Source organism: Gadus macrocephalus, chromosome 21 (assembly GCF_031168955.1).
Source record: "Gadus macrocephalus chromosome 21, ASM3116895v1".
In the NCBI taxonomy this organism is placed as follows: Eukaryota; Metazoa; Chordata; class Actinopteri; order Gadiformes; family Gadidae; genus Gadus; species Gadus macrocephalus.
In genome coordinates this window covers 714,077-784,840 of record NC_082402.1, presented here as the reverse complement: position 1 = coordinate 784,840, position 70,764 = coordinate 714,077, and the positions used below count along the sequence as shown (strand labels likewise).

At 46.3% G+C, this 70,764-nt stretch overlaps 6 protein-coding genes and 2 long non-coding RNA genes across 9 annotated transcripts in view; all 8 read left to right on the top strand.

Moving 5' to 3' along the window:
- The window catches only part of LOC132449607 (adhesion G protein-coupled receptor F4-like), a 9,880-nt gene extending 3,774 nt beyond the window's left edge, over positions 1-6,106 (top strand). For both annotated transcript variants that reach the window (XM_060041336.1, XM_060041335.1), the window contains exons 7-13: positions 482-660; positions 1,123-1,287; positions 1,430-2,827; positions 4,130-4,171; positions 4,360-4,419; positions 5,357-5,423; positions 5,869-6,106. In XM_060041336.1, the coding sequence (XP_059897319.1) occupies positions 482-660; positions 1,123-1,287; positions 1,430-2,827; positions 4,130-4,171; positions 4,360-4,419; positions 5,357-5,423; positions 5,869-5,942 (1,985 nt within the window). In that variant the 3' untranslated portion in view covers positions 5,943-6,106. The remainder of the gene's footprint in view (positions 1-481; positions 661-1,122; positions 1,288-1,429; positions 2,828-4,129; positions 4,172-4,359; positions 4,420-5,356; positions 5,424-5,868) is intronic.
- A 9,657-nt stretch (positions 6,107-15,763) lies between these two features.
- LOC132449617 (adhesion G-protein coupled receptor F3-like) lies at positions 15,764-34,146 on the top strand. Its single transcript, XM_060041350.1, has 10 exons — positions 15,764-15,802; positions 20,516-20,622; positions 21,215-21,260; positions 22,388-22,525; positions 22,666-22,830; positions 30,763-30,915; positions 31,956-32,123; positions 32,442-32,633; positions 32,742-32,894; positions 33,593-34,146. The coding sequence occupies exons 2-10, from the start codon at positions 20,518-20,520 to the stop codon at positions 33,799-33,801; spliced, it is 1,329 nt and encodes a 442-aa protein (XP_059897333.1). The 5' UTR covers positions 15,764-15,802; positions 20,516-20,517; the 3' UTR covers positions 33,802-34,146.
- LOC132449611 (E3 SUMO-protein ligase ZBED1-like) lies at positions 23,819-26,214 on the top strand. Its single transcript, XM_060041342.1, has 2 exons — positions 23,819-25,021; positions 25,238-26,214. The coding sequence occupies exons 1-2, from the start codon at positions 23,931-23,933 to the stop codon at positions 25,893-25,895; spliced, it is 1,749 nt and encodes a 582-aa protein (XP_059897325.1). The 5' UTR covers positions 23,819-23,930; the 3' UTR covers positions 25,896-26,214.
- Positions 34,147-35,993: 1,847 nt separating the features above from the next.
- On the top strand, positions 35,994-37,555 carry LOC132449622 (uncharacterized). The gene is made up of 3 exons (XR_009523618.1): positions 35,994-36,273; positions 36,972-37,139; positions 37,458-37,555. It is a non-coding gene; the product is annotated as an uncharacterized LOC132449622 (long non-coding RNA).
- Positions 37,556-37,633: 78 nt separating this feature from the next.
- On the top strand, positions 37,634-38,540 carry LOC132449623 (uncharacterized). The gene is made up of 3 exons (XR_009523619.1): positions 37,634-37,826; positions 38,194-38,370; positions 38,467-38,540. It is a non-coding gene; the product is annotated as an uncharacterized LOC132449623 (long non-coding RNA).
- Positions 38,541-39,034: 494 nt separating this feature from the next.
- LOC132450270 (adhesion G protein-coupled receptor F5-like) lies at positions 39,035-39,897 on the top strand. Its single transcript, XM_060042345.1, has 3 exons — positions 39,035-39,396; positions 39,470-39,528; positions 39,744-39,897. Exons 1-3 carry the CDS (start codon positions 39,259-39,261, stop codon positions 39,895-39,897), a joined length of 351 nt encoding a protein of 116 aa, XP_059898328.1. The 5' UTR covers positions 39,035-39,258.
- A 2,124-nt stretch (positions 39,898-42,021) lies between these two features.
- Positions 42,022-56,539, top strand: LOC132450268 (adhesion G protein-coupled receptor F5-like). The gene is made up of 9 exons (XM_060042344.1): positions 42,022-42,031; positions 42,117-42,263; positions 43,478-43,656; positions 44,119-44,283; positions 44,421-45,830; positions 54,710-54,751; positions 54,940-54,999; positions 55,532-55,598; positions 55,998-56,539. Exons 1-9 carry the CDS (start codon positions 42,022-42,024, stop codon positions 56,069-56,071), a joined length of 2,154 nt encoding a protein of 717 aa, XP_059898327.1. The 3' UTR covers positions 56,072-56,539.
- Positions 56,540-67,252: 10,713 nt separating this feature from the next.
- Positions 67,253-70,764, top strand: part of LOC132450267 (adhesion G protein-coupled receptor F5-like) — a 26,717-nt gene continuing 23,205 nt past the window's right edge. Inside the window, exon 1 of the mRNA XM_060042343.1 lies at positions 67,253-67,405. The gene's annotated coding sequence lies outside the window, so the exon portion shown is untranslated. The remainder of the gene's footprint in view (positions 67,406-70,764) is intronic.

Genomic DNA, 70,764 nt, shown 5'->3' with positions numbered 1-70,764 from the left:
CCTCAATCGCACGAAATGAGCGCATTTCATTTGACAGAAATGAAATGAATAAATCATAGCTCTTCAAGTTATAGCTCTAAGTATTATAGATATCATAATTGTAAGTATCCTGCCTGCAGCAGGTCTCAAAGTCACACTAGTGTTACTATCGCCACATGTATAGTTCTATAGTTATAGCTCTACAACCAGTCGAGGGATGCTTCTTGGGCGGCATGAAACTCAGAAGGTAGAGCGAGTCGGCTGGTAACCTGAAGGTTGCTAGTTCGATCCCCGGCTCCTCCTAGCCGAGTGTCGAGGTGTCCCTGAGCCAGACGCCTCCCCCTAACTGCTCCCGACGAGCTGGCTGTTGAGTGTGATTGAATGGGTGAAGGTTAGGCATTATTGTAAAGCGCTTTGAGAGGCCACTAGTTAGGAAAGCGCTGTATAAATGCAGCCCATAAAAATGCGGTCCACTCTCCTCGTGTTTGTTTGTCGTGTGTAGCAGTCATCTGCAACAACACGCTGTACGGCGAGGGCGGGGTGGGGGACGAGTCCCGTCCCGATTGTGACATCGGTTTGGAGGGGGAGCGCCTCGCTGAGTGCCAGGCCAGCGGGGTGTGGCTGACCCGGATCAACACCTGCATCCTCACCAGGATCAACGACCTCCTGACCCAGTCCGAGGTACACACAATGGATGGATCATATACAAGCTGGCTGGCGTCGGCCCGAGGTTTCATTCAGGGCCTTTAGCAGACGCTTTTATCCAAAACCACTTACAATAAGTACCGTACATTTGTCAGAAGAAAGACAAACATTATATTGCTGTAGAACTCGGTACAGTAAGGAAGTTAATAGAAACCAAGCACTAACAATCGTTAGGTTAACCAATTCCCCGTATACAACAGAGATAGCTAGGATAAGATGCCACACAATTTTCCCTACTATTAGTAAAATTAAATACTATTTTTAAGTTCAAGGATGTACAACATACATTAATTGCGTACATTAAGTGCCAGGATGTACACCATATAATAAGTGTGCAAGAGAGGGGTAAGGGGGTAAGATTATCCAGTGTACAATATATATAACACAATATGCTTCATGTTAATAAGTTATAGATATTTCCTTTTTTCTTCTTTTCAGAGTTTGAATCAGAATACTGTTCCAACGTTCGTGGCAGACCTCAGTGGCTTGGTCAAGGACAATCAAACCCAAATAACGGATTCCCCGGTCACCATTTCAGCCATCGTTGACATCCTGACCAACGTGGGCAACGTGAGCACGGAAATCGTGGAGAGCACCATGCAGGTGAGTTGGGTCCCCCCCCACACTGACACAGTGACACACTGACACAGTGAGACACTGACACAGTGACACACTGACACACTGACACGCCCTCCGGGTGCACACAGGAGGAACCATGTGCTCAACCCACGTCCTCTCTCTGCAGAGCATCCTGAACACGGTGGATGTGATCGTTGGCAACGACACCATCGAATCGTGGGCTAATCTGAACGCCAACCGATCCCTCAACACCAGCTCCTTGTTCCTGGGCTCCATGGAGACCATCACCCAGTTCCTGAGCGGGGACGACTTCTCCGTCACCACGTCCAGCATCCTGCTGAACAGAACCCAGTTAAGCGACTCCTTCATGGCCGACATCAACTCCAGCCTGGTCATCAATCTCCAGAACACCAACCTCACCAACACCTTCATCACTACCATCACCTTCTCCACCCTGAGCAACGTCCTGCCCCCCCGCACCAACACCAGCTTCAACGCCAGCCAGGACGCCAACGCCACCGGGCCGGAGATCCTGATCAACGCGGCGGTGGTGCTGATCCAGCTGAACGGGTCCAGGGCGCTGCGGCCCAACCTGACGCTGTCCTACCGCAAGCGGAACACCTCGCTCACCGAGGACCCGCAGTGCGTCTTCTGGAACTTCCAGCTGCTCGACTTTCAGGGCGGCTGGGACGACGAGGGATGCACCTTCGTCTCGGACGTGGACGACGTGGTGGAATGCAACTGCGACCACCTGACCTCCTTCTCCATGCTCATGTCCACGGGCCTCCCGCCGGGAGCCGCGGAGGCCCTGGACATCATCACCTACATCGGCGTGGCCATCTCCATCGTGAGCCTGGTCATCTGTCTGATCATCGAGGCGCTCACCTGGAAGGCCATGACCAGGAACACCACCTCCTACCTGCGCCACGTGTCGCTGGTCAACATCGCCGTGTCCCTGCTCATCGCCGACATCTGGTTCATCATCGGCGCCGCCATCACCTCGGAGACGGACCCGACGGAGTTCGTGCCCCTGGCGGCCTGCAGCGCGGCCACCTTCTTCATCCACCTCTTCTACCTGGCGCTCTTCTTCTGGATGCTGGTGTCGGCGCTGCTGCTCTTCTACCGGACGGTCATGGTCTTCTCCCACATGTCCAAGGCCACCATGCTGGCCATCGGCTTCTCGCTGGGCTACGGCGCGCCCCTGGTCATCGCCGTGGTGACGGTGGCGGCCACGGCGCCGCAGGTTCCCCAGGGGTACATCCGGGACAACAACGGCTGCTGGCTGAGGTGGGAGGACACCTTCGCCCTGCTGGCCTTCATCATCCCCGCCGGGGTCATCGTCTTCATCAACTTTGTCATCCTGATCGTGGTGCTGACGAAGATGCTGCGCCGCGGCGTTGAGAGCAGCCACTCCGAGGAGAAGAACACTCTGCTGGTCATCTTAAGAAGCGTGGCCATCTTGTTCCCCACCTTCGGGCTCACCTGGGCTCTCGGTGTTGGGTTGATGGTGGCTCCGAGGAATTTGGGGCTTCATGTCACCTTTGCGCTATTCAACTCCTTACAGGTATGTGGACGTCATATCGTACATTTACATTTAGGGCAGACGCTTTTATCCAAAGCCACTTACAGAAGAAAGAGAAACAATTTATCGCTGTGGGTACAGAAAGGAAGTTCATAGAACCAAGTGCCAAGCGCTAACAATCACTAGGTTAACCAATTCCCTGTATACAGCAAAGATAGCTAGGATAAGATGCTACACAATGCTACACAATCGTACAAATGTGTTTCGTACTCAGGTCCTGTCACTTTGGGAATGGACGGTTTCAGGTTTAAGGCCCAATCCCGTTTCTAATTAGCCTTTTTGAATTAATAATAATAATAATAATAATAATACATTTCATTTAGAGGCGCCTTTCAAGACACCCAAGGTCACCTTACAGAGCATATAGTCATATAGTAAACGGGGATTCTAGCATATCATCTAAGCCAGACATTGAGAAGAGAATTAAAATAAAGCTTATTTTTAACCTGGAGTCAATAGAACATGGAAGATCTGGATATCATACGACATGAGCCCCGGCAGCTCCCCGACCGCTGGGCTCCGCAGCCCGGCTGTGGACCGGGGCCGGGCGGCCCGCGGTCGGGGAGCTGCCGGGGCTCATGTCGTATGATATCCAGCAGCCCGGCCGCTGTAGCCCACGGCCGGGCTGCAGAGTATAATTAATAAAATAATTAATAGTTAACTACAGAGAAAACACTTACATTTGTGTTTTTCCAATCCTGTCGCATCTTTTCGCCCTCCATCTTGTCTAGGATATTTCTTGATTTTCCGTTTTCTCGCAAGGTATTGTGGGAGCAAGTCAGAACTGAAGCGCTTTGAGGGTGCCCATCGAAAATCTCAATTTTGAGGGGATGTTAGCCCTCCCCCTACCCCTTATGCTACCTTTAAACTGGTATTGGGACATGGCTCCACGGCGCGTGAACGCGCATCAGCGAGGGGTAGGGCTGAGATTTTGAAACAAGCAAAGTATTGGGATCGAGCCTTAGAGTCTCTCTCATCGTGTCTTTAAGAATATGTATGAGTGTGGACTGGGCCTTAGAATAATCATGCGCTTATTTTTAAGATATTCTACTTTCAAATATTATTTTTTGCTTGGTATATTTTCCGTTGGTCTTCCGCTGACGCAAGAGCGTGATGACGTCACACGCTCCAGCTCGGGCTCGAAGGTTCAGAAAGCGCTAGGTCCACTAGCAGTGCTGAACCACAGGGGGGCGCTGGGCCCCAGCCTAGAGTTGAGATGTTGTGTTTCATGAAATGTTGATATGCGAGGATAAAGAGCGCTCCTCATCTATGATTTCTTTTCAGGGGTTCTTCATTCTTGTGTTCGGGACCCTCATGGACCCAAAGGTATGCTATCTTTGGGCAAAATGGAACAAATGGTTTACTTTTACATTTCTGAATATCTGAAAGACTACTATGTATTGATGACCCCTGTAATAAATCAAGTATTTCCTTACAGAATGGACTGTATACAGTCGTGGTTTTAACGTTAAAATACAAAATAAGGATTTGTGACCTGCTTGTTGCTCCTTCAGATCCGAGCTGCTCTGTCCAGAACCGTCCCAGCCCTCAACTCCTCCTCCAACCAGACCCGGGTTCGTAATCACCTCCATCTACCTCCACCTGTTCTCCACCTGTTCTCCATCTACCTCCACCTGTTCTCCATCTACCTCCACCTGTTCTACATCTACCTCCACCTGTTCTCCACCTGTTCTCCATCTACCTCCACCTGTTCTCCATCTACCTCCACCTGTTCTCCATCTACCTCCACCTGTTCTCCTGTTCTCCACCTACCTCCACCTGTTCTCCATCTACCTCCACCTGTTCTCCATCTACCTCCATCTACCTCCACCTGTTCTCCATCTACCTCCATCTACCTCCACCTGTTCTCCATCTACCTCCATCTACCTCCACCTGTTCTCCATCTACCTCCACCTGTTCTCCATCTACCTCCACCTGTTCTCCATCTACCTCCACCTGTTCTCCATCTACCTCCACCTGTTCTCCATCTACCTCCACCTGTTCTCCATCTACCTCCACCTGTTCTCCATCTACCTCCAACTGTTCTCGGTTTAACTTGAGTTTATATTGAGGATATTAAGCATAGGTTGCACTCACCCACCCAAACCCTTACCTTAACCAACCCAAACCCTTACCTTAACTACACCAAACCCTTACCTTAACCACACCCAACCTTAACCACACCTGACCCTTACCTTAACCACACCAGACCCTTACCTTAACCACACCAGACCCTTACCTTAACCACACCAGACCCTTACCTTAACCACACCAGACCCTTACCTTAACCACACCAGGCCCTTACCTTAACCACACAAGACCCTTACCTTAACCACACCAAACCATACCTTAACCACACCAAACCCCTACCTTAACCACCCCAAACCCTTACCTTAACCACACTAGACCCTTACCTTAACCACACCAAACCTTAACCGCACCAGACCCTTACCTTAACCAAACCCTTACCTTAACCACACCAGGCCCTTAACTTAACCATGTGTTCTCCAGACTACCAGTGGAGGAGGATCGTCGACTGGCAGATGGGCGCTCCTCAACAGGATACGAGGACGACGCGGTGAGGCAGACAGACAGACAGAGGGACGGACAGACTGAGGGACAGACTGAGAGACAGACAGACAGACAGACAGAGGGATAGACAGACAGAGTGACAGACGAAGAGACGGATAGACAGACTGAGGGACAGTCAGACAGACAGACAGTCAGACAGACAGACAGACAGACAGACAGACAGAGGGATAGACAGACAGAGTGACAGACGAAGAGACGGATAGACAAAGGGACCGACCGACTGACAGAGGGACAGACAGAGAGACAGAGGGACAGTCAGACAGACAGACAGACAGACAGACAGAAAGAGGGATAGAGAGACAGAGTGACAGACAGACAGACGGATAGACAAAGGGACCGACCGACCGACAGAGGGACAGACAGAGGGACAGACAGAGAGACGATATCACCTCTCACCTTGACACGCAGCGTGTTTTTCTCTCCGCTCCCAGATGTGTACCACGTGACGGGTGCGGGTAACACCAGCAGCTCCAACACCGCATCGGAATCCTACCTCAACATTTGATTTTGAATGTTTGTTATTCAATCTTAACGCTGTGACGTAACACAGAGCACTTTTCATGTCTTGCAGGGAATATTAAATATGGGGATTGTTGCTTTCACCGAGATTCTGTTTTACCTTTATTTGTTTTGTGTGTATTTGAACTCTCAATAAAACTTGTACATGTTTATGTTATGTTTTACAATGTATGGATTATATAGTGCGTTTTTGTCATTGTCTTCACAATTTAAATGATTGAACAAAATATGTGACTTCAGTAAGTACGAATTAGGATACATAGCTTAGCTGTAATACAGGAGCAGAGACAGACAAAAGGTCAATATGTTTCTCATGCTACTTTGGACAACCTCATTGGAAATTTGGAAACTAAAATCTAAATAATTAGTTGCATTGTAGGCATTAATGCCCACATATATATATATAGTAATTCCGTTTCACCCCTGGCATCCAAGAACGTTTCAGAAGATGTGAAATATTACCTGATAATTAATCAATTCTCTCCCCCTCCTTCCCTCCGTCCCTCCCTCCCCCTCCCTCCCTCCGTCCCTCCCTTCCTCCCCCTCCCTCTCTCTGTCCCTCCCTCTCTCCCTCCGTCCCTCCCTCCCTCTCTCTCTGTCCCTCCACCCCTCCCTCCCCATCCCTCTCTCCCTCCCTGTCTCTCCCCCTCCCTCCCTCCCTGTCTCTCCCCCTCCCTCCCTCCCTCCCTCTCCCCCTCCCTCTCAGTCTCTCCCCCTCCCTCCCTCCCTCTCCGTCTCTCCCCCTCTCCCCCTCCCTCCCTCCCCCTCTCCGTCTCTCCCCCTCCCTCTCTCCCCCTCCCTCCCCCCCTCTCCGTCTCTCCCCCTCCCTCTCTCCCCCTCCTTCCCTCCCCCTCCCTCCCTCCGTCCCTCCCTTCCTCCCCCTCCCTCCCTCGGTCCCTCCCTCCCTCTCCGTCTCTCCCCCTCCCTCTCTCTGTCCCTCCCTCTCTCTCTGTCCCTCCCTCTCTCTCTCCCTCCCCCTCCCTCCCTCTCCGTCTCTCCCCCTCCCTCTCTTTCCCTCCACCCCTCCCTCCCCATCCCTCTCCCTCCCTGTCTCTCCCCCTCCCTCCCTCTCTCTGTCCCTCCCTCTCCGTCTCTCCCCCTCCCTCTCAGTCTCTCCCCCTCTCCCCCTCTCCGTCTCTCCCCCTCCCCCCTCTCCCCCTCCCTCCCTCCCCGTCTCTCCCCCTCCCTCCCCCTCCGTCTCTCCCCCACCCTCCCTCCCTCTCGTGCTCCACTGTTTCTCTTCCATTACATTTTGGACAGACCTCTGTTTCATGTTTGCCTATGATGTTCAAACTGTGGTTAAGACATGTGTGCCCTATGTGTAGTGTTGTGATGATAACCTCAATGTTCACACTGTGGTTAAGTGTGCCCTATGTGTAGTGTTGTGATGATAACCTCAATGTTCACACTGTGGTTAAGTGTGCCCTATGTGTAGTGTTGTGATGATAACCTCAATGTTCACACTGTGGTTAAGACATGTGTGCCCTATGTGTAGTGTTGTGATGATAACCTCACATCTTCCGTTGGGTATTCCACAAAGCCGGTTTTATCACATAAACGGGTACGTTTGGAACATAACCCGGTTTTGAGTATTTGAACCCGCGTTCACCACAGATTTCATGTGTTCACATTGGCATGCCCTTTTGATGAGAGGCGATATCGGAGTGCAAATTATTCGTGCAATCCACCGGGGGCGATTAATAAGACCAAGTCTCACGCATTCGGCGTGAGACACACGCAATTCAACCCATGCACACGCTCTCATGCCACACTTACGTATTTCTCACTCAGAGAAATGACCAGGATAGCACCCACCAACTTGTGCCGCTATATAACCGTGGAACAGGTAGGAATCAAATGGGTTCCCCGTAAATCCTTCCTAGCATTACATGGATTGCATTGACTGGCACTGATTAATTTGTTGTACATTGAACTACTGGACAATTGTGTTTAACTGGAAGTCGCTTTGGAATGTAACGTAAAATGATCTGCTATTTTTCAATGAAAGAAACTGCTGTTCTTAATGTGTCCACTAGAAGTCGCAATAGCAATTATGTTAAGCAAGCAAACTTTATACCGGGGCTGAGCAGGGAGCATAAACAGATGCTGTTAGCCCGGAGCTACCTTGTCGTTCTGCCTTATACTTCCAACATTATGCGCTTTGGCACTCTCATTGCCCCAAAATGTCTCTGTCAAAAAGACGAAAAGTGGACACAGAGTGCAGAGTTTTCCAAGAAAAATGGTCATCGTCCTTTTTATTCACGGAAGTAAATGGGAAATCTGTGTTTGGTGTGCTCACAGCATGTTTAATTTTACATAATTATGCCATATTTTTACCGGTCCGGCCCACTTGGGAATAGATTATCCTCCATGTGGCCCCTGAGCTAAAATGAGTTTGACACCCCTGGCCTAGGGCGACAAATGCGTTGGGGGCGCCCTCTGGTGGCGCCCTTAATTAGTCAATTAAAATATACGACGCGAACGGAGAAGGGAGGGGGCGCGGGAGCGATCGCCAGGGCGGCCCGAAACCGAAACGGCCAGTCCGGCCATGTCCGGACCAAGACTTTCATCGGCCTCGTATCATTCAAAGAGAAATATTGTCTGAGAATGCCGAGAGGCGCTTACAACAGAAAGTGTAAAATAGTCCTAACGGACTTGCATCCACTGGAGAATGTTCGATCGTAGCCGGCGGCTTCATTACAAGCACTGATCCATCTTGATCTGTGAAGTTGATGAATTGTCACTTTTAGGTTTTCTCCCCAGATACCAAAAAATAACATTTGGAACATATGCGCTGTGGCACGCATACGGTTTGCATGTGTAACTTCGAAGACAAACAATATCTAAAATACAAGGAAAACAGAAAAACCTACATTCAACCAGTGGGGTACCCTAACCCTGACTGTCTGAGGAGGTACCTCCAGGTACCCCCTCCATGCCAGGGCGCCCTGAATTGATGTCTATTGCCAGCTCCTCCATCGGGGTCAAGACCATTTGAGGGCCAGATCCCGTCTGCCGACTGTCTGCTTTTTTACGATTGGCTTAAAAAAAAAAGGGCATATTTAAATGCAGGAGTGACAAATATGGTTTGACAATTTAAGTGCTGGACTGACAACATATACCAATACGATGGTGGGAAAAGCTTTTGTATGATGCTTTTATACTTCATTTTTACTTGATCCGCTGACCGCTTGGTAGCCATCGGAGTACATAATTTTTAGAAGAAAAGGGTTATGTGGTAGGATCATGTTTTTGACATCTATCTTACGCATTTACGCGGTCAGTGATCCGCTGCCACGCTTTGGTTCTCCGGGTTGCAGAGGCTTTAGCGTTCCCTTTTCTTGTGATAATGTCCTTCTCCTCGTCATAGCTCTCCAGGAGAACCTGGAGTTCCATTTCATTGAAATAAGCGTCCCGTTTCGCCATTTCGATCAGGGTTTCCATGATCCATACATCACGTCTTTATAGGTTTGGCGTGGAAGCGCACAACCCTGTGTTAACCAACCCCGTGTTGATTGAACTAATGCATAACCTGTGCAGTGGAACCGACAGCTCGGGTTTAGTTGGCACAGGGTCAATCAACCTAGAGTTTCATCGTTAACTCTGTGTTTGTTAAACCTCCGTTCGTGGAACACCCCTCTGTTCCAGTACCACCGGTCTCCTTGTTACCACCTGCCTCTGGATTCTATGCAGGAACCGACCCTTATTATCCCTATCCCATTGTTCTTGCCACCCCTAGTTGATTTCTGATTTAATTATTGTTTTAACTTCAGATTTACTTAAAGGGGAACTATGCAACTTTGGCCACTTCTTTGCTGTTTTCTTGGTTTGCGCTCGCCTTGAGCTCCCCCTACAGCTTCCGAGGAGATATTTTACAACACTGTCGTAACAACTTGTTGACGACCCTTCCCCATCCACTTCTACGCTAGCCATGTGCATTTGTTTTCAAAGAAGCTGGCGAATGCGTGGAGCCATGTCCGAGGTAGATGTTCATAAAGAGTGGACAAGGTTATACATTTTGAAAGGGTGTATGTGTTACAATAAACCCATCCTTTTTTATAGTTGACGGGGAGATGTTATATCCTAGATTAGAATTATTTTATATTTGGTTGTTGAACAGAACGATCAGTGTAAGAGTGTTGGCCAACATAATACATAACGATAGCATGAACAAGCATTGAAAGCTAACACCACAAAAATAAGTGACATAAGAATACATTTTAAAAACCAAAAATGTCCACCAGATATGCATAGATACTGAACGAGTCAGGTGATCTTCATGTATTGGTGCGCCCTGGAGACCACGAGGCAGGCTCACATGGAGAGGTTACTAGCACGGTCACAAACATATTTTCTTAATTCTATTTCTAATTGCTCTAATGGAAGTCCCTTATGGGGCCCTCGAAATTTAGGCGAAGGCATGGGAAAGCATTTCATGCGGGGTAAGATGAGTCATTCTGTTAGCTTGAATGTGATAACTCATTAGTGCTAGTGCTAGTTCATCTACACAATTCAATTTAGTCAAAAGTTTGATCACAGTATCCACACTTTGATTTAATTTCTCACTTCTTCCCTCCTTGTGCATGGCCAATGCCATGAACATTAAATGATAAGCAAACCTATCAACGCCGCTGGTGCAACCAAGTGTGAAGTCCCTAAACTTAACTATCTTTAAATAAAACCAATCTATTGGGAAGGGAAATCAAAGCCAGTATATCCAAAACCAAATGTCAATATTGATGGGTTTACCATCAGCCGCCTTGAAACACGCTGTTCCGGAAGTTCAACAAAGTCATGTACTAAACCGAAAACTATACACCAGTCAGTATATACCGCAAAGGTTAAATAAACGTAAACACGACTTGCCCCGTTCTAACTCCACCACTTCCACTGCCTGAGCTGGCATATCTGACTCCCGTTCCTCCTCCACCTTACACCACCCGGCTCTTCCTATGATGGTGGCAGCTCGTCACTTCAGGATCAAGTGAGCCGGTGCCCACAGCGACTCTGCCAAGTAATCGTGACTGTGCCTGTCTTAGGTCGTCCCGGGTGTCAAGGTGGGATCTTACCCGTCGTTGGCTAACCAGCCTTTCATACTGGCTTAGTGCAGGATGCCGTGCCTGGGAGATACAATCAAGTCCCACCCATAAGGCGGTATAGATTGCAAAGTGGAGAGATGGAGACAGAGTCTTCAGCCACAGCTACCCATGCAGCCAAGTATATATTAGTAAATCACATCAGAAAAGCGGTAGCTAACGTTAGTTGAATCAAGCAAACAAATAGCTGTTGTTTTTGCTCCAAAAAGAATGACTTCCCTCGAATATAACATAAGATGGTTCCTTCAAAAATGTATATCACGGTATGATTTGAGGCATAGACTGTAACGGTATTATATCACGGTACCTATGTTAATTGTATCTTCTAATTTTGATATAAATGCTTCTGAAGGGGTAAAATACTGGTAAGGCAGCAAAACTGCATGCATTTTTTCTTTTTTTTATCGAAGTTACTTCCATCTCTGAAATACACTGATGTTTAATAGCATGGATTTGTTTCTCCACTTGCTTGCAGACCTTGCCGTATAGTTTTGGCATCTCAATTTGGCTGAAGTGTGTGCGGACAGGTAACGCGTACCTGGGGTCGAGTGTTTTGACCATCTCTTTAAAGCGAGAAATGTTTGCTTGGAGTTTTCTGGATCTTGTGTGCATATCAATAGCCATTTTCACCATGTGAATGAGGCTACATTTTTAGGTTCGTCAGTGGCTCAATGGGATAATGCCTTGTACTGGTGATTCTTAGTTTGAGAGTTCAAATCCCGATCAGACAATTATCAACAAGCTGGACATTCGGCCCTTGCTCTGCAGCCCAGTCACCTGAAAGCCGAGGCACAGTTTGGCATTAAGGGGAGCATCAACATCTTTCCTTCATAATTATATGTCATATTTATATATCTTCCGACTTTTCATTTTGCTCGGACCCCGTTAATCCCTGCTTGCCGTAATATTTCATTTTGATATGGTTAATTCTAAATAATATTTAGGTATTTTTGTCATCTGCACGTATTATTGAATCAATATCGAATCAATTGGATCAATATCAAATCTAATCGAAATCGAATCGAATCAAGACCTAAAGAATCGAATTGATTTGAATTGTGAGGTACCTGGCAATACCCAGCCCTACTAACTACTGCTTGTGTTTTCTTGCATTCTATTAAGTCATTAAAGGAAAATGAAGCTTTAACCTTCTTAAAAGCGTTGTTTCTTGCCTGTACAGCCGTTCTACATTCATCTGTCCACCAGGGAACCATGTGACGTTGTCCTGATCCACTTCCTTTCCCTATTATTTCTACTGCAGTTGAATGCACGGCTTCTGTTATCCTTGCATTAAAACCATCTATCCCTTCATTCTTTAGGTGCAGTCCCTCTAACCTCACACTACACATCATGTTGTATGCCCCCCAATTCGCCTTTCTTAGTTTCCACCTGGGGAAGCTTCCCGCCTCAAGCCAAACTGGGCCCACTACTACTTCACATATTATTGGGTAGTGGTCGCTCCCTACTGGACTGTTTGAATGACATCCCACTTAGCTGTTGTTGCTAGTTGTGCAGAAACCAACGTGAGGTCAATAGATGATTCTAACCCTCTTGACACATCTATTCTAGTTGTTCCTCCATCATTCAGGCATACTAACCCTTCATCCTCAAGCAGCTCTGCCTGGGGGGCCCACAGACTTTAATGGATGTGTTGTAGAAGACACGGCGGCACTGCGCCAGGAGTCCAGTTGCGGATGGGCCAGACCAATTGTGGGTGGTCCTTAAGTTGAAAACGTTATCAAATCCCTGTTTAACCGAATACAAATGACCGACCGCCACTGTGTGTAGGGTCCAGGAGTGTGAAAACGTCTCTTGGTTCTGACCAAAGAAGAGCGCTTTGGAATCTCCATTACGCACCATACCTGGCTGTGCTTTAGCGCGTCGCTCTATAGGTTTAAGGCCTGGAGACTGTAAAAGCGATCAGGAATCGAATATTTCCCACATAGTTTAGTTATGCTCGTACAACTTTAGGCTGACAATTTCATAATTCTGTTTAATTGTTTTAAGTTTTCAACAATATTCCGATATCAATAGCAACATACTGGGCTTGGCGTACTATACAAAGAAGATGCATTCAAATTAGGGTTGCCGCGGTATACGGTATTACCGGTGTTACCGGTGTTGAGGCCAACACCGTTTACTCAGTGTTGCACACCGGCAACGCAGATTTTTTTTAATTTATTTATTTTTGTAATAAAAAACAAATTCAGTAAAAATGAATAATATAATTATAATTAAGAAAATTAAAATGTGTAGAATAGGCCACAGTTCTGCTCTGTGCGGGAGAATTGTCGCGCCGAGAATTGACGTGCTTCCTTAGGGGCCGTGTCCACCAAAAGCCTTTTTAAAAGGCGGAGCGCTCCGTGCACTGCTTTCAACGCGTTTGTGCTCGCGGCTCAAAAAAGGCACACGGAGCGTTTTTCGTTTACGTCATTAATACGCGTCATCGCTTGTATCCATAGATATACAGCTTCTATCGGTTGGCTCCATCATCATGAATGCAAGAGTAATAGCGCTTCTTGCCATGGCGGCGGAGGCTGCGGACGATCCCCCTGCGCCTGTCGTGGTTGCCCGGAGGAGAGTGTGGGTCCACAGCATTAATCGTGGCAGGAGGCAGTACGGGGAATACCACCTTTAACGTGAGGTCGTACAGGACCGGACACTCACTCCCAGCTGTTATTAAACTTTCGTCCGACATATTTCAGTTTGTTTCAGTTTGTGTTCTGTTGATACTTTTAGCCTTGCCTCCTCCTCGATTTTGATTGGTCGGTCGAAAAAAGCGCCGATGACGTGGAGCGCTTTTCTTCAAAAGTTCAACTGTTTTCAACTGGGGCGCGCGTCTAAAAGCGCGAGGCGCGCGGAGCGTTTAACCGCCTCGGGCAGCTTTTTAAAAGGCGCGCTGCATGCGCGTCCTGCCATAGAGAATGCATTGCAGACAGGCGCTCCGCCTTTTAAAAAGGCTTTTGGTGGACACGGCCCCCCAAGACCGGTAACCATAGCAACGCCGGTAAACAAACCCCGCGGAGCCCAATCCCTACGTGAGCTCTCCGCGCTACGGCCATCCGGAGGCGCACAGAGCTTTTGGCCGTGATATTATGATATATAAAATTATATTATCCTATTATATATAGAACGTTATAAGACGCCGAGAATTGGCGCACTGCCAGCCGCTGTCACCGAGTGTGAGAGGAGAGTTGACGGAGAAGGCGGTTGACCTATACTTTCAAAGTTAATACCGTTTATACCGGTAATACCGGTGTTGACACAAGCGTATTACTCGGTGTGAAAATGTCCACACCGCGGCAACCCTAATTCAAATGTAGCCTAGGCTACAACGAGATAATAATTAATACAATAATAATTATAACAAAAGCATCAATGTAACAAAGTTTGCTAAAATAAAGCATTTCAGAAGCCTTTAAAAAAAAGTAATAATAATAAAATATTATATTTATTTTTATTCTTTTGAAGAAAGGTTTTGGGTGGGCCTGTTGAACAGTGGGTGGTCCTAGGTCCGTCAGGCCCACCCATAACGCCGTGCCCGCCAAGTGTGTTGCCAGAATGTTTACTACCATGCAAATGTTCTCCTTATTATCAAAGAGCTAAACACTGGCTGACTGTGTGTTCTCATTCATAGACACCGCTGGACTCCAATGTTCAATCAATTACAGCGAGGAATATCCACCATGATGCCTTTAAACGCCTATTTGATTGACTGACATCCGTTCTATGCACAAGTTGACGTTACCCTGAAACAGTTATAAATCATGTTAGCCCCTCTGCTACATGCTCTTTAGCCTCTCTGCTACATGCTCTTTAGCCTCTCTGCTACATGCTCTTTAGCCCCTCTGCTACATGCTCTTTAGCCTCTCTGCTACATGCTCTTTAGCCTCTCTGCTACATGCTCTTTAGCCTCTCTGCTACATGCTCTTTAGCCCCTCTGCTACATGCTCTTTAGTCTCTCTGCTACATGCTCTTTAGCCTCTCTGCTACATGCTCTTTAGCCCCTCTGCTACATGCTCTTTAGCCTCTCTGCTACATGCTCTTTAGCCTCTCTGCTACATGCTCTTTAGCCTCTCTGCTACATGCTCTTTAGCCTCTCTGCTACATGCTCTTTAGCCTCTCTGCTACATGCTCTTTAGCCTCTCTGCTACATGCTCTTTAGCCTCTCTGCTACATGCTCTTTAGCCTCTCTGCTACATGCTCTTTAGCCTCTCTGCTACATGCTCTTTAGCCTCTCTGCTACAAGCAGGGGCGTAGCCACTTGGGGCCCAGGGGGGCCACGGCCACGGCCCCCCTGGGCAGAGGTTGCCCCCCGCTAGTCCTTAACGGGAACGATCCAAAGAAAGCTGAAATATATGCACTATTAGTTTGATCTAACTTTGACTTATCATTCTTATTTAATCCGACGTTATGAATAAATATTGCCCCCCCCCTGGTGGTGTCGTACTACAATCCTTTGTTGGAGTTGGTTTTGGATAAAGGAATCTCCCCAATCGGATGATTGAGATTAGTTCAATAAAACATTAACTCCAGGAAGTGCTGGAAAGGTTTGAATTCCTGCCAGCGAGGGGAATATCCAGGGTCCTGCACACACTGCCGTACCGGCAGCTGAAGGACTGTTCCAGCGCAGGGGAGCAGCTAAACCAGTCCGACAGGTGTGAACCGTATCTCAGGAGGCGTTTCTCTCAGTGGACAGTGTGCCGCCACACACCATCCAGTCCTCCGTGCAGCTTCGAGGAGCCGGTAAGTTATGCTTTGTTCTCCTCGCTGGCGCTCTCCTGTGATGGGAGATCACAGGACTGTTAGTACTGTGTTCCGCTGATTTAAAGTGTGCAGTGTGTTCACTGGTCAGTGGGGGTCGCAGAGAGACCCCCATCCAGGTGTACATCGTCATGACGACGGTGGTAGTGGTCATCTCAGGACAACATGTGACTTATTATAGTTTTGATTTAAGTTAACAAGTAAATAACTTTGAACATTACACAATCATTTGTTAATTATGTGTGGGGCTGTTGTAGAGCCATTTGTTTATTGATTGTTAATGTAGTAGTATTTAATATTTATTCAACACGTAGTAGCTATCAGTGTTGTGCCTGAACGCGTTCATTGAACGATAGTTCATGAACTCGTTCATATTTTCGGCGAACGTGAACTGAACGTACTGTATTACTGCCTGATGAACGTTACTGTGAACTAGGGCTGTCAAAATTGCTCAAAAATGACATTCGAATGTTCGTTTGGAAAAAAATCACGAATTCGAACTATTCGAATATCTGGTTGCCTATTTTACGCAGTTGCCGTCAATATGTCAATAATGCAACAAAACCATGGTTCAAATTAGTGGGATATATATATATATATACGTCTCGTTGAGAGTGCTGGTGGGCGGCGGCTTCCTGCTGGGCATTTCCTTACTTTAAAACGAGGGACATCGCGAACAGACGGAGGCATTCACAAAGCAGTTAGGCGCTTGTACCGCGGGAGTGTTTTTTCACATTCAAATATTATGAGGGACATCGCGAACAGACAGAGGCTCACTCACAAAGCAGATAGGCGCTTGTGTAACCGAGCGTTGGCACTTAGATATTTATATGACAAGAATGACACAAGCGTGGAAGGGAAAATAGTCTCGTTTACTTACATATCAGAAGTCACCCAGTCACAGCGTGAGAGCTGGAATACCTATATCCAAGTACGGAAACCCCGAGGGGATAAAATACATTCGCTCTTCACAATACTAGTCTGTTACGTGTTTTCGAATTCGAATATTATGAGGGACATCGCGAACAGACAGAGGCTCATTCACAAAGCAGATAGAGGCGCTTGTACCGCGGGAGTGTTTTTTCACATTCGAATATTAATTTTCACGTTCAAATTCGCGTTTTTGGATTCATTTCGAACGAATATTCGAACTTCGAATATTCGTTGACAGCCCTACTGTGAACTCGTTCATTCTGGTGTCTGTGAACGGCACGCGCACTCGGTTTAACTTCGTTCAATTGGGGGGTTATTTGTTTATCAAAACGGCGGATGCGCGCGCAGAATGAGAACATTTGTTTGACCGGTTGCCATGGTTATCTCCGTGTGGTTAATTTGCAGTTGCGGTGTTGTCAGCTTACTGTTACATTAAACTGCAATCAGAAAATGCGGTTATATGCTATAGACCTATAGTGTCTGTGGTGTAAAGGCTGGGACGAATTAAAAAATATAAATAATACATTTTATGTTGAAAGTATAGACCGTCCCGATTCCCATTGAAACGAATGGCGCGGTGATTATTCTTCAAAACGAGATCTGTTAAATTGTGAAAAATGAATCAAACTGTAATCAGACAACACGGTTATATTATATGCTATAGACCCTAGAGTGTCTGTGGTATAAAGGCTGAGACGAATTTCGAATTATAAATATGTACAATCCATAACGTTAGCTCTCTGGCTCATAGCTCAGCGGACTAGAATACCTCCTAGGATCATTGCTTGTTGGCCGGAAACGGAAATGGGGGCTGTTTACGTTTGGTTGTAGTCTTTTCGCTCGGTTCTCCGACTCAACAGTAGGGCTAGAACCGAGCGAAAAGACTACAACCAAATTTCAACTACAACCAAACTAGTTTCCTTTCCGCTTCCGGCCAACGAGCAATGAGTCTTCCAACAGAAATCAATGGGATTTACAAAATGCGCTAAATGTACAATAAAACACGATAGAAACTATTTCGCTACGATGCTTGATTCAACCACTCTATTACATCCTAGACAAATCACGAAGTGGGCTCGATGTTCAAAATACCGGAAAAAAATAATAGCTCACACAGCAACATATTGAAAAAAAGAACTATGAACTTTTTTTTGGAACTGTGAACTTAGTTCAAATCTTTGAATTATGAACGTTGAACTGAACTAGTTCATTTTAAAATTTGTGAACTGAACTTTGAACTAGTTCACGTAGAAAGTGAACTATCCCAACACTGGTAGCCATTAACAATTCTCAACTGATTATCGCCATTCAAGTGTGTGTGTGTGTGTGTGTGCGTGTGCGTTTGTGTAAGAGCGAGAGAGAAATTGTGATTATTGTAATTGTTACCGTTTATTTTTTGTACACACACAAAAGTATTGAACTATGCACAAAATTCTGAAAACATGAAGCTCATGTATGAACTAAAAGACTGCAGACTGCTAAATTCTAAGAACAATTCCACTGTTTTCACAGAAGAAATTCTATAGAAATTCTAAATCACATTTTTTGCAAAACTCTGAGCACAAATCTCATCATTTAACAAACTTGGTTCACCTGGAAACACTAGCCTACAAAAGTATCTAAAATGCAACAACTAATTAGCATCTAACTTTAGTTTCAGTAAACGTGTTTAAACGATTGAGAAAAACTGTAATTTGGAAGTAATTAGCAGTTAATAATTGTTATTATAATATGATTGTTATCATGATATAATAAAAGTGTTTGACATCAGTCTGATAGAAGTACCAAGATTAGGAGTTCATATCTAAGCGTCTTTGAGTACCATATAAAGCGCTATATACATTTCATTTATTATTATTATATCCGTGCCTAGCTAGAAGCTTCCAATGTCAGGCACATGTTTACAGGTACGAGGAGAGAGAGAGAGAGAGAGAGAGAGAGAGAGAGAGAGAGAGAGAGAGAGAGAGAGAGAGAGAGAGAGAGAGAATAGCGTAACAAAGAGAGACATAGAGAGACATAGAGTCGGAGAGAGACAGACAGAGAGAGTGATTTGTTCTCTTCTTCATCCCAAACCTCAGACTAGACACGGAGACATTAAACAATGGCAGCTTTCTCCTCACCTGTGACTCGGGCCCTTCACGGTTATCAGTTTCTGTTGTTCTTAATAACTTCAAACCCGCTGTAGATATTTGATGGTAGATGTGTGATGTAAAGCATCACGAGCAGCTGTGCTAGAACAGCATCACGAGAGGCTCCTACTTGACCTCTAACCCCTGCAGAGGCGACGTTTAACTGGACGTACGTGATCGACATCGACGTGAACGGTTCCTCCGGCCTCTCTGCTACATGCTCTTTAGCCTCTCTGCTACATGCTCTTTAGCCTCTCTGCTACATGCTCTTTAGCCTCTCTGCTACAAGCAGGGGCGTAGCCACTTGGGGCCCAGGGGGGCCACGGCCACGGCCACGGCCCCCCTGGGCAGAGGTTGCCCCCCGCTAGTCCTTAACGGGAACGATCCAAAGAAAGCTGAAATATATGCACTATTAGTTTGATCTAACTTTGCGTGTCGCTGCCTTTGACTTGACGTGCGGTGTGTGTGCGTGTGGTGTGTGTATGCGGCGTGTATGTGCGTGCATGCGGCGTATGTATGCCATCGCGCATGTTGTGTGTGTGTTTGAGCTGCAGGCTGCTTGGCACATGCGCACATGACTAGCTTGAGGAACTGGTGCGACAGGCCAGCTATTATAGTAGTACGATTATTATAAGGGACTGGTTCTAATGATGAACTGGTTTATACCAGGGACTGGTTATTGAGAGTAGCTAGTTATTGTTGCCGATACTTTTATTTGTATGTCGTTAGTTAATGTTCGGATCACTCTCAATCCAACTCATGATTGATATGAACATTATGTCTCTCTCTATAGATGATCCACCAGCAGACGCTTCTTGATTCTGTGTTTCCCTTCTTATGGTGAGGGTGTGATCAAGCCTCAGCCAAGAAACCTCCATTAAAGGTCAGAATGGCGATCACCTGCTATGATGACATATGATGACAGAATCACTCATTCATTGATACCATGCTCATAATGGTGTGAATCTGTGTGGAAGAATTTGTGCATGTATGTGTATGAATATGAGTGTGTGAGTGAGTGTGTGAGTGATCGAGTGAGTGTGTGAGTGAGTGAGTGATCGAGTGAGTGTGTGAGTGAGTGAGTGTGTGAGTGATCGAGTGAGTGAGTGATCGAGTGAGTGAGTGAGTGTGTGAGTGATCGAGTGAGTGTGTGAGTGAGTGAGTGTGTGAGTGATCGAGTGAGTGAGTGATCGAGTGAGTGAGTGAGTGTGTGAGTGATCGAGTGAGTGTGTGAGTGAGTGAGTGTGTGAGTGATCGAGTGAGTGAGTGATCGAGTGAGTGAGTGAGTGTGTGAGTGATCGAGTGAGTGTGTGAGTGATCGAGTGAGTGTGTGAGTGATCGAGTGAGTGAGTGAGTGTGTGAGTGATCGAGTGAGTGTGTGAGTGATCGAGTGAGTGAGTGAGTGTGTGAGTGATCGAGTGAGTGTGTGTGCGAGCGTGTGTGTGGCGGGCTGGCTATCCGAATCGTTCCCAATCAGTCTCGGCCAGGTGAGGCTGTCTAAACCACCCATCCTCCACACACACTCCCACAGGTGTATTCTATTGTTTTATGGTTTTATAGAATCATATTACAATATGTTAAATATACAATCAAAATGCTACCAAAGGTATGTTTTTCCTGCATCCCCCCTCTGACAGAGATGGCGACGTTGACCCTGGGGCTGTTGGCATGCAGCCTCCTCCTGCTCTACCTCATCCTGGAGTCTAGGGAGTCCTTTACAGCTTTGGCTGGCTGGAGACCAGAGGTACAAGGGATTATGAGACCAGAGGTACAAGGGATTATGAGACCAGAGATACAAGTGATTATGAGATCAGAGGTACAAGTGAATATGAGATCAGAGGTACAAGTGATTATGAGATCAGAGGTACAAGTGATTATGAGATCAGAGGTACAAGTGATTATGAGACCAGAGGTACAAGTGATTATGAGATCAGAGGTACAAGTGATTATGAGACCAGAGGTACAAGTGATTATGAGATCAGAGGTACAAGTGATTATGAGACCAGAGGTACAAGTGATTATGAGATCAGAGGTACAAGTGATTATGAGACCAGAGGTACAAGTGATTATGAGATCAGAGGTACAAGTGATTATGAGATCAGAGGTACAAGCGATTATGAGATCAGAGAAAGTGTTTATGAAATCAGTTAGTGTTCGTGAGATTAGAGGTAGAGTGTTATTTTTAGAATGTAATATCAGTGGTACAGCATTCATGAGAACCGTGTCCAATTATTAAACTATTGAACTGTCGCCCATTTCATATGTTTGTGTTGAATGTTGTTAGCCAGTTATTACACTGGACTCTCCTCTTTGTGTCTGTGTGTTATGTGCCTCAGGACATTCCTCCGCAGATGTTACGCCAGAAAAGAGCGACACCAGATGGTTGGTCTTCAAACTAAACTATAACAAAAATTAAGTTAGCAATTAAACTGGTTATCGCTACCTGATATGGTCTAGTACAGCCTCTAATGAAGCTGTTCTAGTTCAGCCTCTGATGATGCTGTTCTAGTTCAGCCTCTAATGAGGCTGTTCTAGTTCAGCCTCTAATGACGCTGTTCTAGTTCAGCCTCTAATGATGCTGTTCTAGTTCAGCCTCTAATGATGCTGTTCTAGTTCAGCCTCTGATGATGCTGTTCTAGTTCAGCCTCTAATGACGCTGTTCTAGTTCAGCCTCTAATGAAGCTGTTCTAGTTCAGCCTCTGATGATGCTGTTCTAGTTCAGCCTCTAATGACGCTGTTCTAGTTCAGCCTCTAATGACGCTGTTCTAGTTCAGCCTCTAATGATGCTGTTCTAGTTCAGCCTCTAATGGCGCTGTTCTAGTTCAGCCTCTAATGACGCTGTTCTAGTTCAGCCTCTAATGAGGCTGTTCTACTACAGCCTCTAATGACGCTGTTCTAGTTCAGCCTCTAATGACGCTGTTCTAGTTCAGCCTCTAATGAGGCTGTTCTAGTTCAGCCTCTAATGAGGCTGTTCTAGTTCAGCCTCTAATGAGGCTGTTCTAGTTCAGCCTCTAATGAGGCTGTTCTAGTTCAGCCTCTAATGATGCTGTTCTACTACAGCCTCTAATGACGCTGTTCTAGTTCAGCCTCTAATGACGCTGTTCTAGTTCAGCCTCTAATGACACTGTTCTAGTTCAGCCTCTAATGATGCTGTTCTACTACAGCCTCTAATGAGGCTGTTCTAGTACAGCCTCTAACGATGCTGTTCTACTACAGCCTCTAATGACGCTGTTCTAGTTCAGCCTCTAATGACACTGTTCTAGTTCAGCCTCTAATGACACTGTTCTAGTTCAGCCTCTAATGATGCTGTTCTAGTTCAGCCTCTAATGACGCTGTTCTAGTTCAGCTTCTAATGACGCTGTTCTAGTTCAGCCTCTAATGACGCTGTTCTACTACAGCCTCTAATGAGGCTGTAGTGCGGTCCTGCGGTCCAATACAGCCTCATTAGAGGCTGAACTAGAACAGCATCACGAGAGGCTCCTACTTGACCTGACCTCTAACTCCTGCAGAGGCGACGTTTAACTGGACGTACGTGATCGACATCGAAGTGAACGGTTCCTCCGGCCTCATAGCCGCACTGAACAACATCAGCCTCCCGGTCCAACTCAACAACATTACCCAGATCAGCCAGATTCAGGTCACCACAGGTAGGACCCATGTGAGACCACTGATCACAAGAACAGTACACCAGTATTGACATCATTCTTCATGTCGTTCTCGCTCTTATTGAAAGCCCCTACCTCACCCGGCAGCTGCCATGACAACGCGGTTTGTTTACTGTCCGCAGCATGCGCGCCGGTGGGCGCGGGTGAGCAGTGCCGCTGCCAGGAAGGGTTCGCCTGGCCAATCGAGAGCTGCCTGGCCCACGGCGCCTGTGATGTCATCGCCGAGGGTGTCTGCACCTGCATCAACGGCCGCCCCGCCGACGGGCAGTCCTGTCAACCAATCGAATGTGAGCTTCCCGAAGACTGACAGCAGAGCCAACGCAACGCTCCGGAGACAGCTGAACTTCTCTGGTGCAGACGCCCAGCAGGCGAGGATGCAGGCTCCGTGATCTTTCGCTGCTGTGGTTTCCAGTTGTTTCCATAGCTCTGCAAACTTAAGACAACCAGAGTGTTGAGCTCTTCAGCCTAATCAGCTGCATTTCCATGTCCTGTGCATCCAACCAGTCTGCCAGGGATGTATCCAGTTCATGCCCATCAAAGCTTTCGGGCTTGATCAGGAAAGAGAACATGGGTCTGAACCTCTTAAAGGGCCCATGACATGAAAATCTCACTTTATGAGGTTTTCTAACATAAATATGAGTTCCCCTAGCCTGCCTATGGTCCCCCAGTGGCTAAAACTCGCGTTTGGTGTAAAACGAGCACTAGCTGTTCTGCTTGCCTTTGAAAAAACGGAGGCTCAAGTGCGCTGATTTGGAATGTCTTTATTTATGACGTCATAAAGCATCTAAGCTCCTCCCCTTACTCTGCCTGGCCCGCCCAGAGACGTTGGCCTGCCAATGAGACACGACCGTGCGAGCGCCACATGTGTGTGAGTGAATACACCCACTGTAACGCAAGTGTTTCTTGTCGGTTCTTTGACGTCTCTTGTATTTCCACAACGAGACTGTAGTGGGGGTTATCTGAGCCATGGTTGAGAAGGAATTGGGGGAAAGGAACTTTGGCTTTGACTCGCTGAAGTACATGAACTGCGACATGCCGCCGGTTGCCGCAAGGCACCATCGCCCGGCAGCGGGCAGCCGGCAGCGCGCGGTTCAGTCTACTTCAGATTGATGGGAAAGTGGAAGAACCAGAGACGTTGCAGAACCCGACTAAGTCGTTTGTGATTCATAATATCGTCTGGAGGCGCACACAGCTTTTGGCCGTGATAATATGTATTATATGTAGGGCTGTCAAAATTAACGCGTTAACGCAGGGTGATTAATTTGTGGAATTAACGTATTAATTTCTTTAACGCATTAACGCATGCGCAAAATGACCCGCCCAATATTTCCCGCTCCAGCACTTGCCGCCGCTATTTGCCGCTCTAGAGTTTTGACTGAGACACAAGATGGATACTGAACCGAAAGAAGTTGTTGGCCCTTTGGATGGAAAGTTTGAATTAAAAAAAAACAAAGATGGAACACTTAATAAACAAGCAGTGATTTGCACACTCTGCAAGAAGGAGTTTTCGTTTCACCGAAGCACTTCCAGCCTAAAGTACCATATCAACGCTAAGCATGCGTTTGTCGGCTCTTCAAGTTCTGGGGCAAGACCAGGGGGCTTGGTTCAGACAACGCTCACCGAAGGCCGTGCATTAAGTAAGTCTATTTCTGAGAACTTGACCCAAAAAATTGCCAAATGGATTGCAAAAGACTGTTGGCCGATTAATATTGTCGAGGACAAGGGCCTCGCGGAAGTGTTACAAGTTGCTTCACGCGACGCATTCTACAAGCCACCGTCAAGAGGCACAGTAATGACTAAAATCCACGACCTCTACAAAACGGAAAAGAAAAAGAAAGAAGAGGATTTGGCTGTAGCTGACTATGTCGCCCTGACAGGAGACCACTGGACCTCTGTGAGTAACAACAATTACCTGGGTGTAACTGCACATCATATCACTAAAACATGGGAACTGAAGTCGTTTGCGCTAACTACAATGAAAACAGAAGAGCGTCACTTTGCAGAAGCATGTGCAGAGCAGTTCCTAACAGTAGCACGCAAGTGGGAAATAGAAGGAAAAGTCACAACTATAGGGACCGACAGCGCACGCAATATGATCGCTGCGGCTAGACTTTTGACATTTGAGCACATGCCTTGCATAGCTCACATCCTACAGAGAAGCATCACGGTGAGCCTCTCTGACAGCGGATTTGTGCATGCATTGTCCAAGTCTCGCAAAATTGTGGGCCACTTCAAACACAGTCCGGCAAACACCGCGGAGCTTCAAGCACAACAAGCTGCCCTTGGACAGAAGCAGGAGCCGCTGGTCCAGGACGTTCCAACACGTTGGAATTCGACGGTGGATATGGTCAAGCGTCTGAACCGCAATCAAGCAGCAATAAAAGCAACCCTGGACCAACAGCAGCACAAACTCATTATGCTGACACCACCAGAATGGGACAAGGTGCAAAGACTTGAGACTCTTCTAGAGCCCTGTCGGTAAGTAATCCACATATGAATTATTAATAGGCCTATAGTTTGAAATAAAATGTAATTAATTAAATTGAAATTATATGTTACCTTTTTGTAAACTACCAACTTCTGTTGTAATAACTTAATGATGTGTGTGTGTGTGTGTGTGTGTGTGTGTGTGTGTGTGTGTGTGTGTGTGTGTGTGTGTGTGTGTGTGTGTGTGTGTGTTTCATTCAACTGCAGGTATGTAACTGAGATCCTGGGTGGGGAGGCCTATGTATCCTGCTCTGTTGTACTGCCTGCCCTCTGCCACTTGCGTCGTGTAATGGAGGTCTCTGATGAGGACCCTGCATATGTGGTGCGATTTAAGACGGCATTCAAAGAAGACCTAGCCTCCCGCCAAGAAAAGACCAACAACGCATGGCTCAAGCTTGCAACGGCCCTGGATCCACGCTTTAAAGACTTGAAGACCCTGCCCAAGAGTGAAAGAGAAGAGGTGTGGACCACACTGGGAGGCATGCTGCATGAACAATCACCAAGAAGGTCTCCACAGACTTCTGAAGATGGGCCACCCAAGAAGAAAATGAGCCTGCTCCTACAAATGTGCTCAGATTCTGATTCTGATGAGGAGGTGCAGCCTGGCAGAGACATACACAGGTACAGGGCAGAGCCCTGCATTAGTATGGAGGACTGTCCATTGCAGTGGTGGTCTGCTCATTCAGGAGCCCATGACAAGCTGGCCCTGCTGGCTTGCAAATATCTAGCGACTCCTGCATCCACAGTTCCATGTGAAAGACTCTTCTCGGTGGCAGGCCACATCGTGCAAAAGAAACGGTCAGCCTTACTTTCAGAAAATGTCAACCAGTTAGTTTGCCTCAGCAACTGGCTAAAAGAAGAATAGCCAAGAGAGACACATTTTATTGTACGAAGGTGTGGTAGTTTGTTAATTTAAAAAAGGGAAAATGTTCAACCAATGTTTAACCATTCTAAACTTAGCAATGGCTAAGATGCCCATAACGTTTGGGATGACTGTTATCTTTAAGTTCGATTAAAAAAATAAAAATAAAAATGTTATATGCTCATAGGCATTGCAAAGAGACTGGCACAAAACAAAAATTGAAATATGGTGTGGTATGTTTAAGTTCGATTTTATTTTTCATTATTAATAACACCATCATCTGGATTCTTTCATGAATAAAAGAACATGCTAAATGCCTATATATCCACCTTCTGTCATTTATCTTTCCGTTCCTACAACAATATACAGAGAAATTCAGAAATTCCGGGCATATTTATGAATGGTAATTAATCGTGATTAATCGTGATTAATCCACAGCTACCCTGTGATTAATCAGATTAAAAATTTTAATCTTTTGACAGCCCTAATTATATGATATAGATATCTATGTATTATATGATATTATTTAGATACAGAGCACCAGGACTGTAACGCAAGTGTTGTACACTTCCTTGTTATTTGGATAACCGTTCTGCTTTTGGTGTTATGGCGCATAACACGTCGGACTCTCGTCTCTGGTATTTCTACAACGAGACTCGTAGTGGGGGTTATCTCAGCCAAGGTTGAGAAGGAATTGGGGGGAAGGAACTTTGGCTTTGACTCCCTCAAGAACATGAACCACGACTTGGAGGAGAAAGGGATTGTTGGCGGCGAATGTCTCCAGCTTGAGACCCGCTGAGGGACCACCGCCGGAGGCGGAGGTGCCTAAGCGCTGCCCGGCAACAATCCCTCTCTCCTTCTTGTCGCGGTTCAGTCTACTTCACATTGATGTGGACGTGGAAGAACCAGGAACGTCGGAGAACCCAACGCGGTCATTTGAGATTCATAATATCGGCTCACACAGCTTTTGGCCGTGATAATATATATTATATGATATAGATATCTATGTAGGCTATATGATAATATTTAGATATAGAGCTCCAGGACTCCCGTGTGTTCTAGAATATTTACAGAACACGGCTAAAGGCTGTGTGCGCCCACCCTCCTCCTTGACCCGCTCCTCCTCACTTGCATTATAGTTATATCCACTGCTACGCTGATGATACCCAACTATACATCAGCACCAAACCCTCAACTCAGTTTCCAGCGGCCCCACTCATCAACTGTCTGCAAGACCTAAAAATCTGGATGACCTCTAATCTACTCAAATTGAACAGCAATAAAACAGAGCTCATGGTCGTGGCCCCCCAAGTCACTGCTCAGGAAGGTTGGGGATCTTCTGCTGGAAGTGGATGGCTGCCCTATCACCCCATCCCCCGTAGTCCGCAACCTGGGTGTCATCCTTGACCCCACCCTGTCATTTCAGCCTCATATCAACAACACCACAAAATCTGCATTCTTCCATCTGAGAAACATCGCAAGACTCCGACCCTCACTCTCAGACTCAGTCACTGAAACACTCATCCACTGCTTCATCTCCACCCGTCTGGACTATTGTAATTCCATCCTCACAGGTCTCCCCTCCAAAACCTTGGACCGACTGCAATATGTTCAGAACTCAGCTGCCAGGGTTTTAACTGGCACTAAGCCCTGGCAGCACATCACTCCCATCCTGATGCAGCTCCACTGGTTACCTGTTAAGTCCCGGATCAAGTTTAAAATCCTCCTACTCACCTACAAGTCCCTGCATGCTCTGGCCCCCCGTTACCTCTCTGACCTCCTCCATCCCTACACCCCCCTGCGGTCCCTCAGGTCCTCTGCTAAGGACCAGCTGGAAACCCCCCGCACCAGACTCAAGACCTTTGGGGACAGGGCCTTCTGCGCCTCTGCCCCCACTCTGTGGAATCTGCTCCCCCTCCATATCCGCTGTGCCACTTCAGTGGAGTCCTTCAAAAAGCTCCTGAAGGCACACCTCTTCTTAGAGGCCTATGGCCTTTAACCTGCCCCCCCCCCCCCCCCTGTGTACACCTCTTGTAAAGCGACCTTGGGCACCTTGAAAGGCGCTATATAAATTGAATTTATTATTATTATTATTATTATAGCTACAGAAGCCAAAACAGCGTATTTGGGGGAAGCTCAATGTGCGACTGGCTTGGAGTGGCTGTAACTCTGCACCACGGCTGAATTTCGGGAACGTCTTTGAATACTGTGTTAGTTGCCCACTAATACCTATATTAAAGAATACATAAAATAGCATGTCATGGGACCTTTAAAGTCCCCAAATCTTGTTGTGAACTCCGATTCAAGCTCGCGCATATAAGCACATATTTCAGCGTTGCTGATGTTGCGCTGGGAGGACAGCTCTCTTAAGTGGCGGAAGTAGCGGAAAGTGGATATAGCAATATCACATGAAAATACTGCTAACAAAAGCCGTCCATGTGTCGCACATGTCCAAAACAGTTGGCCCTGCACCTTGCAGTCGGAGATGGAGCTCGTTGAGTCCCGTTATATCCGTCAGAAACATGAGTTTCACCACCCACTGCTCGTCCTCCAGCTGTGGACAGAAAGGCCGTGATGCATCGAAGCAGCCGTCAAACCGCTCGGAAACCTTTCCGCAGCTTAGCCACCTCACGGCTGAGTGGAGAGCGAGATCGCTGTATGCGCTGTCCATCTCCTCGAGCAGGGACTGGAACTGTCTGTGCGTCAGTGCAGATCGCTTCACTATAAAGTTGATCACCTTCACCACAGCAGCCATCACCTCATTGAGATCCGAAATGGAAATTTTTTCACGCTGTTTTTTTTTGCCAGTGTGCCAATAATTATGCTGCCGCTGCGTGCCAGTGGTGCCAGCGGCCTAGGGTTGCCGACCCCTGGAATGGAGACTGGAATAAATAAACCAATGTATGAAACCAAAGTAACCCATGCGTCTCTAACTAAGAATGTCTCTCCAAACACAATAAGAGCTGAGGTCTTGAGGAAGTGCCAGGGGTTAATCATTGGCTTCTAGAAAGAGAGAGGGCGCGTTCAGCCAAGGCCTCTAGGAATGTAAACAGAGGACTCAATGTATTGTGCTTGTCCTTTTACAATGGGGATCACTTACGCCCTAAAATGAGATCTGATCGTTTACTGCCTCATCTAATCCGGTTCAGATCACCTACCTCCTCGTTCCAATGTGCTAGCTCCTGGTTCATATTTCCTGAATCCTATTTCCATCTCCTTCCTCCTGGTTTCTGTCTCCTCCCTCTTGGTTCCCGTCTACTTCCTCCTGGTTCCCGTCTCCTTCCTCCTGGTTCCTGTCTCCTCCCTCCTGGTTTCTGTCTCCTTCCTCCTGGTTCCCGTCTCCTTCCTCCTGGTTCCTGTCTCCTTCCTCCTGGTTCCTGTCTCCTTCCTCCTGGTTCCTGTCTCCTTCCCCCTGGTTCCTGTCTCCTACCCCCTGGTTCCTGTCTCCTACCCCCTGGTTCCTGTCTCCTCCCTCCTAGTTCCTGTCTCCTTCCTCCTGGTTCCTGTCTCCTTCCTCCTGGTTCCTCCCTCCTGGTTCCTGTCACCTTCCCCCTGGTTCCTCCCTCCTGGTTCCTGTCTCCTCCCTCCTGGTTCCTGTCTCCTTCCTCATGGTTCCTGTCCCCTCCCTCCTGGTTCCTGTCTCCTTCCTCCTGGTTCCTGTCTCCTTCCCCCTGGTTCCTATCTCCTTCCCCCTGGTTCCTGTCTCCTTCCCCCTGGTTCCTGTCTCCTTCCTCCTGGTTCCTGTCTCCTTCCTCCTGGTCCCTGTCCCCTGGTTCCTGTCTCCTTCCCCCTGGTTCCTGTCTCCTTCCTCCTGGTTCCTGTCTCCTTCCTCCTGGTTCCTGTCCCCTTCCTCCTGGTCCCTGTCCCCTGGTTCCTGTCCCCTGGTTCCTGTCTCCTTCCCCCTGGTTCCTGTCTCCTTCCTCCTGGTCCCTGTCCCCTGGTTCCTGTCTCCTTCCTCCTGGTTCCTCCCTCCTGGTTCCTGTCTCCTCCCTCCTGGTTCCTGGTTCCTCCCTCCTGGTTCCTGTCTCCTTCCTCCTGGTTCCTGTCTCCTTCCTCCTGGTTCCTGTCTCCTGGTTCCTGTCTCCTCCCTCCTGGTTTACTGGTTCCTCCCTCCTGGTTCCTGTCTCCTTCCTCCTGGTTCCTGTCTCCTTCCCCCTGGTTCCTGTCCCCTCCCTCCTGGTTCCTGTCTCCTTCCTCCTGGTTCCTGTCTCCTCCCCCCTGGTTCCTGTCTCCTTCCCCCTGGTTCCTGTCTCCTTCCTCCTGGTTCCTGTCCCCTGGTTCCTGTCTCCTTCCCCCTGGTTCCTGTCTCCTTCCTCCTGGTTCCTGTCCCCTGGTTCCTGTCTCCTTCCTCCTGGTTCCTGTCTCCTTCCTCCTGGTTCCGTACGCTGAGGGTGATGGTCCATCGTACGGGGCGTAGGAGGGTGTGGCCGAGGACACAGAACCCGTTCTAATGGTGCGTTTGAGTATTCTCTGCAAACCGACTCGGATCTCGGATCTGACGCCACGCCCACACTTCAAGCGTTTTATTATTTCGCTCGGTCGTTGGAGGAAAACATGGACAAAAAATAGGCCATAGGCAGAGATACGGACGCAGTAAGGTATTGCAGTAATACGAGTGATTTAAATTGCCATTTAAACCACCAAAGCGGCCCAAGCACAATGAAAACAGTTCATGCTTCATGTCACACTGGGCGCAGCCATCTTGAATTCTGTCTCGGAATTTTGCTTGGTCACCACTGAGTTCAACCGAGATGGCGAGTTTGCTGTCCGAGGGAAATGGGCATGTTCGTGCATGTCGCTAGGCAACGTCCTCGGACCTCCGAGACGGATAGATAATAAAACGCAGCATAAGTGTGTGTTGTGGCTGCAGCACTGCAGGCGGAGGTGGTGCTGGAGGTGGTGGTGGAGCTCCACCTCATAGACCTGGCCACCCTGGAGACTCTCCGCGCCCGGCTGGAGAACAGCAGCTTCCCTCTGGCCCTCAGTCCTGCTGTCGAGATCACGGACATCAACATCACCACAGGTACCTCCACCCTCCCCCAGGGGCCAGGCCTCCACCCTCCCCCCAGGGCCAGGCCTCCACCCTCCCCCCAGGGGCCAGGCCTCCGCCCTCCCCCCAGGGGCCAGGCCTCCACCCTCCCCCGAGGGGCCAGGCCTCCACCCTCCCCCAGGGGCCAGGCCTCCACCCTCCCCCCAGGGCCCAGGCCTCCACCCTCCCCCCAGGGGCCAGGCCTCCACCCTCCCCCCAGGGGCCAGGCCTCCACCCTCCCCCCTGTGACCCGGCCCACAACGTCCCCTAGGTTGAGTTACTGAGACTGAGCGGTTGAGTTACTGAGACTGAGTGGTTGAGTTACTGAGACTGAGTGGTTGAGTTACTGAGACTGAGCGGTTGAGTTACTGAGACTGAGCGGTTGAGTTACTGAGACTGAGCGGTTGAGTTACTGAGACTGAGCGGTTGAGTTACTGAGACTGAGCGGTTGAGTTACTGAGACTGAGCGGTTGAGTTACTGAGACTGAGCGGTTGAGTTACTGAGACTGAGCGGTTGAGTTACTGAGACTGAGCGGTTGAGTTACTGAGACTGAGCGGTTGAGTTACTGAGACTGAGCGGTTGAGTTACTGAGACTGAGCGGTTGAGTTACTGAGACTGAGCGGTTGAGTTACTGAGACTGAGCGGTTGAGTTACTGAGACTGAGCGGTTGAGTTACTGAGACTGAGCGGTTGAGTTACTGAGACTGAGCGGTTGAGTTAATGAGACTGAGCGGTTGAGTTACTGAGACTGAGCGTTTGAGTTACTGAGACTGAGCGGTTGAGTTACTGAGACTGAGCGGTTGAGTTACTGAGACTGAGCGGTTGAGTTACTGAGACTGAGCGGTTGAGTTACTGAGACTGAGCAGTTGAGTTACTGAGACTGAGTGGTTGAGTTACTGACTCTGTGTCTTGTGACTGAGTTAAGAGGGAACTGTTAATATTTTAAGCAAAATGTTTTCACTTGATTGCCAGATGTTACAATTACATAACGGCTTCCCAACATAAATGGAGATATTGTGTTTTTCTGACCTCAGTTTGCTCTCCATTCGGGGCTGGGTTCCAATGCACATGTGAGGATCCGTATCGCTGGCCATGTGACAAGTGTCTTCTGCATGGGTCATGTGACAACATCACTGATGAGACGTGTGGATGCATCAATGCCCTTCCCCCTGATGAAGAATACTGCCAGCTCTCCCAACTCAGTACGTCCTCATATCTGGTCACAGTTGACATAAAACTGTGGATACAGCCAAGAATCTGAAGCTGTGACACTCTACAAGGCCACAATTCTCCTGAGTCCTTAATGTAAGAGTATTGACCCATACTGGGATTGATCAAACAATAGACATGGTTAAATCACTAACTTTAGAGACTCCCTCCCATTTATAGAAGTCATTATTTAAGAAGCACTTTATAGTGTGTTGTGATGATTTGCTTCCTAATGTCAGCAAGTTATGAGGTGAATAACTTTGTGTTAAACGTTTAAGTAAACTATGAACTTGACTTTTGTCTCCAAACAGTCAATACAACTTGTCCTATCACGACTTCTGCACCTCCGTCCACAACTTCTGCACCTCCATCAACCACTTCTCCACCTCCATCAACCACTTCTCCACCTCCATCTACCACTTCTCCACCTCCATCAACCACTTCTCCACCTCCATCAACCACTTCTCCAAATCCATCCACCACTTCTCAAACTCCATCAACAAGTAGGGCTTTGAAAAGAGTTGGCTTCCTGGCAAACATCAAATACACCCGTTCTAACCTAATGTATTTGAAATGGATACTTTCCCATGATGCACCTGTTCTCACTGCAGGTCCTCCAGTGGTCTATGAGTACCTGACTACTATCGAGCTGCAAACCACAAATGTTACAGTGATAGAGGAACTGAGGATTATCCTGGATAACATCAGCTACCCCTTCCCCATCGACAGCAACATACTGATCTCTGAGGTCAACATCACCACAGGTGAACACAAAGTTCTGCCAATGTTGTGTTATCGCTCTTTGCAGATGACTGGGTCACAGGCTTGAAGTATCCTGTATTTGCTTGTCCATCATGTTTGACGATGTGTTATGACTGTATTGAACAGTTTCTGCTGGATGTGGCTGAGATCTTTTGTGACTGTTGTGACCAAAAATGCACGATTTAAAGGCAGCTCTTCTGAAGAAGATGCTGCTTAATTTGTGGTTTTTTTTCTATGTTTTTAGCCCTAAAGTTGTGGGAATCAGGAACATATGCATAAACAATTGAGATGGATTAATGGATATAATCTCATTAAAGCTACAGACAAGTCTTTCAGTAAGAATGAAACATTTTTAAAAAGTATATCACTTGAAATATAAGTGCCATATTCCTAGACTCCATAAACAAGCAAGGGAGAGGGTAAATATTCATCACCTTAAATATGTAGAAGTGCGATGATTGGTCAAACTGGCAGGAAAGTTCAACAATTGGTAAAATTTGCTCAAATGTTGCATCGAATGGACATTATGAGAAGCTACCACTGATCCACATACATTGGTCAATTCTCTCTGAATTTTCAAAATTACCAATTCTTGGAAAGTCTGATCCCACCTTTCTATCACAAATGTTAATCGTCATCCACAAAGTGTATCATTTGGACCAAGTTTTCCGTAACATTGTTTGTGTTTATCTGTCCTCAGTTTGCTCTCCATTCGGGGCTGGGTTCCAATGCACATGTGAGGATCCGTATCGCTGGCCATGTGACAAGTGTCTTCTGCATGGGTCATGTGACAACATCACTGATGAGGCGTGTGGATGCATCAATGCCCTTCCCCCTGATGAAGAATACTGCCAGCTCTCCCAACTCAGTACGTCCTCATGTCTGGTCACAGTTGACATAAAGCTATAGACACAGCCAAGAATCTGAAGCTGTGACACTGTACAAGGCCTCAATTCTCCTGAGTCCTTAATGTAAGAGTATTGACCCATACTGGGATTGATCAAACAATAGACATGGTTAAATCACTAACTTTAAAGACTCCCTCCCATTTATGGAAGTCATTATTTAAGAAGCACTTTATAGTGTGTTGTGATGATTTGCTTCCTAATGTCAGCAAGTTATGAGGTGAATAACTTTGTGTTAAACGTTTAAGTAAACTATGAACTTGACTTTTGTCTCCAAACAGTCAATACAACTTGTCCTATCACGACTTCTGCACCTCCGTTCACCACTTCTACACCTCCATCTACCACTTCTACACCTCCGTCCACCACTTCTCCACCTCCATCAACCACTTCTCCACCTCCATCAACCACTTCTCCACCTCCATCAACCACTTCTCCACCTCCATCAACCACTTCTCCACCTCCATCAACCACTTCTCCACCTCCATCAACCACTTCTCCACCTCCATCTACCACTTCTCCACCTCCATCAACCACTTCTCTAAATCCATCCACCACTTCTCAAACTCCATCAACAAGTAGGGCTTTGAAAAGAGTTGGCTTCCTGGCAAACATCAAATAAACCTGTTCTAACCTAATGTATTTGAAATGGATACTTTCCCATGATGCACCTGTTCTCACTGCAGGTCCTCCAGTGGTCTATGAGTACCTGACTACTATCGAGCTGCAAACCACAAATGTTACAGTGATGGAGGAACTGAGGATTATCCTGGATAACATCAGCTACCCCTTCCCCATCGACAGCAACATACTGATCTCTGAGGTCAACATCACCACAGGTGAACACAAAGTTCTGCCAATGTTGTGTTATCGCTCTTTGCAGATGACTGGGTCACAGGTTTGAAGTATCCTGTATTTGCTTGTCCATCATGTTTGACGATGTGTTATGACTGTATTGAACAGTTTCTGCTGGATGTGGCTGAGATCTTTTGTGACTGTTGTGACCAAAAATGCACGATTTAAAGGCAGCTCTTCTGAAGAAGATGCTGCTTAATTTGTGGGTTTTTTTCTATGTTTTTAGCCCTAAAGTTTTGGGAATCAGGAATATATGCATAAACATTTGAGATGGATTAATGGATATAATCTCATTCAAGCTATAGACAAGTCTTTCAGTAAGAATGAAACATTTTTAAAAAGTGTATCACTTGAAATATAAGTGCCATATTCCTCGACTCCATAAACAAGCAAGGGAGAGGGTAAATATTCATCACCTTAAATATGTAGAAGTGCGATGATTGGTCAAACTGGCAGGAAAGTTCAACAATTGGTCAAATTTGCTCAAATGTTGCATCGAATGGACATTATGAGAAGCTACCACCGATCCACATACATTGGTCAATTCTCTCTGAATTTTCAAAATGACCAATTCTTGGAAAGTCTGATCCCACCTTTCTATCACAAATGTTAACCATCATCCACAAAGTGTATCATTTGGACCAAGTTTTCAGTAACATTGTTTGTGTTTTTCTTTCCTCAGTTTGCTCTCCATTCGGGGCTGGGTTCCAATGCACATGTGAGGATCCGTATCGCTGGCCATGTGACAAGTGTCTTCTGCATGGGTCATGTGACAACATCACTGATGAGACGTGTGGATGCATCAATGCCCTTCCCCCTGATGAAGAATACTGCCAGCTCTCCCAACTCAGTACGTTCTCATGTCTGGTCACAGTTGACATAAAGCTATAGACACAGCCAAGAATCTGAAGCTGTGACACTGTACAAGGCCTCAATTCTCCTGAGTCCTTAATGTAAGAGTATTGACCCATACTGGGATTGATCAAACAATAGACATGGTTAAATCACTAACGTTAAAGACTCCCTCCCATTTATGGAAGTCATTATTTAAGAAGCACTTCATAGTGTGTTGTGATGATTTGCTTCCTAATGTCAGCAAGTTATGAGGTGAATAACTTTGTGTTAAACGTTTAAGTAAACTATGAACTTGACTTTTGTCTCCAAACAGTCAATACAACTTGTCCTATCACGACTTCTGCACCTCCGTTCACCACTTCTACACCTCCGTCCACCACTTCTCCACCTCCATCAACCACTTCTCCACCTCCATCAACCACTTCTCCACCTCCATCAACCACTTCTCCACCTCCATCTACCACTTCTCCACCTCCATCAATCACTTCTCCACCTCCATCAACAAGTAGGGCTTTGAAAAGAGTTGGCTTCCTGGCAAACATCAAATACACCCGTTCTAACCTAATGTATTTGAAATGGATACTTTCCCATGATGCACCTGTTCTCACTGCAGGTCCTCCAGTGGTCTATGAGTACCTGACTACTATCGAGCTGCAAACCACAAATGTTACAGTGATAGAGGAACTGAGGATTATCCTGGATAACATCAGCTACCCCTTCCCCATCGACAGCAACATACTGATCTCTGAGGTCAACATCACCACAGGTGAACACAAAGTTCTGCCAATGTTGTGTTATCGCTCTATGCAGATGACTGGGTCACAGGTTTGAAGTATCCTGTATTTGCTTGTCCATCATGTTTGACGATGTGTTATGACTGTATTGAACCGTTTCTGCTGGATGTGGCTGAGATCTTTTGTGACTGTTGTGACCAAAAATGCACGATTTAAAGGCAGCTCTTCTGAAGAAGATGCTGCTTAATTTGTGGTTTTTTTTCTATGTTTTTAGCCCTAAAGTTTTGGGAATCAGGAATATATGCATAAACATTTGAGATGGATTAATGGATATAATCTCATTCAAGCTATAGACAAGTCTTTCAGTAAGAATGAAACATTTTTAAAAAGTGTATCACTTGAAATATAAGTGCCATATTCCTCGACTCCATAAACAAGCAAGGGAGAGGGTAAATATTCATCACCTTAAATATGTAGAAGTGCGATGATTGGTCAAACTGGCAGGAAAGTTCAACAATTGGTCAAATTTGCTCAAATGTTGCATCGAATGGACATTATGAGAAGCTACCACTGATCCACATACATTGGTCAATTCTCTCTGAATTTTCAAAATGACCAATTCTTGGAAAGTCTGATCCCACCTTTCTATCACAAATGTTAACCGTCATCCACAAAGTGTATCATTTGGACCAAGTTTTCAGTAACATTGTTTGTGTTTTTCTTTCCTCAGTTTGCTCTCCATTCGGGGCTGGGTTCCAATGCACATGTGAGGATCCGTATCGCTGGCCATGTGACAAGTGTCTTCTGCATGGGTCATGTGACAACATCACTGATGAGACGTGTGGATGCATCAATGCCCTTCCCCCTGATGAAGAATACTGCCAGCTCTCCCAACTCAGTACGTTCTCATGTCTGGTCACAGTTGACATAAAGCTATAGACACAGCCAAGAATCTGAAGCTGTGACACTGTACAAGGCCTCAATTCTCCTGAGTCCTTAATGTAAGAGTATGGACCCATACTGGGATTGATCAAACAATAGACATGGTTAAATCGCTAACTCTAAGGACTCCCTCCAATTTTTAGAAGTCATTATTTTAGAAGAACTTTATAATGTGTTATGGTGATTTGCTTCTTAATGTCAGCAGGTTATGAGGTGAATAGCTTTGTGTTCAACGTTTATTCAAACTATGAACTTGACTTTTGTCTCCAAACAGTCAATACAACTTGTCCTATCACGACTTCTGCACCTCCGTCCACAACTTCTACACCTCCATCAACCACTTCTCCACCTCCATCAACCACTTCTCCACCTCCATCAACAAGTAGGGCTTTGAAAAGAGTTGGCTTCCTGGCAAACATCAAGTACACCCGTTCTAACCTAATGTATTTGAAATGGATACTTTCCCATGATGCACCTGTTCTCACTGCAGGTCCTCCAGTGGTCTATGAGTACCTGACTACTATCGAGCTGCAAACCACAAATGTTACAGTGATAGAGGAACTGAGGATTATCCTGGATAACATCAGCTACCCCTTCCCCATCGACAGCAACATACTGATCTCGGAGGTCAACATCACCACAGGTGAACACAAAGTTCTGCCAATGTTGTGTTATCGCATCACAGGTTTCAAGTATCATGTATTTGCTTGTTGCTTTGCATGTAAGTGCCATATTCCTAAACTCCATAAACATGCAAGTGAATATGTAAATAGACGTGAAATTGAGCATGGAGAAGTGAAATGTTCGGAAAAATCCATGAGAAAGTTAGACAATTTGTCAAATTTGCTAAAACGTTGCTTTGAATAGATATATATGGAAGCTCCAGCTGAACGACATAGTTTGGTTAATATTTCGTTTTGAATAACTGTACATTCCAGGATAGACTGACTGTTTTCCATCACAAAATGTATCCCTTTGAATATGAAAACTCAGTGTTTTTCTTTCCTCAGTTTGCTCTCCATTCGGGGCTGGGTTCCAATGCACATGTGAGGATCCGTATCGCTGGCCATGTGACAAGTGTCTTCTGCATGGGTCATGTGACAACATCACTGATGAGACGTGTGGATGCATCAATGCCCTTCCTCCTGATGAAGAATACTGCCAGCTCTCCCAACAAATCCCACTCAGTACGTTCTAATAGCTCAACAATTCCCCTCCCAACAATTCAAACTGCATTCTTTACTAAAAACAATTACTTATTATTTTCACTTTTTCCCAAACAGATCGCACTTTTTGTCCTTTACCCCCCTCTTCTCCACCCTCCTCCACCCCCTCTCCTCCACCCTCCTCCACCCCCTCTCCTCCACCCTCCTCCACCCCCTCTCCTCCACCCACCTCCACCCCCTCTCCTCCACCCTCCTCCACCCCCTCTCCTCCACCCTCCTCCACCCCCTCTCCTCCACCCTCCTCCACCCCCTCTCCTCCACCCACCTCCACCCCCTCTCCTCCACCCTCCTCCACCCCCTCTCCTCCACCCTCCTCCACCCCCTCTCCTCCACCCTCCTCCACCACCTCTCCTCCAACCACCACCACCCCCTCTCCTCCACCCACCTCCACCACCTCTCCTCCACCCTCCTCCACCCCCTCTCCTCCAACCACCACCACCCCCTCTCCTCCACCCTCCTCCACCCCCTCTCCTCCACCCACCACCACCCCCTCTCCTCCACCCTCCTCCACCCCCTCTCCTCCACCCTCCTCCACCCCCTCTCCTCCACCCACCTCCACCCCCTCTCCTCCACCCTCCTCCACCCCCTCTCCTCCACCAGGTAAGACTGAGAAGGTGGTTAACTCAAACCCAAACCGGATGCACGACTACCTTTGTAGTGTGACAATCTGGAGGAAACATTTCATTATTAATTACTAAAGTATCACAAGCTCAGATTCACACACGAGGCATTGGTTAAACGGTTGTCGTAGCAACAGAAAGATGTTGTAGATGAGCCAAAGTAGGTCAAAGATGATGATGGAGGACGGAGGATGTGATAGATGACGATCACTGCAATCATGTGAAGGATATGATGCGTGTTCTCTTGTGCCTTTCAGATGAGATCGAGGTGGTCATGTTATTGACCCTAGACCTGACCTTCACTCCAGAACTGAGTATTCCAACGAGCAGCCAGTTCATAGCCCTGAGAGGAAGAGTACAGCCAGTGGTGGGTCTATGTTCGGCCACATTCTGTTCTGTAGACGTGACAGACCTGAACTCACAGTCTGCTTCTCTCACAGCTGGAGGCAAACTATCGATCGCTCACAGGATTCAGGTCGATTAATGTGCGAGGATTCAGGTACCATGTTATTATATGACGCATACCAACCATATCAATACCATTTTCATATGTGTTATATCATATTAAACTATTATATATATATATATATATATATATATATATATATATATATATATATATATATATATATATATATATTCAGATCGTAGATTACATCCTACATGATGGAGCTGGATGCTAACGGGATGCTAACGGACTGTTCTGTTTGCCAGCGCGGGAAGTGTCGTCGTCGACTTCACCATCGGGACGACCACGGTGGTTGATGGGGAGCTGAAGGCCGCCAACGACAACCTGGAGCAGAGCTTTGAGCCCATCGCCGCGGTGCTGGGCATCTTCAGACTCTTCACCAGTCAGTCAAAGATATAATGGAGACTCATACTCATATGATACTGATACTCATATTATAGATACTGATACTCATATGATACTGATACTCATATTATAGATACTGATACTCATATGATACTGATACTCATATTATAGATACTGATACTCATATGATACTGATACTCATATTATATACTTATACTCATATGATACTTATACTCATATGATACTTATACTCATAGGATCCTTATACTGCTATATTTATACTCCTATATTTATAATCATATGATACTTATACTCCTATGATAAATACTTATACTCCTATGATACTTATACTCATATGATATTTATTATCCTATGATACATACTTATACTCATATGGTAGATACTTATACTTCTATGATAGATACTTATAGTATAAGTATATGTCAGATGAGTACAAATGTCATATGAGTTTAATACTATATGATTGATACATATACTCATATGATAGAAACTTATACTCATATGATACTGATACTCATGATAATTACACTCATTTGATAGATACTTATGCTCATATGATAGATACTTAAACTCATTTGATAGATACTTATACTATTATGAGATACTTAAACTCATTTGATAGATACTTATACTCATATGATAGATACTTATACTCATGAGATACTTAAACTCATTTGATAGATACTTATACTCATATGATAGATACTTATACTCGTATGATAGATACTTATACTCGTATGATAGATACTTGTACTCGTATGATAGATACTTGTACTCGTATGATAGATACTTGTACTCGTATGATAGATACTTATACTCATATGATAGATACTTGTACTCGTATGATAGATACTTATACTCGTATGATAGATACTTGTACTCGTATGATAGATACTTGTACTCGTATGATAGATACTTGTACTCGTATGATAGATACATGTACTCGTATGATAGATACTTATACTCGTATGATAGATGCCCCTGCACATAATCCTGTGATATTCATGTTTGTGAACGCCTCCACTCTGCCCTCCCCTGACAGGCCCTGACCCCATCACCTTCCCCAGCCCGGTGTACACGGGCCAGGCCCGGACACTGACCTGTGGACCCCCGCCTCCCCAGGCGGGCATCGCGGGGGTGACCGGCGTCTCCTGGACTTTGGGCACCAATCCCGTCCAGAACCGAGGCCGCTTCCAGATAACCAGTAGCGCCACAGGCTCCAGGCTGACCATCAGCAACCTGGTCCCCTCGGACAGGGGTGAGTCCCCGGGCCCCCAGCGCTCACCTCCACGCCGTCAGCATCGCCCATGTGTTGAGTGGTCACGTCCGCCTCTGTGCCTCTTGTCATTGGTTGGTCTCAGGTGCATTCACCTGCACGCTGGTGAGCGGTGCTCTGAGGTTCATCCAGCGTGGGCGCTTCACCACGACGACCCTCCTGGCAGCTCCCGTCCTCCTGGTCAACAGAGAGAGCAACGCCGCCTGTAGGGGCGGCATCAATACAGAGATGTATACGTGGAGATGCTGTGTCCAGCCGCCCTACAGGGCCCAGTGGGTCGGTGTGACACCAGGTAAGCACCACCCTACAGTCACAGCTCCAAGGACATCCCAGTTAATGTGGTGAGTGCTGCAAGCAGCGCTCAACTATTTTGGGGCCCTACTCCTTCCACAAACCCCCCTAGAGACTACCATTCCACTTTTGAAATGTTCATATTAGGTTGGAATCGCACGCTACTATTCAAATGTTTTAAATATTTCTAACTCTTTAAGATATTCTACTTTTGAAATATTATTTTTTATGATGGAAGCCTTTAACCTTCATTCAAACACTTAACAAATCAACACAATTTGATATTCAAATATATATCAACAGATTTTAATTATAATGTATACTTTCTTATATAAAATTTATATTTTATCACAAATGTTTTCAAACTTCATCACATCAGCTATTTGTTTAACTTCTTTAACCATTTTAAAAATGGTGTGCATGTTTACTTTGTTGACTTGACTTTTGAACTCTTTACGTCTTAAACTATGTGGCTTTACATAAACATTTTCTCAGGCTCACTTTGCACTACAGCACTCACAACACATTATCTGTAGGAAATGTATTATTTACTACAGTCCTACCATCAGGTAACGTCCTAGCTTCAGAAAATGCTTTTATGTACATGAAGTTTTGTATCATAAAAAGTAAAAAAATAGGAATACACAGGATGTAAATGTTCCCACCCTTTGTCCACCTGGAACAGTGCAGGAGAGCGTGGAGCCGGGAAACAACTGTGTGCAATATAACTACAGCTTAAACTGCACGATCTCCACGGTTACCACCATCTGCCGCGTCATAGACCACCCCTCCTTCGAGGCCCGCAGCCGGCTCAACATCATCACAGCAGCAGGTCAGAGGGGTCGAGAGGCCTAGAGAGACTAAGTCTAGAATAGTAACACTCGTGTTGAAAGCTGCTGCAGGTTACATTTGTAAAGAGGGAAGTGATTGCATTCCCTCACCGGTGGTGGGGGAGCCATGATGACGTTGTGGGCACCGATGTGGTGGAGCCCAAACTCATCAGGGATGCCCTCAATCGCACGAAATGAGCGCATTTCATTTGACAGAAATGAATAAATCATAGCTCTTCAAGTTATAATAATAATAATAATACATTTCATTTAGAGGCGCCTTTCAAGACACCCAAGGTCACCTTACAGAGCATATAGCCATCATACATTTTTTAAAAAACAAGACATTGTGGAAAAAAATAAAAAAATAAATAAATTAACATAAGCAATAAGAAATAAATAAAACAAAAATAAGACAAAACAAAACAAAAATAAATAAAAAATCAAAACAGTGATCAGTTAGACGTTGTGTGCGAGTTTGAACAGGTGAGTTTTGAGTTGAGACTTGAAGGTTGTAATGGTGTCTGACTGTTTTATGTGTGGGGGGAGGGAGTTCCAGAGCCTGGGTGCTGAACAGCTGAATGACCGGGCACCCATTGAAGTGAGTCGTGATGTGGGGATACATAGTAGTCCAGCAGAGGTTGAGCGGAGGGAGCGGGAGGGAGTGTATTCTTGGAGGAGGTCGCAGAGATAACTGGGGGCTAGGTTGTGGAGAGCTTTGTAGGTGAGGAGTAGGGTTTTGTATTGGATACGGTAGTGTACTGGGAGCCAGTGAAGTTGAATGAGGACAGGGGTGATGTGGTCATTATAGATATCATAATAGTAAGTATCCTGCCTGCAGCAGGTCTCAAAGTCACACTAGTGTTACTATCGCCACATGTATAGTTCTATAGTTATAGCTCTACAACCAGTCGAGGGATGCTTCTTGGGCGGCATGAAACTCAGAAGGTAGAGCGAGTCGGCTGGTAACCTGAAGGTTGCTAGTTCGATCCCCGGCTCCTCCTAGCCGAGTGTCAAGGTGTCCCTGAGCAAGACGCCTCACCCTAACTGCTCCTGATGAGCTGGCTGTTGAGTGTGATTGAATGGGTGAAGGTTAGGCATAATTGTAAAGCGCTTTGAGTGGCCACTAGTTTTGAGTGGCCACTAGGAAGGCGCTGTATAAATGCAGCCCATAAAAATGCCGTCCACTCTCCTTGTGTTTGTTTGTCGTGTGTAGCAGTCATCTGCAACAACACGCGGTACGGCGAGGGCGGGGTGGGGGACGAGTCCCGTCCCGGGTGTGATATCGGTTTGGAGGGGGAGCGCCTCGCTGAGTGCCAGGCCAGCGGGGTGTGGCTGACCCGGATCAACACCTGCATCCTCACCAGGATCAACGACCTCCTGACCCAGTCCGAGGTACACACAATGGATGGATCATATACAAGCTGGTTGGCGTCGGCCCGAGGTTTCATTCAGGGCCTTTAGCAGATGCTTTTATCCAAAACCACTTACAATAAGTACCGTACATTTGTCAGAATAAAGACAAACATTATATTGCTGTAGGACTCGGTACAGTAAGGAAGTTAATAGAAACCAAGCACTAACAATCGTTAGGTTAACCCATTCCCCGTATACAACAGAGATAGCTAGGATAAGATGCTACACAATTTTCCCAACTATTAGTAAAATTAAATACTATTTTTAAGTTCAAGGATGTACAACATACATTAATTGCGTACATTAAGTGCCAGGATGTACACCATATAATAAGTGTGCAGGAGAGGGGTAGGGGGGTAAGATTATCCAGTGTACAATATATATAACACAATATGCTTCATGTTAATAAGTTATAGATATTTCCTTTTTTCTTCTTTTCAGAGTTTGAATCAGAATAGTGTTCCAACGTTCGTGGCAGACCTCAGTGGCTTGGTCAGCGACAATCAAACCCAAATAACGGATTCCCCGGTCACCATTTCAGCCATCGTTGACATCCTGACCAACGTGGGCAACGTGAGCACGGAAATCGAGGAGGGCACCATGCAGGTGAGTGGGGTCCCCCCCCCCCACAGTGACACACTGACACACTGACACAGTGACACAGTGACACACTGACACACTGACACGCCCTCCGGGTGCACACAGGAGGAACCATGTGCTCAACCCACGTCCTCTCTCTGCAGAGCATCCTGAACACGGTGGATGTGATCGTTGGCAACGACACCATCGGATCGTGGGCTAATCTGAACGCCAACCGATCCCTCAACACCAGCTCCTTGTTCCTGGGCTCCATGGAGACCATCACCCAGTTCCTGAGCGGGGACGACTTCTCCGTCACCACGTCCAGCATCCTGCTGAACAGAACCCAGTTAAGCGACTCCTTCATGGCCGACATCAACTCCAGCCTGGTCATCAATCTCCAGAACACCAACCTCACCAACACCTTCATCACTACCATCACCTTCTCCACCCTGAGCAACGTCCTGCCCCCCCGCACCAACACCAGCTTCAACGCCAGCTTCAACGCCAGCCAGGACGCCAACGCCACCGGGCCGGAGATCCGGATCAACGCGGCGGTGGTGCTGATCCAGCTGAACGGGTCCAGGGCGCTGCGGCCCAACCTGACGCTGTCCTACCGCAAGCGGAACACCTCGCTCACCGAGGACCCGCAGTGCGTCTTCTGGAACTTCCAGCTGCTCGACTTTCAGGGCGGCTGGGACGAAGAGGGATGCACCTTCGTCTCGGACGTGGACGACGTGGTGGAATGCAACTGCGACCACCTGACCTCCTTCTCCATGCTCATGTCCACGGGCCTCCCGCCGGGAGCCGCGGAGGCCCTGGACATCATCACCTACATCGGCGTGGCCATCTCCATCGTGAGCCTGGTCACCTGTCTGATCATCGAGGCGCTCACCTGGAAGGCCATGACCAGGAACACCACCTCCTACCTGCGCCACGTGTCGCTGGTCAACATCGCCGTGTCCCTGCTCATCGCCGACATCTGGTTCATCGTCGGTGCCGCCATCACCTCGGAGACGGACCCGACGGAGATCGTGCCCCTGGCGGCCTGCAGCGCGGCCACCTTCTTCATCCACCTCTTCTACCTGGCGCTCTTCTTCTGGATGCTGGTGTCGGCGCTGCTGCTCTTCTACCGGACGGTCATGGTCTTCTCCCACATGTCCAAGGCCACCATGCTGGCCATCGGCTTCTCGCTGGGCTACGGCGCGCCCCTGGTCATCGCCGTGGTGACGGAAGCGGCCACAGCGCCCCAGGTTCCCCAGGGGTACATCCGGGACAACAACGGCTGCTGGCTGAGGTGGGAGGACACCTTCGCCCTGCTGGCCTTCATCATCCCCGCCGGGGTCATAGTCTTCATCAACTTTGTCATCCTCATCGTGGTGCTGACGAAGATGCTGCGCCGCGGCGTTGAGAGCAGCCACGCCGAGGAGAAGAACACTCTGCTGGTCATCTTAAGAAGCGTGGCCATCTTGTTCCCCACCTTCGGGCTCACCTGGGCTCTCGGTGTTGGGTTGATGGTGGCTCCGAGGAATTTGGGGCTTCATGTCACCTTTGCGCTATTCAACTCCTTGCAGGTATGTGGACGTCATATCGTACATTTACATTTAGGGTAGACGCTTTTATCCAAAGTGACTTACAGAAGAGAAACAATTTATCGCTGTTGGTACAGTAATGATGTTCATAGAACCAAGTGCCAAGCGCTAACAATCACAAGGTTAACCCATTCCCTGTATACAGCAAAGATAGCTAGGATAAGATGCTACACAATCAAACAAATGTGTTTCATACTTAGGAGTGTGGACTGGGCCTTAGAATAATCGCACGCCTCTATTCAAATGTTTTAAATATTTGTAAGATATTCTACTTTAAAATATTATCTTGTAGAATGGAAGTCAAACGTTAAAGGCTCTTGATTAATGGGTACATAAAGCACTCAAAATATGTAAATCATTCATAAAATGTCTCCAAAATAGTGTACAGTTATGGCCGTTTAAACGCGAAGGGGCGACATGACTCCATACAAAGTCAATGTAGGGACGCGATTCGGACAAATTTTTCGCTAGAGAAAACCTGCGACAAGTTTTGATTTGTCGCCTGACACTTTCGCCCTGCACAGGCGAGCGCGTTCACGAGGATTTGCAGCGCGACAAATTCACTCGAGTTGAAATATTTCAACTTTGCCTTGACATTCGCGTGATGACAGCCAACCCGCGTTCAACGACCTGGCCACTGAGTAACAGGCGTAACGTAACAGCCAATCAGCGTTCAACCAGCCAACCGTTCCCTGCAGTGCAGTCCGGGGTGAACCACAGCATGGAGGAGTAAGTGATTGTTGCCGTTTGCGACTCCCGGAGCTCTATATATAATATAATATAATTGCATATATAATATCACGGCCAAAAGCTCTGTGCGCCTCCGAATGGCCGTAGCGCGGGGAACTCTCGTAGGGATTGGGCTTCTCGGGGTTTGTTTACCGGCGTGGCTATGGTTTTCGGTCTTGTGTGTTCCAACGGTTTATTAGGCATCTAATAAATCGCTGTCTAATCAATACTTCATTTACTGCCTCTTCCGTGGTCATTACAATATTATGAATGTACTGTGTCGGGTTCCCGACGTCTCTCCCTCTTCCACAACAGGTTAAGACATGCAATGGTGGTAATCTCGGCCATGGCTGAGAATGAATTGGCATGAAGCACCGTTGGCGGGCAAAAGATGTGGCGCAACAAATTCGCCTGACAAAACTTGCACGACAACAGTTTATGATTTATCGCGCGACAAAACTTGGGCGACAACGCAAACCCACAGCCGTATAATTTTGAACCTGTCAGACGTGAGAGGATGAATGAGGAATTGCCGAGAAGAAAGCCAATTAAATGCATGGTCAGAGGAGAATGAGTGGAGAGTTGCTATAATTTATCAACGCAGCAACGAGCGGTGGAGCTAGTCAATGAACAGCAGTGAATAGCACAGAGTGAAAGTCAACCTTTCTTTATATCTAGTGACAGCGATTATGTCATTCAGATAAGTACTGGTAAATTTAGTGAGAAGATCTAGAAATAGACGGCATAATGCTAGCTATGGGCTAACTTGCCAGTCCCACCTGTGAAATCCCCCCCAGATAATCCCTAATTAGATCCTCAGGAGGACAGTGTTATAGCCTCGGGGCATTGTTCTGTGCCAAGTAGTCGAAGAAGGGATACACATTAATGCATTGCATTGTTCTGTGTGGCAGTTCTGGATTAAACCGAACACCGAGAACTCACGTGTAGTCATGTCCAAATATATATGCCTGTTAGTAGTTAGGTACAGATATTACACCGACAATTAGCCTACATGACGACACACACACACGCACACACTTTGCAACTTTGATAATCCAATATGCTATAGTAGCCTATTGTAAAGCAACACTGACATAGGAGGCTGCCTTGGCTAAAGTTGTTTGGATGCACGTTGATTAATAAGGAGAGGCAAAGTTGTGCATTACAATGCAAACACGATAATAATTGGCCCCAATCTGGCGCACGAAGAGCAATCAACTGAATAAATGCCAGGTATAGCCTATCGGACACGCAATCAGTGCACTTGCAAATGATCAGTGCACTTGCACCACGATCATGGTGTGACATTATTTAACCATCAATCTACCGCGAACACGATCAGAAGATGTACATTGAACACATACACAAAGCACATTCGTCCAACCCGGCGGATGCTGACAGACAGCCCACAACAAGCCAAACATCACCACGGCGGGTGTGCTCTCTCACTCGCCCGTACACAATCACTCCAACTTCTCCAACTCCAAGGCTAGGCTGCTTCACTAAGACCACAACTAACCACAAGGCCTTCATAACCATGCAGTATGCCGAAGCCGGAAATGACACACGCACAGTCGCACACACTCATCTTATGCAAAACAAGTGTGTGAGTGATACACTCTCGTTTAGCTTCCGCTTGCTATCCGTTTTTAGTATGACCTCTCAACATTACGTCTTTCTTCTGTTTGCCGCACATGGCTAATTTGCAGACGCGCACAGGACTGGCTGGCTCCGCTTGCCAAAGATTATAACATAGTTATCTATCTATCTCTCCACCTATCTATTTATCTATCTATCAATGCATGTGTCTAGTTTTAATGTGATGTATTTTGTGTATTTCCAGTCAGACTTGTTGTCTCCCTTGTTCTGTGTGGTCTTGAAGGCCTACTCTCCTGTGTGAGCCGAATCCCCTAAATCGGGGGTCGGCAATAGGCGGACCGCGGTCCGGGTCCGGACCCAACTGACGTCCTCTCCGGACCGAGACACAATTGCAACAATAATATTAATAATGCGATTTTTTTTTTATATATATACCGTATTGGTCCGAATATAAGACAGCCTTTTTTCCCCTCGAAATAGGTCCAAAAAAGTCGGGTCGTCTTATATTCGGGGTCTAGTATTCAGAGCGCAGTTTCTCTTCTTCGCCTCTACATTTAAATGTCAATACACATTCGCGGCCGCAGGTGGCGCCAGGAATTGGTTCCGGGAAGAAGTAGTCCAGCGTCCTTAACAACCAGACCGTTACCGGTGTTTAAAGACAGGCATTTAGAGACAAGTGACTCAACAGTGGGTCAGGTCAATCAACAACAGCGGAGGAGCTATGATGCCAATTTTTAAATAATGGTCGTCAATAAGGCAGAGTCAAGTAACAACTGCCAAGCTGCCAAGAAGTTCGGGGTCACGGAGTGTAACGTAAAAAGATGCCAACAGTCAGCGCAAATCCTACCGTGGTCCTCAAAGTGGCCGTTTCAGTGAGGTTGAACGGAGAGTTTTTGAATACGTCAGAGAAAACGCGCTTTGGGAGGAGCCGCTGGAAGCGGAGCAGCTGGGGAGCGATGACAGCGAGAGCGAACACAGCGGGGCAGAGGACGTGTGTGAGGGATAGAGAGACATCGGAGGAGAAATTTGGCGAATTTTAGTTAAGTTTAGTTAAATATGTGGCCTGTATTTTCTCTGTTATTTAAAAATATTCACAATGTTGCTTGATTATTGCTTGATATTCATTTTGAATCATACTGTACATATTTTGCCTTGAAAGTGCCGTGGCCTTTACTGGCATTATTATTATCGTCATTAATATAACAAGTGTTTAATTCACTGTGTTTTTAATGTTGTTATTAAGACCCTGGCCCTGACACCACTCCAGCCCAGATTTAAAGCCCTGGCAGGAGAAGCTAGAGCTCATTTCTCACACTGAGCAAGAGCGATAAGTTTAGCACAGTCATATCATTTTTTTATTGTTAAGTTCAGCTCTTAATTTTAAAAGGAGCGTAGGTTTCTTATTAAGCCCTCAGGTTTTTATTTTCTATTTTATGTGCAGTTGAATAGCAAAAATTTAAATTACAATGTTTAATTGTTATGTGGAAATAAGTGGTATTGTTTGTTGGATATTATTGAATGCACTTTAAAACTTATGTGGCCCCCTGCTGGACAATGTTTTAGGTTAATAAACACTGTTGAAATATTATTGAAATGAAGACCTTCATTTGATCTGATAGTCAGTTGTTGACCAAACAGACACTGATACTACTAGCGCCTCAAGTACTTATATTGGCTAAATATGCCTCTGAATCATAATGCACACCTTGACTGTTGGTACATAAAACACATGCAGTCCTATATCAGTGAAAACAACGGTCATAAAAAATGTGTGATAGACCCCCGGACCCAAGCTTGAGGATTTTTTTTGAAACTGGACCCATTAGGATTTTAATTGCCTACCCCTGCCCTAAATGAATTCCCGACGATTTGTGTCTTTTGGCATTAATAAAGACTTGACTAGGCTATTAATCAACAATTATTCGCCGAAGGCGAAGTGAATAGTTGGGAATAGCCCCCGAGACCAAGGGGGCTATTCCCCACTATTCACGGAGCCTGAGGTGAATAATTGTTTAGTATATACTACGTGAACACTCCAAAAATAAACAAGATAACACTTTTTGCTGGGGCAGGATTTATTTGTTTGAAGAAGGAGGCCTTCCGGGATATGATATCCTGGAGGACTCCTGACTCGGTTGCAGGGTACCGACAGGCCCGAAGGGCTGCAGCTGCTGCCGTGTCGGAGGCTAAGCAGCGGGTGTGGGAGAAGTTCGGAGAGGCCATGGAGAAGGACTTTCGGTCGGCACCAAAGTGTTTCTGGAAGACTATCCGGCACCTCAGGAGGGGGAAACGGGGAACCATCCAAGCTGTGTACAGTAAGGATGGGACTCTGTTTACCTCAACTGAGGAGGTCGTCGGACGTTGGAAGGAACACTTTGAGGAACTCCTGAATCCGAATAACACGCCCTCGATGTTGGAGGCAGAGCTCGAGGTTGATGGTGTTTCGTCGTCAATTTCCCTGGTGGAGGTCACTGAGGTAGTCAAACATCTCCGCAGTGGCAAAGCCCCAGGGATTGATGAGATCCGGCCAGAAATGCTAAAGGCTCTGGGTGTTGAGGGGCTGTCATGGTTGACACGCCTATTCAACTTCGCGTGGGAGTCGGGTACAGTGCCAAAGGAGTGGCAAACCGGGGTGGTGGTTCCCCTGTTCAAAAAGGGGGACCAGAGAGTGTGTGCCAATTACCGGGGTATCACACTTCTCAGCCTCCCTGGTAAAGTCTACTCCAAGGTGCTGGAAAGGAGGGTTCGGCCGATCGTCGAACCTCAGATTGAAGAGGAACAATGCGGTTTTCGCCCCGGACGTGGAACTACGGACCAGCAAGGATCCTGGAGGGGGCCTGGGAGTATGCCCATCCGGTCTACATGTGTTTTGTGGATCTGGAGAAGGCGTATGACCGGGTCCCCCGGGAGAAACTGTGGGAGGTGCTGCGGGAGTATGGGGTAAGGGGGTCTATCCTCAGGGCTATCTAATCCCTGTACTCCCAAAGCGAGAGCTGTGTTCGCGTCCTCGGCAGCCAGTCAGTTTCGTTCTCAGTGGGTGCTGGTCTCCGCCAGGGCTGCGCCTTTTCACCAATCCTGTTTGTGATATACATGGACAGGATATCGAGGCGTAGTCGTGGTGGGGAGGGGTTGCAGTTCGGTGGTCTGAGGATCTCGTCACTGCTTTTTGCAGATGATGTGGTCCTCATTGGATCATCGGCCTGTGACCTTCAGCACTCACTGGATCGGCTGGCGGCCGAGTGTGAAACGGCTGGGATGAGGATCAGCACCGCTAAATCTGAGGCCATGACTCTTAGCAGGAAACCGATGGATTGCTTACTCCGGGTAGGAAATGAGTCCTTAGCCCAAGTGAAGGAGTTCAAGTACCTCGGGGTCTTGTTCGCGAGTGAGGGTACTATGGAGCGTGAGATTGGCCAGAGAATCGGAGCAGCGGGGGCGGTATTGCGTTCGCTTTACCGCACCGTTGTAATGAAAAGAGAGCTGAGCCGCAAGGCAAAGCTCTCGATCTACCGGTCGATCTTCGTTCCTATCCTCACCTATGGTCATGAGGGCTGGGTGATGACCGAAAGGACGAGATCGCGGGTACAAGCGGCCGAGATTAGTTTTCTCAGAAGGGTGGCTGGCGTCTCCCTTAGGGATAGGGTGAGAAGCTCAGCCATCCGTGAGGAGCTCGGATTAGAGCCGCTGCTCGTTTACTTAGAAACGAGTCAGCTGAGGTGGTTCGGGCATCTGGTAAGGATGCCCACTGGGCGCCTTCCTTGGGAGGTGTTTCAGGCACGTCCAGTGGGGAGGAGACCTCGGGGAAGACCCAGGACTAGGTGGAGAGATTATATCTCAACACTGGCCTGGGAACGCCTCGGGATCCCCCCGTCAGAGTTGGTCAATGTGGCCCGCAAAGGGAAGTCTGGGGCCCCCTGCTTGAGCTGCTCCCCCCGTGACCCGACCCCGGATAAGCGGACGAAAATGAGATGAGAGAGGATTTATTTGTTTTTATTGGCGGTTTATTTGTTTTTATTAGCGGACATTTTGCTATGAAAACAATATCCCAAGTTTGAAATCTCAATCATGGGATATTGCCCAATATCCCGAGATAGCGAACCAATCAAATTGCGCCCTTTTAGGACAGTAGGTTCACGTGTATCATATACCTATATATATATATGTATAATCTGCTGAACACTCTCTTACTAGTATCTACTCTCAAGGGTCTCAATGCGGCTTTGGTCCATGTCTATGGCGACACATTAGTGCCATAATTCACTAATGTGTTAAAAGATGCATTCGGGCGTATTATATTATTCCACACTCGTAGATATTAACTGCGAGCGCGCAAATGATCTCTGCGGGCGCGCAAATTACCTCTGCGCGCGCAAAACAGCCTCTCGCGCACACAAAACAGCCTCTCGCGCGCGCAAAACAGCCTCTCGTGCGCGCAAAACAGCCTCTCGCGCGTATAACAGCCTCGTGCGAAAGATGTTTTTACGCTCGCTCGAATTTAATTTTGGCACTATGGGGGGGGAACCAAGGCAGGGTGGGCTTTCCTATGATTGGCCGTTTCTGAAGCGCGATATTTGATTGACAGCCCTCCTCAGCCTTCCTCTCATTCAATTCTGAATTGTACAGTAAATGGCTGAAACGATAGTTACGTATTGTAACTCTAGATTCTATGAGTATAGGCGCAGCCTTTTAAGGCTATCGCTATTGGGTTATCCCTAGGCGTGAGCCGTAGCACTGAAAAATGTGTAATCCCCGACCACCAACAGCGTGGGCCTCAATTACGTCCGCATTTCGCAGATATAGTCGGGCGCCGGCGGACGTTCTGCTCCCAATAAACAGCTTTTCTTCAGCTATTTAAAGGACAATGAGGCCGACACTTTAAAGGCTGCGCCTATACTCATAGAATCTGGAGTTACAATACGTAACTATCGTTTCAGCCATTTACTGTACAATTCAGAATTGAATGAGAGGAGGGCTGAGGAGGGCTGTCAATCAAATATCGCGCTTCAGAAACGGCCAATCATATGAAAGCCCGCCCTGCCTTGGTTCGAGCGAGCGTAAAAACATCTTGTGCGAGAGGCTGTTTTGCGCGCGCTGAGGTAATTTGCGCACGCGAGAGGCTGTTTTGCGCGCGCAGAGGTTATTTCCGCGCGCGCAGAGATCATTTTCGCGCTCGCAGTTAATATCTACGCGTGGGGAATAATATAATACGCCCGAATGCATCTTTTATCACATTAGTGAATTATGGCACTAATGTGTCGCCATTAGTGGTGAAACGGATCAGTGTGTCCACGGTTCGGTTCAGATAACCGTTTTGGGCCTCGGTTTCGGATACGGTTCGGATTAGGATCACGTCCGTGATAGTAAAAAGGCAGACTTTTTTTTGACGGAGGGTTTGGGGGAGAAACACAAAAATTAATGAGACCCACAGGCTATTTGCAATGTGTTAATTGACTGCAATCAGACAACTTGCAAGGCTTTTTTGTGCAATAAATGTTCCCCTAAATGCATTTGAAAACATGGTGCACTGAGTGTAACATGTAAGGGATAATGGCCGACGAGGCTTAGAACTCTGGCGACGAGCGCAGCATGAAGCCAGAGTTGCCTCTACCTGTCCATTATTTCCATCGAACCGGTCGACCTCGAAGGCTGTTATCCCGCTTATCACCTGTTTGTATTTATCTCCCGTATATTTAGAATATAATTGTATCAATTACTTTCTTTAAATTTAGGAATCGTGCGCTTGAACTTCAGAAAACAACCTATTACAGCTACCTTTACACCAGTTTGTTTTGAACGCTGACAGGCTGAAGGGAGGGGCGGGAAAAGTCTCATTGGCTCGGGCAGCACTGGAGAGAATGCATTCCGCTGGGTCCTAAACACCCTTTTGTATCGGACGTAGGCTACAGTAGGCAAAATACGCTACATAAGGCAATGCCTTCATGAAACCGAAATCCGCGGATCTCCAGAATGCACCGAACTGTGGTAAACGAACCGAACGGATTCGGATACAATTCGAATCCGCTGCAGGCCTAGTCGCCATACATGTCTCCCAAACGTGACATGCATTCTTGGGGAAAGGAAAATCAATCGCAAACCGCTAAAATAGTACCTACCTTTTCGTATTACATTCCGTTTAGTGATACCTAACAACATTAAATACAATGGCTAACAGTTTAAATCTTTATTACCAACAAGCAAATTGCACAAATTTGTTGGAAAATGAACCCTGCATCACGGCCTTTAAACTTAGTTTAAACATTTAGCAAACCAACAAACTTGAATGGCAACAGTTTAATTTCTTACCCGCTTAGCATATTTTCAGTTGGTCTTCCGTGACGCTAGAGCGTGATGACGTCACGTGCTCCAGCTTGGGCTTAAAGGTTCAGAAAGCGTTAGGTCCACTAGCAGCGCTGAACCACAGGGGGGCGCTGGGCCCCAGGCTAGATTTAGAAGCTCAAGAGTTGAGATGTGTTTTATGAAATGTTGATATGCGAGGATAAAGAGTTCTCCTCATCTATAATTTTTTTTTTCAGGGGTTCTTCATTCTTGTGTTCGGGACTCTCATGGACCCAAAGGTATGCTATCTTTGGGCAAAATGGAACAAATGGTTTACTTTCACATTTCTGAATATCTGAAAGACTACTATGTATTGATGACCCCTGTAATAAATCAAGTATTTCCTTACAGAATGGAGTGTATACAGTCGTGGTTTTAACGTTAAAATACAAAATAAGAATTTGTGACCTGCTTGTTGCTCCTTCAGATCCGAGCTGTTCTGTCCAGAACCGTCCCAGCCCTCAACTCCTCCTCCAACCAGACCCGGGTTCGTAATCACCTCCATCTACCTCCACCTGTTCTCCACCTGTTCTCCATCTACCTCCATCTACCTCCACCTGTTCTCCATCTACCTCCACCTTTTCTCCATCTACCTCCACCTGTTCTCCATCTACCTCCACCTGTTCTCCATCTACCTCCACCTGTTCTCCATCTACCTCCACCTGTTCTCCATCTACCTCCACCTGTTCTCCATCTACCTCCACCTGTTCTACATCTACCTCCACCTCCATCTACCTACCTCCACCTGTTCTCGGTTTAACTTCAGCTTATATTAAGGATATATGTTGCACTCACTCACCCCAAACCCTACCTTAACCACACCAGACCCTTACCTTAACCACCCCAAACCCTTACCTTAACCACACCCTTAACTTAACCACACCAAACCCTTACCTTAACCACACCCTTAACTTAACCACACCAGACCCTTACCTTAACCACACCAGACCCATACCTTAACCACACCAGACCCTTACCTTAACCACACCAGACCCTTAACTTAACCATGTGTTCTCCAGACTACCAGTGGAGGAGGATCGTCGACTGGCAGATGGGCGCTCCTCAACAGGATACGAGGACGACGCGGTGAGGCAGACAGACAGGCAGGCAGACAGACAGAGGGACGGACAGACTGACGGACAGACAGGCAGACAGACAGACGGACGGACAGAGGGACGGACAGACTGAGGGACAGACTGAGGGACAGACAGAGAGACAGAAAGAGGGACGGACAGACTGACAGACAAAGGGTCAACAAACAGACAGACAGAGCGACAGAGGGAAGGAGGGAGGGACAGAGGGAATGACGACTGACAGACAGACGAAGAGACAGATAGACAAAGGGACCGAGCGACAGACAGACAGACCGACAGAGGGATGGATAGACAGAGGGACAGACAGAGACAGACAGAGGAACAGATACAGACAGAGAGACGATATCACCTCTCACCTTGACACGCAGCGTGTTTTTCTCTCCGCTCCCAGGTGTGTACCACGTGATGGGCGCGGGTAACACCAGCAGCTCCAACACCGCATCGGAATCCTACCTCAACATTTGATTTTGAACGTTTGTTATTCAATCTTAAAGGGATACTTCACCGGTGGAGATATGGAGGTTATATGAAGTAAATAATTCTATGTATCATAAATGTGCAAAAAAAATTGAAATCGGTTCATCCTAGCCTGAGAAAAGGCAGAAAGTGTCTCTCCGGCTCAAAAGTAAGAAATCCTCAAACTCCCACAGTGCATTGCGCTCGCTGCAACGCCCGCCTGTTTCCGTTTGGAGGGGGAAGGACCCATGGTCCTAGCGCAAGTGGTGGGCGAGCAAACTTTGTGTAAACATATCCCTGTGATACGTTGACTAGTTTAGACTTCTGCCCTTGTTTTTTCAACGCATGATTTGTATATTACTGTACAGCATGAAAACATTTGCTGATTACAGTAGCTCAGAATATCAAGTACTCAACCTTTTCACCCCAGTTGAAATAAGTGTTTGTCTTATATAGTAGGCCTACTTTAGTATAACAGCACTTGGGTTAGTAAACAAATCACAAAACTGACATGAATTTGAAAATTGATTCATGAAAAAATATGAACTACTAAAACGTGCGTTTGCTAGAGACAAAATAGTCACAGCTCAGTGTTTCCCGCAGGATTTTTTTCAGCAGCGGTGGTGTGGTCCCCGATCCCTCTAGGGGGGTCCGGGGGCATGCCCCCCCGGCCGAAATTTTTTTGTACCCTTTACATTCGAATGCATGAATCTGGTGCACTTTGAGAGGAGAATATGCACTTAAATCCTATTCAAACAGTCCTGTGTATTACTGTAGATGGGATTATTGGTGTTGTAACTTTGCCTTTTGTGTCTTCATTTACAGATTTTTATATTTTGTGTAGTAATATTTAAACAAAAAATGCCACAACGCAAATATAATTTGCACAATTTATTTACAGATTTTTGCCTAATGCTTAAACACTAAACATGGTTGCTATGCCCAAAGCATAACTGTTTTTTACATAAGACACTTTGTTCAAAAATGAAATGTCCTGCAACAATGGGCCAAACACATCTTTTTAAATTATAAACCTAACTAAAATTTGAAAAGAACACAGACTCACACACATAAAAAATAAAGCTAATTGAGTACAAATCAGTGTGAGCCTTAGCACTACAAATAGACCTCAGGTGAGCTCAGCTCCTTTGTGAGACAGTGAGAGTCAGGGGAAGAGGACAAGAGGGGACTCTCTAAATCGACGCCACTTCGACCTGGGCAGGACTTTACGTCCTACGTCACTCGCTATGGGTGTGCATGTGTGCGCATAGCCGTCACTCGCGATGGGTGTGCATGTGAGAAAGGTTTCGGCTTTAGTGTCTATGGGTTGGTAATAACGGTTCTGATGATTTTTCTGATTGAAAAGTGGTCTTTTATTTCCATAATCTTTGTTCAGTGAACGCATAAACCCGTTTGTTAGTTAGCAGTTAAACAAAATGCGATCTCTTTGTTTACAGTTACCAACGACCAACTGATGATTGGGGGTTCGATTCCCTAGTGATGCAAGGTCTTTTCTTTCATTTTGGACTGCACACACATCGCGAGTGACGGATACTCGCACAATGTACACACATCACTGTCTTTACAATTTCTAGGCAACCGAAGTTTAAAGATTGTCAAGTGGTTAACTCTTGAATCGCATGCACTAAGTATGGAAGCATATATGTAGCAAAATTCAAATGGCAATGCAATTTGGAATTACATTATGCATTTGACAATGCATTATGCAATTTTATAATGTAATTTGTAAATACGTTATTCAAAGTGTATTTTAAAATGCAAAGTGACAATGCAATCCACAATTAAATTTGCAAAAGTTCTAACAATACAAATAGAATAACATTTTGTCAAATTCTTTGAGTTCCTTTATACAAATTGAAAAGCTATAGCATCCCCGTGATTGCAATCCACTTCGCCACGCTCCGTGTGTTGCGATATTCAAATGACATTTCAATCCGCAAAACGGAATCCAAAACGGAATCCAAAGAGGGAATCCAAAGAGGAATCCAAAAAGTCAATATGCAAAGTGGCAAACGTATCAGCCAATCAGCGTCTGGGCGGGAACTACGTCACTTGCTCGTAATTTCCTTGTTCACTTCTAGTTCGTATGTGTCAGGTCCACATTGGTCACCAATGGAGATTATTGATACGCTCCGAAGTTTGGCCGATGATGTGGAGAACAATCGTGTTGAAGACACAGATGCAGTAGATAGAGTGCGTGTTCTGGGAGATAGGATAGACGACTTATCCTCACGGGTACGTTTTGACGCCAGTGTGGTAAACACAAAGATTTCCAAAGTGCTACAGGCACTGGGTGCGAAACATAGGGTCGGGAGACCCACCGTCTCCACCCACTCCTCACCTACAAAGCTCTCCAGAACCTAGCCCCCAGTTACCTCTGGGACCTCCTCCAAGAATACACTCCCTCCCGCTCCCTCCGGTCAACCTCTGCTGGACTACTATGTATCCCCACATCACGACTCATTACGAATGGGTGCCCGGTCATTCAGCTGTTCAGCACCCAGGCTCTGGAACTCCCTCCCCCCACACATAAAACAGTGACACAATAGAAAGTGACGTAGTTCCCGCTGGTGGCTGATACGTTTGCCACTTTGCATATTGACTTTTTGGATTCCTCTTTGGATTTCCTCTTTGGATTCCGTTTTGGATTCCGTTTTGCGGATTGAAATGTCATTTGAATATCGCAACACACGGAGCGTGGCGAAGTGGAATGCAATCACGGGGACGCTATAGCTTTTCAATTTGAATAAAGGAACTCAAAGAATTTGACAAAATGTTATTGTATTTTTATTGTTATAACTTTTGCAAATTTAATTGAGGATTGCATTGTCACTTTGCATATTAAAATACACTTTGAATAACGTATTTACAAATTACATTATGAAATTGCATAATGCATTGTCAATTGCATAACGTAATTACTTATTGAATTGCAAATTGCAAATTGCATTGCCATTTGAATTTTGCTACATATATGCTTCCATAACTAAGACCTGATGGGTTAGTGGTCAGAGAACAACTCATTAATGCGGGGATAAGGGGTTCGATTCCTTAATGAAGCTAGCTTTTTTCTTTAATATTGGGCTGGATGTTTGCATGCCATTTTGCGTAACTGCGTGAGTGCTCACAAAACATCAACAAGTCAGCAGTGTGGTACAGGGTGATCATTTCTGATATACAGTACAAAAGCTGAAACTATTAGCCAGGAGTGGGAAAGATGCAGACGCAGACGCAGACGCAGACGCAGACGTGGGAAGCAATAAGACGCACCAACACACAGTTGCCTGTTGCAAAATGGTTCAGAGTTTAATAGAAATAGTTAGGGTTAGCTGGTATGGCGTTATCTGGTATGGCTATAGTCTAATGTTAGCTTAGTTCGTGTTGTTTCGTCATGTTAATCGCTAGTAATATTAAGTCATTTGTAGAAATATAGCCTATCATCACAGACTGTAGGAATGTCACCCACCCTCCATCGCGTACGACACTGACGCTCGTAATCTGTAGTGCAAGGGAGTTCGTGCACAGATCCCTGAGACAAACGGCTACGCGCACACATGCAAACCCATAGCGAGTGACGTAGGACGTAAAGTCCCTCCCAGGTCGAAGTGGCGTCGATTTAGAGAGTCCCAGGCTGGGACGCGAGAAATGCGGCCGCCATCTTGAAGTGTGGATGGGGAGCCAGGGAGCAGCATAAAGTCCGAGGGGAGATTGGAACAGAGGATGTATTTCTGCTTGGGGAACACAGTTTGGCATCGACAACCACCATTCGGACGTGTTATCATTGGTTGTGTGTGTGTTTCATAAGATAAGGCTGCACCACATTGCCAAACTCGCCTCTTTTGAACTTCAGAAAGGAAGCACGAGAAAGAAGCTATGCAAAACAGTCCTCTTTCAGGGTTTTAATCCCACACAGATATTGATATTTTTTACATTCACATTGCCTTGCATACACTACATTGGTCAGTCTGCATTTACCCTGACTGCTTTTTATTGCATTTTGAATTTCACTCCTAATTCATGATAATTAATTTGACTGGAGTGATCAGCTATCACTAGGAAATCCAGATGATATTCTGGCTCAATTTCACACTAAATTTAACATAATACAAAACAAATATACCTCTGTTGGTAAGGTACGCCCTCGGCAGGTTAAATTACCATGGTTAAACTCAAGATACTCAAACTCCTTAAACAGAAGGCTTCATCTCTCAAACAATTTAGAACTCCTGATAGCAAAAAATGACTTCATAAAAATAAGAGTCAATGCACTACTGAACTACGCAAGGCTAAGACAACATATTTCCAACAGCAAATCACCCAATCCGCTTCATACCCAAGGTCTCTAGGGCAGACTCTTGTCATCACTGGAGAAAATAAAAAAAAAAAAAAAAAAAAAAAAAAAAAAAAAAAAGGCCAAATTTGCAGATTTCTCTACATGGCATGGAAAAGATTGCAAATGCCTTCAACAAATAGCCTACTTAATATCAGTTCAAGAGCATCCGTCTTTCCCACTACCTCACATTCCATATCTCCCCCATCCTCAACAAGTGATTTGTTTTCTTTCTTTGAAATCACACAAGACGATCTGATAAAGAATGTAAACGCTCTAAAAAAAACTCCCACAGTCGTGATAGTTATGGCTTAAACACAGTGGCGGGCCGTGACTTTTACCATGAGGCCTGCAATGCAATCATCCTGAAGTAAACCGCTTTTCAAATTACTTAATAATGACGTCAGGGTTATTGCCATGTTGATGTAACCACCCAATATAACCCTGACAACTGAACGGGCTTTAAGAATAATGTTTTGGTTGTTTTTTTAAGCCGAAACAACCACAACAAAACGCACGTAGCCTACCCTAGTCATAAATTGAAAATACCGTAATATTCGTCAGATTCCACAATTTCCGACTGTCCATGAATGCAGCCAAAAAATCTTCCGTCATTTAGTAAAAACGCTGTAAAGTACGTGCTTCTTTCCTAGAACCTGTGCTTGATTTAGAGGACTTTTGCAATAAATTCATCCACATTCAATACTACTAAACAAGAACCAATCCCATGTTACTTTAACGAACACAGGTTGTTTTTTTTAAACCAAAAGAATATTAATATAGGCTTTACAAATCAACCAAAGGGCGATTTCGTTGTGGAGCTCTGTTTCCCTTCTTACTTGCTCATTGAGTTGAAATCAACTCGGGTGTCTCCGAAAGTCTTAAACAAGACTGTTGCATGCAAGTGGCCCGCACTTTGGTGTCTCAATGCCGACTTTGTAAGACAACTCAGGTTGGAAAACCCACCGTGGCTCCAAACACCACATCGATCCATTGCAAATAGCAAGCATTCCCAGCAATACAGATTACAATGACCACTTGACGCTGTCGGCCAACTATACCTCTCGTAGTTGCTGGATTGAAAGTGCCGCACAAATCCTTTGCCCGGCTGGGTCCGAGCAGCTAGCTGCGGTGCTGGTCGTCCCTGTTTCACAATTTCTAGCTTTTCTGAGAAAATCCTTCTCGAAAAAGACTTTTTCAACAAGTCGGCCGCAATATCCAGTCCTTCTCCTCTGTCATCCATTGTAATTAAAGTGAATTTAATCAAAAAAAATCGAACCTAATCATATATATAATTTTGCTGCTAGATAGTTGTGATTCCTTTTGTTTTCCTCCTGATGGCGCCAAACAACAATGCCAGCTAGAAGGCCTAGACGTGTAAATGGATACACCCAACTCGGCATACTCGAAATCTGATTGGTTGAAGAACATGTCAATCAACAACATAGTCCCCATTAGCGTCAACAGCGAGGGGATTCTCTCAGGATTCTGAAGGCCTCAACTAGATTATTTTTACCCGGAGACAGCGCAGGGAAATAATCTGATTGGATAAGGGCTCTAATATATATATTATATCGCTGGAGGCAACGCAACTGAAAAAAAAAATAAAAATACGAATTTAGACTTATGTGAACAAACTTATTAAAATAGATACAATGAATGATAAAATATATATATTAAAAGGTATAAATTATATCTTTTATAAAAATAATGTATTGTTCTGAAAGTGTCTAGGCCAGCAGAGAAGGCTTTGCTGGCCCTGACGGCCCGCCACTGCTTAAACACTATGTTTTTGAAGACTCATGCTAACAGCCTTATACCTCTTCTCCACCACTTAATCAACCTTTGCATTAGGCTCTCTATTTTCCCCTCCAGCTGGAAAACAGCCCAAATCTCACCAATTTTTTCAAAGCTGACAACCCTTGTCTGGCCTCTAACAGCCATACTCCCAACAATATCTAAGCTGCTTGAAAACACCTTATCCAATCAATTAAGCTTCTATCTTGAAAGCAACAACAAGCTAAGTGACTGCCAACATGGTTTCCGTGCAAAGCGGTCCACTACGTCAGCTTTACTGCTCTTCACTGAGGAAATTCGAAACTCTTTAAATAAAAGACACACCACTGGAGCAATTTTTTATTGATTTTCGTAAAGCGTTTGACACAGTAGACCACCTGATTTTATTATCCAAACTTCACTCTTTTAACCTATCACCCTCTGTTTTAGTTATGATTTCCTCTTATTTAACAGACAGATCACAAGTTGTCAAAATTGACCATGCAACATCTCAGCCCTTAAGGTGTGACATGGGTGTTCCAGAAGGAAGTATCCTTGGGCCTTTGCTTTTTCTTTTATACATTAATGATCTCCCACAAGAGTGTAACTACTCTAAATAAGATAAGATAAGATACAACTTTATTAATCCCCCGTAGGAGAAATTTGTTTGTTGCAAAAACAGCCCAGCAGCAGTTGAAGGACACAGAATAAAATGACAATGCAATAAATACAATAAATACAAAGTGCTAATGCATAAATAGACACTGATAGTTAAAATAGGGACAAAAACAAGACAAACAGAACCAACATCATGATGGGTGATGCATATACACATATATACGCATACCTAAACAAACACACATGCATATGCAAACACATAGACATACACAAACACAATCATCATCAGGCACTGTTGAACAGCCTAATGGCTGCCGGCACAAAGGAGCACCTGAAGCGCTCCGTCTTGCACCTGGGGAACATCAACCTGTGGCTGAAGGTGCTCCCCATCTGCCACAGCTCAGCATGGAGGGGATGGGAGGGGTTGCCCAGGATGGACTTGAGTTTGTCCCTCATCCTCCTCTCCACCACCACCCCCAGACTGTCCAGCTCAAGTCCCACAACAGAGCTGGCTTTCCTAACCAGCTTGTTGAGTCTGTTTGACTCCCCAGCCTTGACTCTTCCGGTAGAGGGCCTCTGTGTTGTCAGACCAGTCCAGTTTATTGTTGATGTGTACTCCAAGGAACTTATACGAATCCACTGTCTCAATTTCAACCCCCTGGATGGTAATAGGGGTTGGGGGCTTCCTCTTCCGGCGGAAGTCCACCACCAGCTCCTTGGTCTTGCCGATGTTGAGTTGGAGGTGGTTCTCCTCAGACCATCTGACGAAGTCCTCCACCACACCTCTGTACTCGTCCTCCCTGTCCTCACTGATGCAGCCCACGATGGAGGAGTCATCTGAGAATTTCTGGAGATGGCAGGTTCCAGAGTTGAAGCTGAAGTCAGAGGTGTAGATGGTAAAGAGGAAGGGTGAAAGTACTGTTCCTTGGGGTGCGCCAGTGTTGCTCATCACCACATCTGACAGGCTGCTCTGCAGCCGCACGTACTGTGGCCTGCTGGAAAAGGTAGTCACCAATCCAGGCCACCAAATCATAAATGTGACGTGTGATGTGCCTTGTCCCTGTTACATGCTGTATGTGCTGCAGAACAGGAACCTGCTGGTAATCAGCTATTTTACTGAGACAGGCCCGTTTTCAATTGTAACTTTGTTACTTTTAATACATCTCATCTCTCATCTCATCTTCATCCGCTATCCGGGGTCGGGTCGCGGGGGGAGCAGCTCAAGCAGGGGGCCCCAGACTTCCCTTTACCGGGCCACATTGACCAGCTCTGACGGGGGGATCCCGAGGCATTCCCAGGCCAGTGTTGAGATATAATCTCTCCACCTAGTCCTGGGTCTTCCCCGAGGTCTCCTCCCCACTGGACGTGCCTGAAACACCTCCCAAGGGAGGCGCCCAGTGGGCATCCTTACCAGATACCCGAACCACCTCAGCTGACTCCTTTCTAAGTAAAAGAGCAGCGGCTCTAATCCGAGTTCCTCACGGATGGCTGGGCTTCTCACCCTATCACTAAGGGAGACGCCAGCCACCCTTCTGAGAAAACTCATCTCGGCCGCTTGTACCCGCGATATTCAATTCAATTCAATTTCTTTATTTCGCCATGTACACAGGTACTAGGAATTTTGAATGGTATTCTCCATGCAGGCTGGAGCATTACAAATAGAACATAGAACAGAACAAAGGGACAAGACAGAACAACAATACAAGAAAGTACCAGTATGACCATGGAGGTAGTGCAATAATAGAATTGTTAAATAAGTTAAATAAATAAAGTAAATAAAGTAAAGTGCTGAGAGGAGCCATAAAGCTCATGTGCAAGGGCTGTTTATGAGGGCTATTGCTTGTGGAAAAAAGCTATTGAGGTGACGTGAGGTTTTTGTCATGATGGCCCTATATCGCCGTCCAGAGGGTAGAAGGTTAAAGAGGCAGTTGGCAGGATGTGAGGGGTCTGCTGTGATCTTCACAGCTTTCCTGCGGGATCTGGAGCTGTGGAGGTCCTTGATGGAAGGAAGGGGGCAGCCGATGATGCGCTCTGCAGCCCGTACGACTCTTTGGAGCCTGGCCTTAGAGCGGGCAGAGGCAGAGTCATACCAGACCGAGTGTGAGGATGTAAGCACACTCTCAATGATGGCCCTGTAGAACTGCACCATGATGGGGGGGCTGACCTGAAGACCTCTCAGCTGCCGAAGGAAGAACAGGCGCTGCTGGCCTTTCTTCACAAGTTGAGTGATGTTATTGTCCCATTTCAGTGTGTTGGTGATGGTTGTGCCTAGGAATTTGAAATGTTCGACTACAGTGACAGATGAGTTGTTGATGACAAGTGGGGGATATGTCTGAACCTTTTTTCGGAAGTCCACAATCATCTCCACTGTCTTGTTGACGTTGAGCTCTAGGTTGCTGACTGCACACCAGGACTCTAGATGGGCGACCTCCCTCCGGTAGGCAGACTCGTTGTTGTTGCTGATGAGACCTATCAGGGTGGTGTCGTCTGCATACTTGATGGTCTTGACAGACGGGTCACGGGAGGTGCAGTCATTCGTGTAAAGGGAGAAGAGCAGGGGGGACAGCACACAACCCTGGGGGGCACCGGTGTTAACTGTGCGGGGCTGTGATAGATGCGGGCCCAGCCTGACATACTGTCTCCTGTCAGTGAGAAAATCTGTAATCCATAAGCAGGTGAGGGGGTGGATGTTCAGATGGGTCAGTTTGCTATGGAGGAGGACGGGAATGATGGTGTTGAAGGCAGAGCTATAATCCACAAACAGGACTCTTGCAAAGGTGTTCCGATAGTCCAGGTGTTGTAGAATGTAGTGAAGGGCTATGTTGATTGCATCATCTACTGAGCGGTTGGGTCTGTATGCAAATTGAAGGGGGTCCATGAGGTGGTCAGTGGATGCTTTTAGATAGGAGAGGACCAGGCGTTCAAATACTTTCATGACTACAGAGGTGAGGGCGACTGGTCTGTAGTCATTCAAACAGGTGATCTTGGGCTTTTTTGGTACAGGGATGATGACAGCAGATTTGAAACAGGCAGGTACATGGCATAATTGAAGAGACTGATTGAAAATGTCCGTAAACACTGGAGCCAGCTCGCTGGCACAGTGCTTGAGGGTAGCCGGTGACACCATGTCTGGCCCACACGCTTTCCTGGTGTTCTGGCCTTTGAAGAGCCTCCGAACCTCATGCTCAGTGATGACTAGTGGAGCAGGCGAGGAGGTGGCCGGGGGAAGGGAGGCGGGGGTGGTGGAGGGGGGGGGCCCACTTGGTGCTTCAAACCTTGTGCAGAACACGTTGAACTGGTCTGGTAGATTTGGGTCGTTAGAGGTGGGGGGGGGCTTCTTCTTGTAGCCCGTGGCAGATTGTAGGCCCTTCCAGACCGCCCTGGTGTTCTTATCCCCAACCTGTTGTTCAATCCTAGCCTTATACACCCCTTTAGCATGCTGGATGGCTTTGCTGAGGGCATATTTGGCTTTGGTGTACGCCTCCTTGTCTCTGCTCCTGTGGGCATATCGTCCTTTCGGTCATCACCCAACCCTCGTGACCATAGGTGAGGATAGGAACGAAGATCGACCGGTAGATCGAGAGCTTTGCCTTGCGGCTCAGCTCTCTTTTCGTAACAACGGTGCGGTAAAGCGAACGCAATACCGCCCCCGCTGCTCCGATTCTCCGGCCAATCTCACGCTCCATCGTACCCTCACTCGCGAACAAGACCCCGAGGTACTTAAACTCCTTCACTTGGGCTAAGCAATTCCTGCTAAGAGTCATGGTCTCAGATTTAGCGGTGCTGATCCTCATCCAAGCCGCTTCACACTCGGCAGCCAGCCGATCCAGTGAGTGCTGAAGGTCACAGGCCGATGATCCAATGAGGACTCTCTGCTACATGCTCTTTAGCCTCTGTGCTACATGCTCTTTAGCCTCTCTGCTACATGCTCTTTAGCCTCTCTGCTACATGCTCTTTAGCCCCTCTGCTACATGCTCTTTAGCCTCCCTGCTACATGCTCTTTAGCCTCTCTGCTACATGCTCTTTGGCCTCTCTGCTACATGCTCTTTAGCCTCTCTGCTACATGCTCTTTAGCCTCTCTGCTACATGCTCTTTAGCCGCTCTGCTACATGCTCTTTAGCCTCTCTGCTACATGCTCTTTGGCCTCTCTGCTACATGCTCTTTAGCCCCTCTGCTACATGCTCTTTAGCCTCCCTGCTACATGCTCTTTAGCCTCTCTGCTACATGCTCTTTGGCCTCTCTGCTACATGCTCTTTAGCCTCTCTGCTACATGCTCTTTAGCCCCTCTGCTACATGCTCTTTAGCCTCCCTGCTACATGCTCTTTAGCCTCTCTGCTACATGCTCTTTGGCCTCTCTGCTACATGCTCTTTAGCCTCTCTGCTACATGCTCTTTGGCCTCTCTGCTACATGCTCCTTAGCATCTCTGCTACACACTGCCGTCCCAGCCGGTGAAGGACTGTTCCAGCGCAGGGGAGCAGCTAAACCAGTCCGACAGGTGTGAACCGTAGCATAGCGTATCTCAGGAGGCGTTTCTCTCAGTGGACAGTGTGCCGCCACACACCATCCAGTCCTCCGTGCAGCTTCGAGGAGCCGGTAAGTTATGCTTTGTTCTCCTCGCTGGCGCTCTCCTGTGATGGGAGATCACAGGACTGTTAGTTCTGTGTTCCGCTGATTTAAAGTGTGCAGTGTGTTCACTGGTCAGTGGGGGTCGCAGAGAGACCCCCATCCAGGTGTACATCGTCATGACGACGGTGGTAGTGGTCATCTCAGGACAATGTGACTTATTATAGTTTTGATTTAAGTTAGTTTAAGTAAATAACTTTGAACCTTACGGAATCATTTGGTAATCATGTGTGGGAGCATTCTACAGCCATTTGTTTATTGATTGGTAATGGTGAAGTATTTAATATTGATTCAACCCGTAGTAGCTACTAATAGTCCTTATCTGATTATCGCCATTCAAGTGTGTGTGTGTGTGTGTGTGTGTGTGTGTGTGTGTGTGTGTGTGTGTGTGTGTGTGTGTGTGTGTGTGTGTGTGTGTGTGTGCGTGTGTGTGTGTGTGTGTATAAGAGAGAGAGAGAGAAATTGTGATTATTGCTATTATAAATTTAGCAGTAATTAGCAGTTACTAATTATTATTATTATAATATGATTGTTATCATGATATAATAAAAGGGTCTGACATCAGTCTGATATAAGTACTTCAAACAGATCAAATCTGTTTGAACCAAGATTAGGAGTTCATATCCCTGCGTAGCTTAACTGGTTCAGCAAGGCATCAACTCTGCCAGGGTTAGAAGTTGAAAGTGAAAGTGTTCAGCAAATGGAAGATATGTAATCATATTTATTCTATGAGCATGGGACTAAATCTGTGGAGAGGACATTCTGGAATGATCCGCTAGATGAAGATTTCAATGTCAGGAACATGTTTACAGATACGAGGAGAGAGCGAGAGCGAGAGCGCGAGAGAGAGAGAGAGAGAGAGAGAGAGAGAGAGAGAGAGAGAGAGAGAGAGAGAGAGAGAGATACATGGAGACAGAGAGAGCGAGAGAATCAGGTAGAGACAGAGAGACACATTGTCAAAGAGGGACAGAGAGACCGAGAGAGGGAGAGACAGGGAGATAGATAGAGAAAGAGCAAAAGAGAGACGGAGAGACATGGAGACAGAGAGACAGGGAAAAAGCCCCCCTACTATTGTTTTTTTTGTCAAGGAAATCGTAAAATGCCTGCACTTAAGATAATATGCCAGTAAATGAGTTGTAATAATTACTAATACAATTAGAAGTTGTCTTCAATTATTAATTTTTTTCTGTCTCATGTCCTCATCATAACAATGGATCTCCTCTTTCTCATGTCCTCATCATAACAATGGATCTCCTGTCTCATGTCCCAATCATAACAATGGATCTCCTCTGTCTCATGTCCTCATTATAACAATGGATCTCCTGTCTCATGTCCTCATCATAACAATGGATCTCGTCTCATGTCCTCATCATAACAATGGATCTCGTCTCATGTCCTCATCATAACAATGGATCTCCTCTGTCTCATGTCCTCATCATAACAATGGATCTCCTCTGTCTCATGTCCTCATCATAACAATGGATCTCCTCTGTCTCATGTCCTCATCATAACAATGGATCTCCTCTGTCTCATGTCCTCATCATAACAATGGATCTCCTCTGTCTCATGTCCTCATCATAACAATTGATCTCCTGTATCATGTCCTCATGATAACACAATGGATCTCCTCTGTCTCATGTCCTCATCATAACAATGGATCTCCTCTGTCTCATGTCCTCATCATAACAATGGATCTCCTCTGTCTCATGTCCTCATCATAACAATGGATCTCCTCTGTCTCATGTCCTCATCATAACAATGGATCTCCTCTGTCTCATGTCCTCATCATAACAATGGATCTCCTCTGTCTCATGTCCTCATCATAACAATGGATCTCCTCTGTCTCATGTCCTCATCATAACAATTGATCTCCTGTATCATGTCCTCATGATAACACAATGGATCTCCTCTGTCTCATGTCCTCATCATAACAATGGATCTCCTCTGTCTCATGTCCTCATCATAACAATGGATCTCCTCTGTCTCATGTCCTCATCATAACAATGGATCTCCTCTGTCTCATGTCCTCATCATAACAATGGATCTCCTCTGTCTCATGTCCTCATCATAACAATGGATCTCCTCTGTCTCATGTCCTCATCATAACAATGGATCTCCTCTGTCTCATGTCCTCATCATAACAATGGATCTCCTCTGTCTCATGTCCTCATCATAACAATGGATCTCCTCTGTCTCATGTCCTCATCATAACAATGGATCTCCTCTGTCTCATGTCCTCATCATAACAATTGATCTCCTGTATCATGTCCTCATGATAACACAATGGATCTCCTCTGTCTCATGTCCTCATCATAACAATGGATCTCCTGTATCATGTCCTCATGATAACACAATGGATCTCCTGTCTCATGTCATCATCATAAAAATGGCTCTCCTCCGTCTCATGTTGTGGCATCCCGCCCCTTAAACCTCGGCCCGGGCGGGGCCGAGGTACGGTGGTAGACGGCGTGTACCGCCGTCACCCACCAGACGGCGACAGAGAGCAGCCCTTTCGCCTCCCCAATCAGCGGGATCAGGGACAGCTGGCTCCCATTGAACCATCACAAAGGGAGGACAAAGGCCGAGAAGAGGGAGGCACGGCAGCGACACGGATAGAGAGGCTCACAGAGACCCTAAAAGACTTCTGATTGTGTTCAATGGGAACCGTGTCTGTTTGTAGTAATAAACGCTGCGAACAGCTTTAAACCCTGACCCACGTGTGATTCATACATGGAACCCGGCCCTCCAAGGACCGGGTTCCAGGTATGAACCCGGAGGAGATCCATTATAACAATGGATCTCATGTCTCATGTCCTCATTATAACACAATGGATCTCCTCTATCTCATGTCCTCATTATAACAATGGATCTCCTGTCTCATGTCCTCATTATAACAATGGATCTCATGTCTCATGTCCTCATTATAACACAATGGATCTCATGTCTCATGTCCTCATTATAACACAATGGATCTCCTCTGTCTCATGTCCTCATTATAACACAATGGATCTCCTCTGTCTCATGTCCTCATTATAACACAATGGATCTCCTCTGTCTCATGTCCTCATCATAACACAATGGATCTCATGTCTCATGTCCTCATCATAACAATGGATCTCCTCCGTCTCATTTCCTCATTAACATGTGATCTTCACTCATCATCTCTCCTCATGTCCTCATCCCAATGTTGTGCTGACATATTAATCTAATAATATAATATACAACGTAATATTATCTTATAATATTATATATTCATACTTATACATACAAAAATAATATATAAATATATTCCCAATCAGTCTCGGCCAGGTGAGGCTGTCTAAACCACCCATC

Excerpts from the sequence above, each read along its gene's own strand:
- LOC132449617 (XM_060041350.1), top strand. The coding sequence starts at position 20,518 with ATGGCGACGTTGACCCTGGGGCTGTTGGCATGCAGCCTCCTCCTGCTC. Across the intron at positions 20,623-21,214 it reads TGGCTGGCTGGAGACCAGAG|GACATTCCTCCGCAGATGTT; the intron begins GTACAAGGGATT and ends TATGTGCCTCAG. Across the intron at positions 32,895-33,592 it reads TGAGGTCAACATCACCACAG|TTTGCTCTCCATTCGGGGCT; the intron begins GTGAACACAAAG and ends ATCTGTCCTCAG.
- LOC132449611 (XM_060041342.1), top strand. The coding sequence starts at position 23,931 with ATGGATACTGAACCGAAAGAAGTTGTTGGCCCTTTGGATGGAAAGTTT. Across the intron at positions 25,022-25,237 it reads ACTCTTCTAGAGCCCTGTCG|GTATGTAACTGAGATCCTGG; the intron begins GTAAGTAATCCA and ends ATTCAACTGCAG.
- LOC132450270 (XM_060042345.1), top strand. The coding sequence starts at position 39,259 with ATGATGCGTGTTCTCTTGTGCCTTTCAGATGAGATCGAGGTGGTCATG. Across the intron at positions 39,397-39,469 it reads GAGGAAGAGTACAGCCAGTG|CTGGAGGCAAACTATCGATC; the intron begins GTGGGTCTATGT and ends CTTCTCTCACAG. Across the intron at positions 39,529-39,743 it reads ATTAATGTGCGAGGATTCAG|CGCGGGAAGTGTCGTCGTCG; the intron begins GTACCATGTTAT and ends TCTGTTTGCCAG.
- LOC132450268 (XM_060042344.1), top strand. Across the intron at positions 44,284-44,420 it reads TCGAGGAGGGCACCATGCAG|AGCATCCTGAACACGGTGGA; the intron begins GTGAGTGGGGTC and ends CTCTCTCTGCAG. Across the intron at positions 55,000-55,531 it reads CCTCCTCCAACCAGACCCGG|ACTACCAGTGGAGGAGGATC; the intron begins GTTCGTAATCAC and ends TGTGTTCTCCAG.